General features: G+C 42.2%; 1 protein-coding gene and 1 non-coding gene across 9 annotated transcripts; one reads left to right on the top strand and one right to left on the bottom strand.

Annotated features, from left to right (window-relative positions):
• Positions 1–249: 249 nt before the first annotated feature.
• ANKRD46 (ankyrin repeat domain 46) lies at positions 250–35,736 on the top strand. 8 transcript variants are annotated; one of them, XM_010330867.2, is made up of 6 exons: positions 267–337; positions 19,239–19,400; positions 22,283–22,372; positions 26,441–26,778; positions 28,313–28,471; positions 33,744–34,231. In XM_010330867.2, the coding sequence occupies exons 4-6, from the start codon at positions 26,468–26,470 to the stop codon at positions 33,958–33,960; spliced, it is 687 nt and encodes a 228-aa protein (XP_010329169.1). In that variant the 5' UTR covers positions 267–337; positions 19,239–19,400; positions 22,283–22,372; positions 26,441–26,467; the 3' UTR covers positions 33,961–34,231. The 8 variants fall into 8 exon arrangements, with proteins under 8 accessions (XP_003943072.1, XP_010329169.1, XP_074242901.1 ...); XM_074386800.1 differs by having other exon boundaries at positions 272–421; XM_010330864.2 differs by lacking the exon at positions 267–337 and adding an exon at positions 428–516.
• Positions 35,737–67,691: 31,955 nt separating this feature from the next.
• On the bottom strand, positions 67,692–67,826 carry LOC120362429 (small nucleolar RNA SNORA70). The gene has a single exon (XR_005578336.1). It is a non-coding gene; the product is annotated as a small nucleolar RNA SNORA70 (small nucleolar RNA).
• Between the last annotated feature and the right edge of the window lie 4,263 nt (positions 67,827–72,089).

The following is a 72,089-nucleotide window of genomic DNA, read 5'->3' on the forward strand; positions in this document are numbered from 1 at the left end:
CATTTAGCTAAGGGGATGGGCTGTGCATTTAGAATAGGACGTGAAAAGTGCAAAATGCTCTCGGACTCAGATCGGATAAACCTCTTCTAGGCTGGCTTTCTCTTCGGAAGCCACAAGTTATTGATGTTTTCCCTAATTCAGAGCAGGCTCTCCCAGAATCTCTGACTCAGGCCAAGCCACCGTGCGGACCGCCCACCTGCAGGGGGCGCTCCGGGACCGTGGCAACAGGCCGCTCTGGCCCAGCGGGGACTCCGCCTGCCCCTGGCCGGCCCCTCCCCTTCGCCAGTCACCGCCGCCGCGTAGCTGCTGCTGTGTTTGCTGCTCGTTCGAGTCGCAGGTACCTGACCTCGGGCCCGTGAGCAGCGCCAGGGCGAGAGCCACTTGATACCTCCCGCAACGTCCCTGTAGGACTGGAGATCCAGTAGGCCTGGCCAAGGGTCCTGAGGGGAGAGGGCGCCCGAGCTCCCCGCACCTCCGCGGCGACTGGAGGGAGCCGGGCCGAGGAAGCGAGCGCGGGTTGGTGAGGGCGTCTTCGCGGTCTGTGTGTTCCCGAGGGTCGGGAGAGGCCTGCGAGGGTTCTCGTTTGTGCTTGCGGGTTATGGCTGTGGTCCCGGGAGCCCCTGGGCGGCGCTGGCTCGCGGTTAATCCGGGGGTGAGCGCGGAAGCCCCGCCGCAGGTCCAGCTGCTCGGCCGGGGCGAGACGGTGCTGTAGCGGCGTGGGCTTGGAGGAGCCCCGAGTCCAGGCGCCGGGACAAGCTGTTGGGGCGAGTGAGCTGTCCAGAATGGCACATGGCACCGGGGTGCCCGTGTTAAAAGGCAGGATTTGCACACCTTCCACTTAGGGCTCAGGTAATCGCAAACTTCCTCTCTTAATTGGCGTGCAATGCGGAGAAGCAGATCGTTCTTTCAGGTTTTCCCAACAGTACCTCAAGAGAAAAACATTTGTTTTTTAAAACGTTCCACGGTATTCGGAGTTGGCTACAGAACATCATAAAGAAAAAATATGCCATTGAATAGTAACACTTCTCACTCTTTAAAAAATGACAGTGGCACCTAGGAGGTTCTTAAAGAGCTGTAATATAGTGGTGTAGGGATTATTTTTATGTTCTAGTAATAGCTGTTTTCTTTATTTTTTTTTTTTTACATACGGAGTCTCGCTCTGTTGCCAGGCTGGAGTGCAATGGCGCCATCTCGGCTCACTGCACCCTCCGCCTCCTGGGTTCAAGCGATTATTCTGCCTCCGCTTCCCGAGCAGGTGGGCCTACAGGCGCCCACCACGCCCAGTTAAATTTTGTATTTTTAATAGAGACGGGGGTTTCACCATGTTGGCCAGGATGGTCTCGATCTCTTGACCTCATGATTCGCCCGCCTCGGCCTCCCACAGTGCTGGGATTACAGGTGTGAGCCACCGCACCCGGCCAGTAATAGCTGTTTTCAGTGATTGTTTTATGTCAGACATGGTGCCATTGCTTTTAATACTTGGCACCTTTATTTAATCCTTGAAGCAACCCTATCAGGTACCATTTCTATTATACAGATAAGGAAACTGAGCCGCCGAGAGTCTGACTTGTCCAAGGTCAGACAGCTAGCAAAGGCTGAGCGAGATTTGGCCTCATCTCCCTTACTTCAGTATCCCTGCTTCTGTTATCCAGCCAAACATGTAGTGCTAAGAGTTTTGTTTATCAATTAGATTTGTAGCCTGAACTGATTTTTCTCTGGCTTTTAGTTTTCATGGCTATATGCAGAAGCCCTATATGTAGTCCTTTTTAATTTAAAAGGAGTTTAATAAGAAAAATGTTAGCGTATTAAGGACTACAGTGATAATAAAGTTAAACTTGGACTGGGGTTCTCATTATGCCAGTACAATTTTGATTTGAAATAGAGATGGATTTATTTGGTTATTAACACACTTTATTACTTTTCTTCATTATTTATGTTTCCATACCATTTTTAGTGAGTTCACGTTGCCTTTGCAATATTATGATAGCAGGACCAGCGGGAAATCAAAGATTTTTCGATGACAGTAAGTTAATATTTTGCAGAATATAGGAAAGGCATTGAAGGCTGTGAAGTGATGAGGAATTTTTGGCAAGTTATTTAGAGCAAATTGTTTTACTTTGGAAAATAAAGGTTTCTCACAGTTCCTTGTCAAAAGGGGAAATTGTATTTCCCATTATGGAAAGAAGTTGGGTTTTGTAGTCCCAGACTTCTTAACCTTGTCTATTATAAATTTAAGAATTTCCATATTCGGCATTCACATAGCAAGCGTATGTTTAGTGCCTTCCATGGCCAGGCTCTGTTGTAAGCCCTCGGTATATGAAAGTGAACAAAATGAAGTCCTTGTCTTCCAGGAGCTAACATTGTCACTGGAAGAAGGTGGGGGTGGGAACAATAAACAACATTTGTGAAAGTTAAGATATCTCCAGTCACATGGTAACAGTTGCTAAGAAGAAAAATAAAGTAGCAAAAGGGGATAGGAAGCCCCAAGGAAGGGACAGGTGCAGTCTGGTGCCATGGAAAAGACTAGCAAAACGGAAGGTGTGGGGGACTGCCATGCAGCTATCTAGGGAAAGAGCATACCAAGCAAGGGCAAAAACCCAGAACCGGTGAGTCTTGTTGGAGGAACAGCAAGGGGGCCAGTGGCTTTGAGCACCTGGAGGGAAGGAGGATGAGACAAGGTCAGAGAGCTAATGGGCCCAGGTAAGGACTTTTGCTTTGACTCTTGAGTGAGAAGGGAGGTGGTTGGAGGGTTTTGAGCAGAGAAGTGAGGGGATCTGGATTAAGGTTTTCAAAAGATCACTACGGTTGCTGTGTTCAGAGTTGACTGTGAGGGCAAGGCTGGAAATAGGGAGACCTGTTAGGTTGATGCAGTAATTGAAGCCAGAGAGAATGGTGGCTTAGACCAGGTGGGTAGTAAGAGAGGCAGTAAGAAGCCTTCGTATTTTGAGTATCGCTGATAGGATTTGCTGATGGTTGGGATGTGCTGATGAGAGAAAGGGTGACGCATGACCCTGTGGCCTTTGTCCTGAGCTGTTGGAAGGCTTTTGTTACAGTGTACTTAGATGGAGAAGACTGAATGTGAAGGTAGGTGGAGCCAGTTTTAGTCAGGTTTGAGATGCCTGTTCAAGTGGGATTATGGAGACTGGAGTTGAGGAGAAAGGTCCAGCCGGAAATAGAAATTTGGGAGTCACTAAGGCAAGCTTGTCCAACCCAAATTTGTAAACGTTTTGAAAACATTCTAAGATTGTTTGCATTTTTGTTTTTAAGTTCATCAGCTGTTGTTAGTGTAACATATGTGTGGCCCAAGACAGTTCCTCCAATGTGGCCCAGGAAAGCCAAAAGTTTGGCCACCCCTGCATGGAAGGCTGGTATTTAAAGCCATGAGCCTACGAGATCTAGTGTAAGGAAATGAGGATTGAGCCCTAGGGCTCTCCATGTTCAGAAATTGGAGAGATGCACAATTACAAAGGAGACTGCAGAGGAGAGGCTTTTGAAGGTAGAAGGAAAAAGAGGCGAGTACCGAAGGCCAAATAAAGAGTGTTTCAGGGAGAAAGTAGCCAGCTGTGTCACCTCCTGCTGATTGACAAGTCAAGTGAGACGGAGACTAGGAGATGACCATTGGATTTAGTAATAGGAAGGTCTTTGGTGACCTTTGCAAGAGCACTTTCAGGAGACAGTGAGGAAGAAAACCTGGTTGGTGTGATTTCAACAGACAACAGGAGGAAAGGAATAGACTGCAACTACAGGCAGCTCTTTGGAAGAGGTTAGCTGCACATTTTTTGTATGTCAGTTATTTGAAAGCACTGTCGTAATTCCCATAGTAAATAATTTTTATTTCTTTTTTTTTTTTTTTTTTTTTTTTTTAGACGGAGTTTCGCTCTTCTTACCCAGGCTGGAGTGCAATGGCGCGATCTCGGCTCACCGCAACCTCCGCCTCCTGGGTTCAGGCAATTCTCCTGCCTCAGCCTCCCGAGTAGCTGGGATTACAGGCACGCGCCACCATGCCCAGCTAATTTTTTGTATTTTTAGTAGAGACGGGGTTTCACCGTGTTGACCAGGTTGGTCTCGATCTCTCGACCTTGTGATCCACCCGCCTCAGCCTCCCAAAGTGCTGGGATTACAGGCTTGAGCCACCGCGCCCGGCCAATAATTTTTATTTCTAATTTAAGCTACTGATTAATAGCTACTACACCTGGATTGTTTTATCAATGACTGGTGGAAATAAAATAGCTATACTACTGCTAATCATAATAATAACGTATACTTTCTCAACCAATAAAGCTCATCCCTTTTATGTAATGCATTTCAGAGCCCATAAAAAGGCTTGGGTGGGCTGGGTGCAGTGGCTCATGCCTATAATCCCAACACTGTGGGAGGCTGAGACTGGAGGATCTCTTGAGCTCATGAGTTCGAGACCAGCTTGGACAATATGGGGAGAGCTCATCTCTACAAAAAATGTAAAAATTAGCTGGGTGTGGTAGCACACACCTATGATCCCAGCTACTTGGAAGACTAAGGTGGAAGCATCTCATGGGCCCGGGAGATTGAGGTCACAGTGAGCCATGATTGAGCCACTGCATAGTTTGAAAAGGTAGTAAGTGTATAAAAAGAATGCAATTTTTATCTTAAGGCTTGAGTTCAGGTTCTTGTTTCTGCCCTCAGCAAGTTAATGTCCAAACCCAAATACAAAATAATCAAGGTATGCAGTAAAATACCAGATTTACACCATCCTGATTGGACAAATGTATCTTTTCCATAGCAAATACAGCCATCTGTTGCATTGCAGATGTAAAATGATTAGAATATTTCAAAGTTTAGGGCTATGTCTACGGATTTTTAAAATCCATTAATTTTATCTAAAAGATGACAGGTCCTTTATACATTGAAATCTGTTTTTTTGGTTTTTTTAGCTGAGGAAAATACGAAGTTGTTGCCTTTTGTTCTGTTCTTGTGTTTTTCTCTAGGAATTTTTCATGGTTTGGCTCTCCTTTCTAGTTCTCTTAGCTGTCATTTCACACATTCTTTGTAATTTTTTTCTTTTGAATAGCTTCTTAAGTTAGATCCTTCCATCACTGATTTCCTTACTGCTTGCAATTTGGATTTTAAATCTTTATTGTGTTTTTATTTAACTCATGGTCTTTTTTGTAAAAGTCTCAGTCTTCTAATACTATTTTTCCCCCACCCTGAGTTCTTAATTTTTCGTATGTCACTGAGAGCACAGTGTTTTTCTGGATTTTTTTTCAGTTTCTCATTGTAAATAATTCTCAGTGGTATGCTTTTCTTCTTTGCTTCTGGTGTAGAATTTTTTTCAGACTCCATGTTGACTTTCTTTTGTTTTTTATCCTTTAAAAATGAAAGAACTTTTGAGACTATAACCATAATATTGAATTTGTTATACTAGTACCATTCTACTAAAGATTTTTTTCTAGATTTCCTATAAGGAAAATAGAGAATTGGGTTTTGTCTAGGCATTCTATAAAAGACACTATTGTGATGTTTGTAAAAGATTTCTATTTAAAATAACTTTATTTTTTTTTTTTTTTTTTTTTTTTTTGAGAAGGAGTTTCGCTCTTGTTACCCAGGCTGGAGTGCAATGGCGCGATCTCAGCTCACCACAACCTCTGCCTCCTGGGTTCAGGCAATTCTCCTGCCTCAGCCTCCTGAGTAGCTGGGATTACAGGCACGCACCACCATGCCCAGCTGATTTTTTGTATTTTTAGTAGAGACGGGGTTTCACCATGTTGACCAGGATGGTCTCGAACTCTCGACCTCATGATCCACCCGCCTCGGCCTCCCAAAGTGCTGAGATTACAGGCTTGAGCCACCGCGCCCGGCAATAACTTTCATTTTTATTAGAACTTAGGTTTATGGTTATGTCTTGGTGATAAGTACTTTTTTTTTTTTTTTTTTTGGAGATAGAGTCTCACTCTGTCACCCAGGCTGTAGTGTAGTGGCACAATCTCGGCTCACTGCAACCTCTGCCTCCCAGGTTCAAACTATTCTTCTGCCTCAGCCTGGTGAGTAGCTGAGACCACAGACACATGCCACCACACGTGGCCAATTTTATTTTTAGTGGAGATGGGATTTCACCATGTTGGCCAGACTGGTCTTGAACCTGACCTCAAGTGATCTGCTTCGGCCTCTCAAAGTGCTGAGATTACAGGCATGAGCCACTGCGCCCAGCTAAGTACTTTTTTTTTCCTTGTGTTTTGTTTGAGATGGGGTTTGGCTCTGTTGCCCAGGCTGGAGTGCAGTGGCACAATCATGCTTGAATACACTCTCCACCTCTTGGGCTCATGTGATCCTCCTGCCTAGGCCTTGAGTAGCTGGGACAATAGGCAGATACCGCCATGCAAAGTAATTGTTTTGTACAGATGGGCTTTTACTGTGTTGCCTAGGCTGGTCTAGAATTTCTGGGCTCAAGTGATCTTCTTGCTTCAGATTCCCAAAAGTGCTGGGACTACAGGTGTGAGTCACTCCACCCAGCCAAGTACTTTGTAAAATTAAACTGGTAAACAGACATTAGAATTACCAATGTAAACTTTAAAACCAAAATCAGTTACAAAGGAATCATTATTTTCCAAATTAGATACTTTCTAAAGTGCTATTCAGGTTTTCTGAAGCTTCCCTTCATTAACAGGGATAGAACTCCACCAAATTGGTGTTTAGAAACCTTAAATAATGTAATGTCTGACTTGCCAGTACACTGTTAGAGAAACAATTCCAAGACTAAAACATGTTGAATAAACAGGAGGTATACACTAATTTGATTTACAAATGGACAGCTTTCCTGTCTGTAGCTCTCTCGTGGTGCTTTAAACACACATATGCCATAGAAATCCTATCCAGTAAGTGATATTTTTAATAAATTTCTAAATACAATCAAAAGATTTGTGCACATTATTATTTAGGTACGGTGCCGAGTAAATCAGAAACAAATGCAAGAGCAGAAATGGTTTATTTAGCTGCCTTTCCATATTGGATTTTTATGACATGAGATACTCTGTATTTTATTTTTTAAGCTAAACATATTAAAACTAGCCAAATAACCTATATATTTTTTAATTAAATTATGATGCCTTTTTTTCTTAGCCTAAGTTTTGTTTTGTTTTGGTTTTTGTTTGTTCATTTGTTTTTGAGATGGTGTTTCGTTCTGTCTCCCAGGCTAAAATGCAGTGATGCAACCTCAGCTCACTAAATCCTCCGTCTCCTGGGTTGAAGGGATTCTCCTCTCTCAGCCTCCTGAGTAGCTGTGACTACAGGCACATGCCACCACACCCAGCTAATTTTTGTGTTTTTAATGGAGATGAGGTTTCACCATGTTGCCTAGGCTGGTCTCAGACTCCTGACCTCAAGTGCTCTAGAGCCTCAGCCTCTCAAAGTACTGGAATTACAGACCTGAGCACTGTGCCAGGCCCGCTTAAGTTTAATTTAAAAAAAAAAAAATGTTCTGAATGTGACTTTGTTTAAACAGTTTATATAGACATTTTAACTTTGATGGCAGTTTTATCAGTCAGTTTTTTCCGCTAGCCCAGCAGTACTGGGCTTTAATTTAAATCTGCCTCTCTGCCTTAGGAGAGCCTCAGTCTTTTGTCTGTATTTTACCCATTGACTGTTAATGCTAATTTTTTTCTTTTTTTTTTGAGACAGAGTTTCGCTCTTGTTACCCAGGCTGGAGTGCAATGGCGCAATCTCTGCTCACCTCTGCCTCCTGGGTTCAGGCAATTCTCCTGCCTCAGCCTCCTGAATAGCTGGGATTACAGGCACGTGCCACCATGCCCAGCTGATTTTTTGTATTTTTAGTAGAGATGGGGTTTCACCATGTTGACCAGGATGGTCTCGATCTCTTGACCTCGTGATCCACCCACCTCGGCCTCCCAAAGTGCTGGGATTACAGGCTTGAGCCACCGTACCCGGTCTTTTTTTTTTTTTTTTAAACACATCTGAAACTGTAGATTGCTTATAAAAGAGTTTTTCCATAATAGGGTTATTTTTATTTCACTTGTTTATTCAGAATATCTTTTTAACTTGTTCTTCAGGTTATCTCCTCAATCAGTTCCTAGAATTTACCCAGCCCTCAGTCAGTGTTCAAGCTCCTATGCTGAACCTGAGATTTCTTAGGCCTTAATTCAACTCCTTCTCACAGAGTTAAGTATCAGTGGACTTCACCCTTCCTTTGACCTTTGTCTTTTGCTGAAACATGTACCACAAACAATATTTTTTTTTCCTTTTTAGGAAGCAATAACAGAAGCATGTGAGTGGAAATCAAATAGTAATGACCACTTCAGATTCTGTGTCATTTATATTTTGTTCTAAGTAACAGAAAACCTAATTCAAACTGTCTTAAAAAGATACTTTATTGATACCTATAATATGAAAAGCTCAGGGCTTGGCCCTGTTTATCTGTTCTGCCTCACACTGTATACTTGCTGTCTATGAAATATATATCAGAATGACAAAAACAATTTAAATGTCTCATTTACTCATCATATTTTTAGAAAAATAAAGTGAATGTATTTCTCTGGCATTCCAAGCAGAGTTTTATTGGACTGGTCACTTGCTCACCTTTAAATAAACCTCTATAGCTAGGGGAATGTGATATGTTACATGGCTTTAAATAATGAAGATTGACCCCTTCAAAGCATATGAGCAGTGAAAAGTGATAGAGTTGGAAACCAATGGAACAGGTAGGAATGGAGTCTAGTTAGGCAGTGGACATCTGAGGGAATTAAAAACACATAGTTGATTTTCAGTCAAAATAATATATTAATGTTTGGGCACATGGCAATAATTGATGTTAAGGAAAAAAAAAAAAAAGCTCCACAATGTAGTCAGAATAGTAACCATCTCTATAGAGTACAAGCACAAAGTAATGAGTGAGGCTAGAGCTGCTTTGGAATTGGCCAAAATAGAAATCATGAAATATCTAATCTCAGACCAAAAGAAATTAAATTAGAATTTGATAATGGAAAGATAGCCAGAAAATCGCTGAATACTTAGAGATTAACACATTTGTAAATAGCATAAGTCAAAGAAGAAATCTCTACAGAAATTAATAAATATTTTGAACTAAATGAAAGTGAAAACATAGCCTGACATTTGTGGGATATAGCAAAAGCAGTGCTTAGAGGAGGAAAATTTAAAGCATTGAATGCATGTATTGGAAAAGAAAGATCCAAAATCAATAATCTAAAGCTTCTACCTTATGAAACTAGAAAAAGAAGAGCAAATTAAACCCAAAGTAAGTAGAAGAAAAGAAATAAGAATTAGAACAGAAATTAATAAAACTGAAAATGATAAATCAGTAGAGAAAATCAGTGAAACCAAAAGCTGGTTCTTTTTTTTTTTTTTTTTTTTGAGACGGAGTTTCGCTCTTGTTACCCAGGCTGGAGTGCAATGGCGCGATCTCGGCTCGCCGCAACCTCCACCTCCTGGGTTCAGACAATTCTCCTGCCTCAGCCTCCTGAGTAGCTGGGATTACAGGCACGACCACCATGCCCAGCTAATTTTTTTGTATTTTTGGTAGAGACGGGGTTTCACTATGTTGACCAGTATGGTCTCGATCTCTTGACCTCGTGATCCACCCGCCTCGGCCTCCCAAAGTGCTGGGATTACAGGCTTGAGCCACCGCACCCAGCCCAAGCTGGTTCTTTTAAAAGATCCATAAAATCACTAAGCCTCTAGCCAGACTATGAAAAGAGAGGACATATATTGCTAATATCAGAAATGAGAGAGGACATCACTAGAGATCCCATGGACATTAAAAGGATAACAAAGGAGTACTATGAACAACTCTCTGCCCACAAATTTGATAACATAGATGAAATTCAATTCTTTGAAAAGCACAATCTACCAAAATTCACACAAAAAGAAATAAACCATCTGAATAGGCCTGTATTCATTCGAGAAATTTAATAAAAAATCCATAACCTGGCAAATACTTGAGCCCAGAAAGAAAATAACAAAATTAAAAAAAAAAAAAAAAAAATCTATGACCTAAAACAGGATCAGGCCCAGGTGGGTTCACTGGTGAATTCTGCTGGACATTGTTTAAATTTTCTCCATTTTTATATGGTTTCTTTTAAAATGTTTCACTTTATTCTTTTCCTAATTTATATTAGAATGACAATGTATGTTTAACACTTGTATTTTTATAAATTTATGGTTTTTTTAATGTTCTGAAATGTTACTGATTTTTTACTTCAAATGTGTTGAACGTTTAACTTCTTAAAACATTCCAGGCTGGGCACAGTGGCTCACACCTGTAGTCCTAGCATTTTGGGAGGCCAAAGCAGGAGGGTCACTTGAGCCCAGGAGTTTGAGGCCAGCCTGGGCAACATAGTGAGACCCCCATCTCTTAAAAAAAATCAGAATTAAAAAAAATAATATAGCCAGTATTCATGCTAGTGTTCCCATGTTGGATAAGTGTGAAATAACCCAAGCTATTATTTTGCTTTCCAATTGCTATTGTATTTCTTTTCTATTTTTTTTTTTTCATTTCTGGGTAGATTTTAAAAAAATTTTTTTAATTAAAAAAATTCTTATTTCTAAAAATTTTTGTGGATACATAGGTGTATGTCATATTGTATTTCTATCTAATATGTACCTGCTTATGGAAGGAGTCAACAAATGTTTCTAAATATTCCTATTTCTTGGACCTTAAAAGATGTTCAAGAAGTAGTCATATGAACATGGTTGCTTTTTAAATGTGATATCAGTTTTATTGGTACCCCTTTGGGCCATACATTTTTAGTTTATATTTTTTGGCCACCATCAGTGAATGTCTTCACTTTCATTGTCATTATTTAAGCATTTACACTGACTTCCAGGCTCTACTGAAAGATTTGTTTGAATGCATAATTTACTTTTGGACTATACATTCACTTAACAGAAAACATACAGATTGAGCACTTAGTATGTAATAGATAATGCGAGATACTGTGGATAGTGTGGAACAAGACAAACTCATGTCTTCAAAGTTTACTTTCAAACTGGGGAGATGTACAATACGTGAATCAGCACGTAAATGAGAAAATTATAGATCGTGATGAGAATGCCAACAAAGGAAGCAGGGTGATGTGAAAAGTAACATGGGGAGAAGTAGGTGACATTTGAACTGAGACCTGAGTGATGAGAATGAGCCAGCCAGTCTTCATCCAGGTGAAGCACATACCAGCGGAAAGAAAAGTAAGTGCACCCTTGAGGCAGGAAGGAGCTTCAGGGAATGTAAAGGAGTCAAGTAGGAGTGGAGTACGGAAAGCAAGAAGGGGAAATGGTTAAAGATGAAATTGGAGGGCTAGGCAGGAACAAATCAAAATTATTCCCAATTTCCCTAGTATTTGCTACAGAACAAATAACAAAATATTAAATGGTTTTGAGATTGAGAATAAGAATTAGAAGGAAAGTAAGGTTTGTAGTTTCTAGCAATCAGTTTTAATTGATAGTGTTTAAACAAAAACACCTGCTTATTGAAGACATTTCCTGGAAAGCAGCAAATCGGAAGAGCCATGTAGCTATTAAATCTTAAGATCCATAGTCGTTGACCATTCTTTCCCATGTTAGTCACAATGGGCAGGTCTCTGGGCAGTTTGTGAAAACAGCTCCATGGGAAACTGATACAGGAACTTGTCATCCTCTATTCCTAGTTCTGAAAGATTATCCAGAATTCTGAGTACACACATGTAAACTGAGCCAACTCAGACTCACCATTTTAATAGGAGAGGCTGTGTTTAGAGGCTAGGGCTCAGTCAGAAAGAGAATTGCCGTAATTCATTGTGTTCTGCTTAAAATGATGCTCTACTGAAGAAGTTATCTGGACTGCTGATTGAGCTCTGCTTTAGAATATTGGTGTCTTCCACTTCTTGCCCCACCCCTTCCTAATTAGCAGCATGAGGAAAGTGCTAGCCAGAAGTTACAGCTTCTGCCTATAATCCTTTCTTTATCTCTGTCCTCATAAACTAGGCTAGAAAATCTGGGGGCAGGGAATCCCTGTTTTTCTTTCGTGAACCTGGAGCCATTTCTAAGCATGTACTTCCTACTTTCTTTTCAAAAAAGATGCCTTCCCCAAATAGGTTACCCCCAGTCCAGGAAAAGAGCCACAGATTCCCTTTAAAGCCTCATACACTTCTCAACTCCCTTAAATATAAGAGTATTTATTTCCTTGATACCAGAGGTCTCAGCATTAAATTAACATTTCCAGTGGAGAGAGAAGAAATACATCTAATGCCCCACATGTGAGTCATCTACTCCGTTGTTTCGTGTCTGTTCTACAAACATTTCTCAGTCATTTCGTGTCTATTCTACAAACATGCCATTTTAGAAACACTGTTTGGCTAAGTCATCTCCTTAGTCGGCTGTCTGGTTGTCTTTTGTTGTATATCCTTCTTATTTATGAGTTCCCCTGGAAGTCAGAGTGAGTGAGGTGGGATGTGGGTCTAATAAGGATACATAAGGAATTCTGAATTTTAAAGGTTTACCTAGGCCGTAAATGTACATATGATAAGTGTAGACTAGAGTGATTTTCATAGCTTCACACACAATCAGACCTCACCTTAGAGAAGTCCACTAGATCCTCTGGGGTTTTATAGCATAGGGAGGAGGGCCCTTGTCCACCCACTGTAATTATGTGTTTTGTGTGAAGGATGCAGTACATGCTTGCACCCATCTAGCACATAATCTAGAGCTTGGAAAGGAACAAATTACAATAGAATTGTGAAAAATAAACTATTATGTTGAAGATGATGTACAGTAATACATTGCTTAATGACAGGCACACACATTCTGAGAAATGTACCATTAGATGATTTCATGGTTGTGTAAACATTGTAGACTGTACTTACTACACAAACCTAGATAGCAGAGCCTACTGCACACCCAGGCCATATGGTATGGCCTATTGTTCTTAGGCTACAAACCTATACAGGTTGTTACTCCACTGAAGACTGTAGGCAGTTTTAACACTGTGGTAAATATTCGTGTATCTAAACATAGAAAAGTTACAGTAAGAATACTGTATTCTGATCTTATGGGATCATCTTCATATATGCATTGTTGACCAAAATGTGATTATGCAGTGCATGACTGCAGTTTATATTTTGACAGTGAATCGTGAATAGGACTAGAGCCTGTGGGGATGAGGGGTAGCGTGTAAAGTAGCAAAGTCACAGCCTTTTTGGTCTTAGTGCCCTTCTTTGTAAAATTATGGGATTGAGTTAAATGATGTTGGATGGCCCTTCCAGCTCTAGAATTTTATGGAAATACAGTCATGTATGACATGGGCATGTAATAGGCTACATCCTCTAGATTTGTGTAAGAACCTAAGGACATCCTGTGATGTTCACATAACGGTGAAAGCACCTGACAATGCAGTTCTCAGAACATATCCCCATCATTAAGTGACACATGACGACTACACTTAAGTTTCTTGTAAGAATACAATCTCATACCTTCAAACTTACTTAGGGTGAAGTCTGGTTTAAATTTTGCAGACTATTTAGAAAATAAGGAATATTTTGCAAAAACTGCAATTCTTATATTTCGAAACAACACAATAAATGAATAAGTTAGAACGCCATTTAGTAGCACTTTTAAAGTCCCCTAAGGTGGGTTTAATGAGGTTTAGATTTCTGGATAGGCCTGTAATCATATGTTTGCTTTTAATTTTCTTTTTTTTTTTTTTGAGACGGAGTTTCGCTCTTGTTACCCCAGGTTGGCGTGCAATGGCGCGATCTCGGCTCACCGCAACCTCCGCCTCCTGGGTTCAGGCAATTCTCCTGCCTCAGCCTCCTGAGTAGCTGGGATTACAGGCACACGCCACCATGCCCAGCTAATTTTTTGTATTTTTAGTAGAGATGGGGTTTCACCATGTTGACCGGGATGGTCTCGATCTCTTCACCTCGTGATCCACCCGCCTCGGCCTCCCAAAGTGCTGGGATTAGAGGCTGAGCCACCGCGCCCGGCCTTGCTTTTAATTTTCTTGATAAACTTTTTTTAAAAGGAAAATTGAACTTCATCCCAACTTTGGATTTTTACAAATTCACAGTTAGAATTATGGTAAATAACTGCAAGATGGCACAGAGAAACTTCAGAGGTACCATCATCTCCCTTTATGCCATACTAGATGCTGAAGTTGAACCTGAAGCCTACACAGGCCACAAGGTGGCACCCTTAGGCCATATAAATAAAGTGCTGTTGCAACTAGAAAAAACCATTTTAAAGAATCAACTATTATGTAATGATAGATTATAAACTGGAAACCTTCTGAGGAGGAAGTCCCTTGCTAAGAATTTTAAACATGGTAAAATTACATAGTAGAGAATTACATTCTATGATTTTAATATCTTAGAATGAAATAAAATATCCAAAATAACCACTGTTCCTTTTGTGAACAATTAATTTAACCTTTGCTAAAAGGTTGCTAAAAGTTGAATTGTAACTAACTTTAATAATGCAAACAAATAATAATCAATATAAATATTGCCAGAAATATATTAGAAATCCCTGTTTGGTGTTTTTTGATTTCCTGTTGGAGAAAGAAAAATCTAGGTGTTTTCTTGTTATCCCAGCCAGTAAGAAGTACTTGAGAATAATTAGTCTAAGAATTTAGTCACCTGTGAAGTAGAAGACTTTTCCAAAAATATTTTATTTCTATTTTCCCACACTTTACAAAGCTTACTTTGTATGAGATGATTACAAAGAGTTAATTTGGCCGGGCGCGGTGGCTCAAGCCTGTAATCTCAGCACTTTGGGAGGCCGAGGCGGGTGGATCACGAGGTCAAGAGATCGAGACCATCCCAGTCAATATGGTGAAACCCCGTCTCTACTAAAAATACAAAAAATTAGCTGGGCATGGTGGCGCGTGCCTGTAATCCCAGCTACTCAGGAGGCTGAGGCAGGAGAATTGCCTGAACCCAGGAGGCGGAGGTTGCGGTGAGCCAAGATCGCGCCATTGCACTCCAGCCTGGGTAACAAGAGCGAAACTCCGTCTCAATAAATAAATAAAAAAATAAATAAATAAAAGAGTTAATTTGGCTTATGTGTACTAGACTATTTTCTATAAAGTAAAAGACATTTCCAGGTATTGTTTCTAAAGTTTAAGAAGAAGTTCACTTTGAATGAAATAATTTATAAAGAGTTATATAGAATGTGCACACTAGACTAATGTTCTCCCTTATGTTATGTTTGATGAATTCATCAAACAAAAAATCTTATGAAACTTAGTGACTTTTTTTTTTTTGAGACGGAGTTTCGCTCTTGTTACCCAGGCTGGAGTGCAATGGCGCGATCTCGGCTCACCGCAACCTCCGCCTCCTGGGCTCAGGCAATTCTCCTGCCTCAGCCTCCTGAGTAGCTGAGATTACAGGCACGCGCCACCATGCCCAGCTAATTTTTTGTATTTTTAGTAGAGACGGGGTTTCACCATGTTGACCAGGATGGTCTCGATCTCTTGACCTTGTGATCCACCCGTCTCGGCCTCCCAAAGTGCTGGGATTACAGGCTTGAGCCACCGCGCCCGGCTGACTTTTTTTTTTTAACTCATGAAATGAGTGTAATGATAGTATGCATGTACCTTGTAGGGTTTCTATGAGGGTTAAGTGAGTTATTACAGGAAAAACACTTATAACTGTGCCTGCAATATAACTTAATAAATGTAGAATATTGTGTATCACAACTGTTGCCCAGCAATTATTTGCATAGTAATAGCAGACATAACAAGATTTTTTTTTTCTGCTTTCATTAAGCTTAGTTCCAGAAGAACACATAAACAAGAAAAAATTTTTTCTGTTTTAATTAAGCTTAGTTCCAGAAGAACATCGGCTAAGTAATATCTGACTGAGTCTTAATTATTATATGAACTTAACACAATGAACTAGCCTTTTTGTTGTTTTTGTACAAACAGGGTCTCGCTTTGTGGTCCAAGCTAGTCTCGAACTCCTGGGCTCAAGCAATCCTCCCACCTCGGCCTCCCAAACACTGGGATTATAGGTGTGAGCCACTGCACCTGGCTAGGGGCCTTTCTTTAAGTATCATTCTGTAATTCATATACTTCAAATTAACCTCACCTTTACTGTATTAATAGTTTTAATTATGAAATTATTGATAGCTTTGTATTGAAGACATCACAGAATTAAGAATTTTAGATACAACCACATTAGATTAAAATGTTGGAAATACCACAAAATGTGTTTGCTACAAAGTTGGATATAAAATAAAAATATATCTGTGTATAGTAGATCCACATCTGCCTAGAAGTTGCTCCAAAAATTTGAACTTCTGTTATTTTTGAGCCTTGGAAATCAAACTCAGAAGGTTCTGCTTATAAATTTCTTTCTTCTAATGTTCTTCATAGTACTGGAATATCCTAAAAGGCTACTGTTCTTAATTCTTTCTTTTATTTTCTTCTTACAGAAAGAGAGTAACCCTTTTCCTTTTTTAAAGAATCCAAGTAAATATTCACATATATTGTCTTTATTTAGGACAGATCACTGAAAGGTTAAAAATTGGGGTCCTAGCCATATGATCAGTGAGAATTTACTTCCTAGGCCCTTCTAATATAATTTTCCAAAAAACAGAGAAATAAGGATCTTAAGTCCAGCTTAGTTGAGGATGAACCATAAAAGAATCTTAGAAGTTTTACAGTGAGCAAAGAAAGCATTGCATCAAGATTGACCAGTCAGGGACTGGTTCCACAGCCATGCATTAGACAGCTTCCATCTGCATCACAAAATTCTTTTTACATTTTGATTAGCCAAAAATGTCAATGAATCTATGTAATAGGAAAAATACAGGAGAAATTCTTGTTCAATGTGCTAAGGAATTCAATAAAATTCCAGTACTTTACATAGAATACAGTCATCTCTTAGTATCCTTGGGGGATGGGTTTCAGGACCTCATGCAGATACCAAAATTTGCAGATGCTCAAGTCCTTGGTACAGAATGATATAGTATTTGCATATAACCTATGCACATCTTTCCATATGCTTTAAATCATCTCTAGGTTACTTAAAATACCTAACACAACGTAAATGCTACGTAAGTAGTTGTTACACTGTATTTTTTAGGGAATAATGACAAGAAAGAAAGTCTGTACGTATGTATACATATTCAGTATAGATTCAGTTTTTCTCCAAATATTTTTGATTCATGGTTGGTTGAATTGTGAATTTGATTCATGGTTGTGTGCAACTTGTAGTTTCTTCTCTTTTTTCATATTTATTTTCTAAAAATTCTTACAATGCACTGCAGAACTAATCATAAGAAAAAATATCACTTTAAAATCCTGTAACAATGAACTTAATTGAGTGTACATTCAGGAAAGAATTATTGGATTTTCCTATGTCTGGACTTCCAAGAAAAATTAACGTACCAGGCATCGCAGTCAGCCAGTATATGTAGACAAATCAGACCCATTTCTCGCCTTCTAGAAACATATTCTGGCAGGAATTTTAGGACAATTGTGAACAAGCCAAGAAAGTTTTATCTGAACAGTTTTCTTCTGATGATCTTGACAACTTTCAGCAACTTCATGGCACATTGGAAATATATAAACTAAATATGAAGCCCCACCCTGCCACTTAAAGCAGTATGGCGCTAGACTCATTAATATCTGTGAGCCTTGGGAATTAAGGTTACTCTGTTAGAGAAATAGTTGCTATTTAAATAGCTGCTGAAGATAAGCAGACTGAAGAAATATATTGTTAATGTTTTGGGAATGATTTGAAATTCTTAAAATTCTTAGTTGCTCAGAGCGAAATTTCTTTTCAACATGGCTTTTTTCCTTGCCCAATACTTTGGATTTTTGCAGAGCTCAAGTTTTAAGAACAGTAATTTTAAAGTACTAGCAGTTAGGATTTAATGACTTCATTGGAAATTTTTGTTTTATAGTTCTCTGAGGCTATTTTTTGAAACAGCTATATTCTCTTAAAAGGATAAGAATAACCAAGTGATAGAATCTAAATTTGGGGGGTTTCATTTACTGTGTATCATTCATTTTTTCAGTTTTAGTACTTTTCGTTGACATTAGAAAATGGCAAAGGCAATAAGATCTGATAGACTATCTTTCCAGCTATGCCGTTGTCTCCTTGCGTTTTGCTGAAATGTCTGGTGCTTTGATCTCTGACCAAAATTACCGGTGTAGGCATAATGTAGTCAGTCCATTTGAAGCAAGAATGTAGTACTTAGTCTTGCTTTTCCAAATGGGCTTTCCAAATGAAAAATCAGTCTATTATGTATTCTTGTTGATATTGGATATAGAACAATTTTTAGTTATTATATCATAAGTATATATTAATAGAACATATTCTCCCCATTAGTCCTTAACCATACTATTATATCTTAAAGTTTTATAGATTGGCTCAAGATTATGGATGCAGAATTTGAGATATTAAAGAAAATTAGGCATGACTTTTCATCAAGTCGGTGAATCACAAGCTTCCATCAAAACCTTTTTATTGTTGTTTGGGTTGGGACAACCAAACACTGTATTGTTTAGGGAATAATGACAAGAAAGTAAGTCTGTACATATGTATATAGATTCAGTATAGATTCAGTTTTTTCATATGTATAAATAGCTCTTGCGCTGGTTGACATAAAAAGCTCTTGCTGTTGAGGTCTAAGTGACCACGTTATCTCAAAGGGTGAGATGATTCCATCCTCATCAAGTCTCTCAGGCAGTGCCACAGAGCACAGAGAGGAGTCTTAAATGTCAGGCTGCATCAGCCCGCTAAAACCTGACCCCCAAAGTTCCGCTTTTAACAATCCCAGTTTGTCTGCCTCTGAACCAGTCAATGGACACTGCTCCTTATGGACACTTTTCCTTGGGAACCAGGGCCCTGGTCAGCAACCAGCATGCTTTCTGGGGCGTGGTTATTCCCCTATTGACTGTTCTTGCATTAGACCAGGTGTCCCCAAACTACGACCCGCGGGCCACATGCGGCCCTCTGAGACCATTTATCCGGCCCCCCGCCGCACTTCAGGAAGGGGCACCTCTTTCATTGGTAGTCAGTGAGAGGAGCACAGTATGTAGCGGCCCTCCAGCGGTCTGAGGGACAGTGAACTGGCCCCCTGTGTGAAAAGTTTGGGAACGCCTGCACTAGACTCTGGTTTTTCCTCTGGTTTTCTTGACAACTTTCAGCAGCACATGGCACATTGGAAATACATAAACTAAATATGAAGCCCCACCCTGCCACTTAAAGCACTATGGTTGAAGGAACCAGTTCTTTTATTTTTCTTTCCTGAAGGTCTTTACTCCCCACTAGATGTCACCCCACTAGCAGAAGCTGCTCTGTTACCAGGGGATGAGTGCTCTACGCAGGCTTTCTGTGCAAGCTGCTCTACGGTGGAGGACGGTCTCCTCAGAGCTGTGCCTAACCTGAAAAGAATCATAACTTATTTTTTGAGTGGTAAGTCATACAGCTAGTAAGTAGCTGAGCTGGGGTTCAAACCCAGATAGTCCAGCTCCATACACATGCCGGGTGGAGTAGCCAAGTTCTTTTAACAGCATCTGACAAGAAGAAAATTGTCTCTCTATGGTACACTCCTAAGAGTAGTGCCTTTCAGGAGAGTCAGACTATCACATATCTTTCCCCCCTACTTTTTCCACCTCTAAAAGCAGGCTTCATTATGTTTACTTAGGTTTCACATCCATTCCTCAGTGAATCTCAAAAGATTACTGGTTCATTATTCACACTTTTATTAGTGCCTCTAAATCTGTTTGTAGAATGGTTCTTACTAAACACTCCCTTTGGTACTTTGGTAAATACTAGTACATCCACCTGTGCCCTTGCAAATGTTTGGTCCTACAAGTTCTTTTTTTTTTTTTTTTTTTTTTTTTTTGAGACCGAGTTTCGCTCTTGTTACCCAGGCTGGAGTGCAATGGCGTGATCTCGGCTCACCGCAACCTCCGCCTCCTGGGTTCAGGCAGTTCTCCTGCCTCAGCCTCCTGAGTAGCTGGGATTACAGGCACGTGCCACCATGCCCAGCTAATTTTTTGTATTTTTAGTAGAGACGGGGTTTCACCATGTTGACCAGGATGGTCTCGATCTCTTGACCTCGTGATCCACCCGCCTCGGCCTCCCAAAGTGCTGGGATTACAGGCTTGAGCCACCGCACCCGGCCGGTCCTGCAAGTTCTTAAATAACCTGATACCCAGACAAATGACTCCAAAGATGATCTAGAATGGGGAAAATAGACACCTTCATGGTCAGCAATCTTTTAGTCACAATCTTTAGGCCTTTGTAGACTCACTGGTTGCTCTCTCTCCTGATCATTATCCCAGAGAAATGAAGATTTACGTTCACATACAAACAAATGCTTGTGGAAGCTTTAATAATGGCCAAAACCTGGAGTCTGGTGAGGTCTAATTGAGGTCTTGGAAGTTTTCTTGGCAGGTTTCTAGTAATTTAGTCTAATGAATTTGTTTAATATTAATATGAAATCGCACAAATCTGTAATTTGTTCAAGTGTATTTTCTTATGGGCCATTGTCACATCAAAAGAAAATGACAGGCCTGGTGCAGTGGCTCACACTTGTAATCTCAGCACTTTGGGAGGCCAAGGTGGGTGGATCACCTGAGGTCAGGAGTTCAAGACTTGCCTAGCCAACATGGTGAAACCCCGTCTCTACTAAAAATACAAAAATTAGCCGGGCATGGTGGGACACGCCTGTAGTCCCATCTACTGGGGAGGCCGAGGCAGGAGAGTCACTTGAACCCGGGAGGTGGAGGTTGCAGTGATCCGAGATCATACCACAGCACTCCAGTATGAGTGACAGAGAAAGACTCTGTCTCAAAAAAAGAAAAAAAGAAGAAAAGAAAAGAAAAAGAAAATAGCAGAAGCATTGTCTTTCTTGTGGCTTTAAGAGAACATTAGGATTATTTGGGGCATAACCATATGAACTATAATTCTATCTCCAGATGAAAAACAAAATTTATTCTTTTTCTATAACGTGAACTCTACCACATTCAGAATAACCCACTTGCACCATTTTAATTAACATTGAAAATGGAAGCCAAATCATACATTAGAGACAGACTGTACTCATTTAAAAACTGAGCTGTAGTGGTCAGGACAAGAGAAGAAAATACGAGGCTTTGGGTAAATACAGAGTATTTGTCTAAGGAAGTCAAATCAAGTGGCTCCATGATATGAAGTTTGTCTAAACTGCTAACTGTAGTATCACAAAAGTGGGAAATGAAGAGCAGAGGTATTTTGTGTATCACCATGTCCTCATGGCATTTACTGACACTGGTTCTCACATACAGTTTGTCAGCCATTGTCATCAGTTCCAGCCTAGCACTGAAAGCCCTTATGACACAACCTAACTTACGTATTGTAAATGGAGCTTTGTAAAAGGCCATTAATTATTTCCCTTTATAAATTTGTTCACAGAGGTTTGATAATGGTGAGCATGGATGACCAGTAAAAAGTTAACCTGTGTTTCAACCTGACCAGGAATGTGGAATTTGGACTTGATAGCATGGTATCTGGCACTTTTCAGGCACACAGTAAATGTTTGTTTTATGAACGAATATTGCTATTTTTGTGGTCCTTACTGCCTGCCTATGACCCTGCTTCCACAGTCCCTCCACAGAAGAGTTCAGTGGGCAGACAGGGTGCCCTCGTAGTCTCTCTCAGTGCCGAGGGGTGCAGTCTGGGTGGGGCAGCACCACAGTTCAGGGGAAGCAGGGTCAAGCGACGTAAAGAAGATCATAGATAGATTTGGGCCAGGTTTGCTTTCACACCAAAGAGACAGGGAAGGGAACAGATTTAAAGAGATTTAAGTACTGAAATTCAAAGTAGATTAGAAATATTTTTTCTTATATGCATGGTTTAAATGTAAGTATTAGCTTTTTAAACTTTTATTTTTTTTCTATTATGAATAGTATTTCATTTCTAAAAATGCTTTTGTCGAATAATCTGGGATCTAGCCTCCATTTATAATATGAAAAATATGCATTCTGAATTCCAAGTAATGACTGAGAATGAATTTTTGGAGCCCAATTTGTTTTTTACTGATGGCACATTACTTGATTGTTGTTCCTGTATCTTTCTGTCTTGCTTTCTTGTTTGTGGGCCACAGAGCAGCTTCTATTAAGCCCTTCTTTGCTTCCTTTTCACTACTTTTGTTTCTTGTCAGGTATTTTTCTGGCCTCGCAAGTTCATGCCTCACCTACAGATTTTCTAGAGAATTTCTACAGGCTCAGTAACCTGTCTGTATTTAATAGAACAGTGAGTTCTTTTTCTCACCATACTTTTATTATAACTGAATTTTCTATTTATTGCAGATCCTTGCCAGCACATTGCAGAATAATTTTGTTGAATTCAGAGAAACTGCTGAGTGACCACTGAACGAAAGATACAATCTTAAGGCTTACGTGAGTATTTACTACTGTGGACTTCCTCACATGATGTAAAGCCTTCATTGAACTGCTTTAGGGCAGATTCAGTTCTGTGATCAAGATGAAAAATGTCTATCATTGGGCTTATTAAATGTGGAAGTAAGTTTAGCAGTTGCTCAGGGACACAGAGAAACTGACAAAACGCATACTTGTTTTTACCTAACAAATAGACACAGAGACTCATGTTTCTTGCTGAGCCAACATTCTGAAGAATCCTGGTCTACAAACCATGAGAATTCTTACTGTGTTTGAATCAAAAACACCAAGTAGATATTTACAATTATCTATTCTTACAAAATTTAACCAAAACACATGACCTTTTGAAAAGCATTTGATATGTGGCATTTCATTTTTGAAAAGGTTTATGATAGCTTTTTCTTTTTTATAATTCAATACTGTATAAGCTTGTCCAACCTGCAGCCCAGAACAGCTTTGAATGTGGCCCAACACAAATTCATAAGCTTTTAAAAAACATTATGAGATTTTTTTTTTTTGCAGTTTTTTAAAGCTTATCAGCTTTTTGTAGTGCATTTTATGTGTGACCCAAGATAATTATTCTTCCAGTGTGACCCCGGGAAGTCAAAAGATTGGACACCCTTGCTGTAAGGGAAAAATATGTAGATTACCATCACAAAAGAATTCTTGACTATTTTATTGAGTAAATTATTCTCATTGAGTTTTTTTGTTTGTTGGTTTGGTTTGGTTTCTTGAGACAGGGTCTAACTCTGACACCCAGGCTGGAGTGCAGTGGCTCAATCACAGCTTACCATTACCTTGACCTCCCAGGCTCAAGTGATCTTCTCACTTCCACTTCAGCATCCCAAATACATGGGACCAAAGGCATATGCCACCATGCCTGGCTAATTTTTAAATTTTTTAAATAGAGACAGGGTCTTGCTATGTTGCCCAGGCTAGTTTCAAACTCCTGGGCTTCAAGCTATCCTCCTATCTTGGCCTTCCAACGTGTAGGAATTACAGGTGCGTGCCTGGCCAGATTTTTAAAAAGTCAACATATGTATCATAATCTAAAGTTTTTTTTTATTTTATAACCTCTGTAGTTTTTAATCATAAACAGATTATTTTTTTCTTATTTGAAATTATTCTTAACAGCCCCTTCTCACCTTTCATTTTATCTCCAGTGAGTCATTAAGTTGTGCTAATCCTATCTTCTCTATTCCTCTCCAGTATGTCTCCTTCTGCCTGCTGCTGCCTAGGTTAGGTTTTCATTTGTTGCCTAGATAGCTGCAGTGACCTAATGATTGATCTTCCTGCCTCCAGTCTTTTTTTCTCCAATCCAGCCCCTCCATATTGCTACCCAAGTAGTATTCCTGAAAGACTAATACGACCAGACTGTGCCATTTCTTTGACTTAAAATCCTTCACTCCACAGCTTCTGTACAGCAAAAGAAACAATCATTAGAGTTAACAGGCAGCCAACAGAATGGGAAAAAATTTTTGCAGTCTACCCATCTGACAAAGGGTTAATATCCAGAATCTACAAAGAACTAAAAGAGATTTACAAGAAAAAAAAAAAAAAACCCATTCAAAAGTGGGCGAAGGACATGAACAGACACTTTTCAAAAGAAGGCATATATGATGCCAACAAACATGAAAAAATGCTCATTATCACTGGCCATTAGAGAAATGCAAATCAGAACCACATTGAGATACCATCTCACACCAGTTAGAATGGCAGTCATTAAAAAATCTGAAGACAACAGATGCTGGAGAGGATGTGGAGAAATAGGAACACTTTTACACTGTTGGTGGGAGTGTAAATTAGTTCAACCATTGTGGAAGACGGTGTGGCAATTCCTCAAGGATCTAGAAATAGAAACTCCAGTTGACCCAGCAATCCCATTACTGGGTATATATCCAAAGTATTATAAATTGTTCTTTTATAAAGACACATGCACACATATGTTCACTGCAGCACTGTGTACAATAGCAAAGACCTGGAGCCAACCCAAATGCCCATCGATGTTAGACTAGACAAGGAAAATGTGGCACATATACACCATGGAATACTATGCAGCCATAAAAAACAATGAGTTCGTGTCCTTTACAGGGACATGGATGAATCTGGAAACCATCATTCTCAGTGGACTGACAGAAGGACAGAAAATCAAACACTGCCTGTTCTCACTCATAGGCAGGTGTTGAACAATGAGAACAAATGGACACAGGGAGGGGAGCATCACACACTGGGGTCTTTTGGGGGTGAATAGGGGAGGCACAGTGGGGTAGAGAGGTTGGGGAGGGATAACATGGGGAGAAATGCCAGATATAGGTGATGGGGGAATGGAGGCAGCAAACCACATTGCCATGTATGTACCTATGCAACAATCTTACATGTTCTGCACATATACCCCAGAACCTAAAGTGCAATTATATATATATATGGAAAAAATAGAAAAGATTTTTTAAAAAGTCCTGCAGTGGACTGGACTCATTGAAATAATAATCCCAACTATTTAGGAGGCTGAAGTGGGAGGATTGCTTGAACCCAGGAGTTTGAGGCTGAAGTAAGCCATGATTATACCACTGCACTCCAGCCTGGGTGACAGAGTGAGACCCTGTCTCAATTTAAAAAATAAAATAAAATCAGTCAGTGGCTCCTCACTGAAATTCAGGTATAATAAACCTTACTGTGGAGTTAAGAAGATTAAATTAAATTCATTAAGAGCTCCTAGTTGGTACCTGGCTCAGAACCAGTCTCAGTATATGCTAATACCCACTCTTTCCACAGAGAGCCCATGGCAGCCACAGAGCCCTTGTGTAAGGCAGCCCCAGATTTTGGGACAATGGCTCTGCTGGGAAGCCAAGTGGAAAGGAATAAGGGCAGCAATCTCACCAAACTCAGCAACCAGGGCTTCCCTGAATCCCTTTGAGGTTAGGCACAAAAATAGATGGGTCTAGCATCCAATTCCATCAGTGTTTCAGAAAAAGACTCTCCCTGATCAGCTGTACAAGCCAAGTCCATCCGTGACTAAGCTTTTGTAATCTAAGAATAAAAACACCGTCTCTAGAAAAGCATTGGTCTTTACCTTTCTGTTTTCTTGTTTGTTTTCTCATCAATTTCCTAGTGGAGTTTCTTTTAACAGGCTTTAACTCTTTCTTAAATGAACTTAGGGGAAGAGGGAGAGACCTAGTTGTATGCACTTTGGTAGAGCCAGAATGTCCTGAGAGTTCAGGTGCACCAGTGGGTCCGGGAAGCGTCCATGAAAGACATGTGGGCGAACTGGTGAGCTGGATGAGTCCAGGAGATGAAATTCACATTGGACCTCGTTAGGACTTTGGCTTTGTCCTGACTTGGTATTCCCAGGCAGCCCTACTTTTTTTTCCCTCATCTCTTAGTCTTTGGACAATGGGAATTTGGCATAATCATGTATTGAGATAACCACAGAGCACAGCAGAGTAAGAGTAATACTGTAAAAATAAGCATAATCTGAATTGATTTCATATTTCTGATTTTTAAATTCAGTTTGTTACTTTTCTTAGCCTTTCTCTCTCTATGAGAACTTAAAATTTGTGCTATAAACATAACATTCTACAGGTCCTTGTATAAGTTCTTTTCATGCAAGTAGTTTTGGTCACCATATAGAATATCTCAAATACAAGAAAAAGCAAATATATGAGAGATAATTATTTTGTATTAAATAAAAATGTCTACTAGCAGCAGCATTTATATATGGGTAGTTCTTTGATGTTTAAACACCATGTTATCTGTGTGTTCTGAGAATGTAATACTTAAATCTAAGCTATTATATCTTGCTTAACTTTAAAAAATATCCCTTAATCTTTTTACATGGTGAAAAGCAAAATAGAGCTTTATAGTAATTGAATTGGAATTTTAATCCAGCAGATATGAAGAAAATAAAACATTTTAATGAAAAATAAAATATAATTGATAACTTTGTTGTTGTTTCTGTTTGGTAAGGTAATTTATTTATTAGAGGCAGGAGGCCAAAAAAGATGAGAAAATGACTTCTTTGTCTTAATTTCATTTGGCTTCATCGAATCTCACTCACTTATTTCATTACAGGCGTGTTCCATCCACCACATCAGAACAATGTCGTACGTTTTTGTAAATGATTCTTCTCAGACTAATGTGCCCTTGCTACAAGCCTGTATTGATGGGGACTTTAATTATTCCAAGCGTCTTTTGGAAAGTGGCTTTGACCCAAATATTCGTGACAGCAGGGGCAGAACAGGCCTTCACCTTGCAGCAGCTCGAGGGAATGTGGACATCTGCCAGTTACTGCATAAATTTGGTGCTGATCTTCTGGCCACAGATTATCAAGGAAACACAGCTCTTCACCTCTGTGGCCATGTGGATACTATTCAATTTCTGGTTTCCAATGGACTCAAAATTGATATTTGGTGAGTTCTCTGTGGTTTTAGAAGTCTAGTCATTTCCTCCCATTACTCTCTCGAACTGATAGTCTTATCTCTGGATCTGTTGATTTTGTTTCCTCATTTATCAATTGAAATGATAAGTTCAGACAGCCATTGAAGACAGTGTAATCCTGTTAGGCAAATGAGGGAATGAGGGGCTGACTTCTAGATTTTTGCTGAAGCAGCATATTTTTTTCTATGAAAATAGTGGATAGTTTCTGCTACTAATTAATTATATAGTTATGTCAAGGGAAGAAGAAGAAAAGAACTAACATTTATTGAAAATCTGTGAGCTGAACTGTTTACTTGTTAGCTCATTTAGTCCTCAGAATGAAGAGCTCTCACCATAGGAGTTATCTTCATTTACAGATTAGTTAGTTGAGACAAAAAAAGATTAAACAAAAGATGACAAAGGTCACACAGTTTATAGAGGAATTGTAAAGGTCACAGTTTATAAGGGACAGAACTGGAATTCGAACCTAGTTCTGTTAACTCTAAAGCTTGTGTGCTTTCTGTCATGTAATGTACCATGTGAGCTTCATAATCTCCCTGGAGTCCAGGATCCTTTTTAGACTGAACAATTTGAGGAAGTCATGGGGTTTTTTTGTTTGTTTTCGTGATACTCTGCTTTTTGAGTGGGAAAGATGTCAGGTCACCTGTAAACTGAGCTTGACCTTTAAATTACAGTTACATGCTGCCCTAATTTATTGGTGCCATAATGCCCCTAAATCTGAATAAGACAGTAAATGTTTCTCTTGCTGCAGTACAGAATAGGGTAGGAATTGACTGCAGGATCTAATGTGATTGAGTTCTCTTCTATTGTTAGTGCTAAATAGCTGTGAGAACCGAAGCAGCATATTTGACATTTTTTTCTTAGACTTAAAAAAAAAAGTACTCTTCTCATAAAGCATAAATATCAAATAAGAGTGAGTCTAGAAGTAGATTTATTTACTGTTTTTGACTATATGTTCTCTTTTTTCTTTTCCCTGGAAGTTAAAAAAACAAAAACAAAAACAAAAACAAGGGTTAATTCAAAATTCAGCTCCACTGGACGTTTGGCTCAGCTCTGGGTTTTACTTTTGAGTTAATTGGGTCCCATCCTTTTTTTTTTTTTTTTTTTCCCCCTGGTGATTTGTTTATTTTTCATAAACACTTGTTACTGTAGCACAATTCAGAAAACAAATAGAGGCAAATGGCTTTAACTTCCACCACAACCTGCTGTTGAGACATTCAGTGTGAGGATAGGGGCTGTAGGTGGGGGATGTGTTTGGGTCACAGGGTAACGGTCTCTGTGATTAACTGTGCAGAGATCCCAGCCTGATGGTCAAGGCTCGTGTGGAAGAGTTGCAGTGAGCCAAATGTTCCTTTAGTTTCCCACGGCCCTAGGGTAGGTCCTAATCAGGCCCATCCTTTCTTCACTGAGATCTACACAAATGGGTACTAACCATGGAACTGACAATGTAGTATCACTGCTATGATGCCTTCTTAGTTTTTTTTATTTTTGTGAACTTTTTTTTAGCAATCATCAAGGTGCTACCCCTTTAGTTCTGGCAAAGCGCAGAGGAGTAAATAAAGATGTCATCCGATTGCTGGAGTCTTTGGAAGAACAGGAGGTAAAAGGATTTAACAGAGGGACTCACTCGAAACTGGAGACCATGCAGACAGCTGAGAGTGAAAGGTATCTGAGACACAATTGTTCTTTTAAGTGACCGAGTCTCACTGTGTTAGTCATGCTGGACTCGAACTCCTGGGCTCAAGCATTCCTCCTGCCTCAGCCTCCTGAGTGTCTGGGACTATAGGCACATGCAGCCACACCCAGCAAGATATTGATATAATTTTTTAAGGGAAAGTCACTTTAAGTACCTGGATCTTTTGTGGCAACTTTGTGAGCTTTAGTATTCATTTGCTTTTTAGTGCAACTTGAACTTTATATAGGACCTTATGGCTGCAGATTACAATTGAGAAGCTATTAACAGAAAGTACTGCCTGTCACATGCAGATAATGTTCTGTTAGCCACCTGCTGTATTGACAGTACAAAGGAGTAGTAGTAGTTAACAGCTGGATCTGAGGGAAGGAAGCTGGAGCTTGAGGATTTTAAGTACAGGTCACAAAAAGAATGGAATTTCAAAAAAAAAAAAAAAAAGTCAGGGGAAAAGTATAAAGTAAAGCCAAGAAGTTGTACAATTTTAGAAAAGACCAAAAGGTAGTTTCAAGGGCAGGGCAGTGGAGTGCTGAGAAACCAGAAAGAGGAGAGGGAAAGTAAGATAGTATTTAACACATGCATAGTTCAGTAAGTGAAAGTGACTTTCATATGAGTTGGAGCTAATGAAATTTGGACTCCTGTAAGTAATTTAAGCTAAGATGTGGTGACTGACAGGGTCTTGAATAGGTCATCATTTCACATTTAGAAGCAATGGAGAATGAGGTTCAGGGAGCTCTGAAAAGATGACAAACCATCTTTTCTCCTGGCATCACTGAGCTCAACAGGTAAAGTGAATAGGCCATACCTAGTTCTCATAGCATGTAGTCTGATTGACCACCATGCAGTTTCAGCCTTCCAGATTATACAAGTGAAGGAAGAAGGATGCTTAGCTTCCATAGTCTCTTCCCAGCATTCTTGATAGATTGTAACTAGAACAAACAAGGGTCCGCATCAGCTATGTACCTACTAACGGATGGACTAAGACTTGGGTTTAGAATCACATCGTCCAGTTAGACCACTGGGATCATTGTTTCTGTGAGTTCTAAATGAAATCCTCTCTACTTTTCGTAGCTCACCCTTTATTTGATTCCTTTGTACCCATGATTGCTTTCCTCCTCTCATGTGCCAGTTGATGTTCTTTGGGGATCATTAATTCCACTGTCGAGCTTAGGTCTGTTTTGTTTAGATACTTTCAAGCACTTAATACAGTCCTAAAGAAATCAAGAGCTTTTCTTCTGGAACAATGCGTACTCCTCATGAGTGATCACTGAAAACTGACAGACAGATAAACAAGAAGTTAGAGATTTATTTACAAGCCCTTTTTTTCTCTCCTGTGTACTCTGGATTGACAGAATGGCATAAGCACTTTAACAATATTGAGTTAACTATTATTTGCTAAAGATTTGTTCCTCCAAAATAACTTGAAATTTATTTTTATCTTTGTAAAAATAATATTAAATTACTTTAAGCTTCTTTACCATGCAAAACAACCAAGAATATATTTTTAGGGCCTTTATTTTGTTAATAGCCAGTTTCTTGGCACCTCTTTAGCAGAAATTAGAGGTGTCAGTTTCTTGGCACCTCTAAATGCAAACTTTTAGCATTAGTTTGCCTCATTTGTGATTACTTACTAAGAAGTGATTGATGAACAGATTGATGAACAGTGATTGATGAATAGGATGAACAGATGAAGTACCCCTGCTTCCTTCATATACTTGCCATTTCACTGCAGCCTGAGAATTTGTATTCATTATAACACTGTATAAAGCTCATTTTTCAAAAGTTGAGTTATTAACATTTGTATTACCTAGTTTTCCTATCTTACTGCTACCCCTCAGTGTCATGGTAGAAATGCAGTGGTTGAAGCTTACATCAGAAAGTTGAAAGGTAATGTCATTAGGAAAATGCAAATGAGGGCCACAGTGAAATGCTACTTCACACCCACTAGGATAGCTGCAATTAAAAAGACATAATAACAAGTGTTATTGAGGATGTGGAGAAGTTGGAACCCTCATACACTGCTGATGGGAATGGAAATTAGAGCCGCTTCTTCTGAAAAGTCTGGCAGTCCTTCAAAAAGTTACACAAAGAGTTACTATCTGACCAGAAGTGCCAGAATCAGTGGCACCATTTTTTATGGTGTTTGTACTACCTCATTTCCAACTATACCTTATTTTGGTATAGGTCTATATACCAAAGAAAATTGAAACATATGTCCACACAAAAACATATACAAATGTTCATAGCAGCATTATTTGTAATAGCCAAAACATGGATACCACCCAAATATCCATTAGCTGATGAAGGAATAAACATCATCTGTTTATCCAATGGAATATCATTAATATTATTATTTTGTACTGATACATGCCACAGCGTGGATAAATTTTGAAAACATGCTACATGGGAGAAGTCAGGCACAAAAGGCCACATATTATGTGATTCTGTGTATGTGAAATGTCCAGAATAAGCAAATCTGTAGAGACAGAAAGTAGATTAGAAAGTGGACTAGGAGCTGGAAGAAAGGGCAATGGGAGTGACTGCTAACGGGTACATAGTTTCTTATAGAGGTGCTGAAAGTGGACTAGAATTAGAAGAGATGGTTGTACAATTTTTGGAATATATGAAAAGCCACTGATTTGTACAGTTTCAAAAGATAAATGTTATGGGATGTGAATTATATCTCAACAAAAGTAGAGGAAAAGGTTTAAAGACATTGGCTAGTATATGGCATTATGGCATAATTGTGTAACGGCCTTTTCTAGAGTAGAAGATAAAGCAAGGTTTTAAATGTACTGACTATAACATTTTCCATGTCTCTTAGGATTTCCTGAGACATAGCAAAGCTTCTACAGGCCTTATACAGGACTATAAATCAAGTTAATGAAAAATATTTCCCCACTCCTCCATATAAACTCTTAAGTTTAATTCCTTTTTACATTTTAGGTATGGGATAACAAAAACAATATACATATCACAATTTTTTAAAAAAGATACAAACACACCCCCTAAAGACAGTATAGATATCGCATTTTTTAAAAAGATTATATACATACTCCATTATGTTAGAATCAGATATTCCCTGGACAGTAGAAAGCATTTCATTGGATAAAGTCTCTATAGAAAATTCTGATTGGCAGAGCTTCATAAGCTCTGAAGAGCAATGAGAGAATGCTCATTGAATTTTCATTTTATACCTAACATGTTTGAGTATAAGGGCATGTCAACTCATAGTCAGTAAATTTTAGATAAGTCAAACTAAGCCTCTCCAGAACTTTATCTGTTTATGGTTTTACTCTTTTAGGCCCTCTCAGAGTTCTAATCTTATTTTTAAGCTTGCTCTAAAGTTTTCTGCAATTACTGTATTGTTGTAGATTCCCACTGAAAACATCATCACTTACTCAGAGAATAAACATCTTTTAATTATTTCAAAAAAAAAATGTTTGAGTGTCAAGCAGACTGGCCGATTAGGAAGTCAGCCCCCCGTGATTAGAGAAGACCTCTGGTAAAGGCTGAAGGACTTTTGTTTGATGGTGTCAAGAAGTAAAATAAAGTTGTAGGTTAAAAAAAATACCAGTTTGGCATGTGTTTACTCATAGTTCATAGTGAATGCAACTCTAAGACATTGTTTTATGCTGTTTTCATTGTTCGTCCTCAGATGATTAGAAGGATATGAAGGGAAGGGATTTAGGAAAGATAGTCATGACCTTTGATAACCGGTAGCTAGTTGATTCCTGTGATCGTGGTTATTATGGCTTTAATCTAAATGATACCCTCTTATTGGGCCTGTATGTTGTGATACGACCATGGGTATTCTTTCCTTAGTGCTTCCAAGTACCAAAGTCAGATGCAGTTTCTCTGTGGTGGTTATATTTCTCACTGATAAAGTTCTGAAAACCAGAATCAGTGTTTTTGTGGTGTTTGTACTACCTTATTTCCAACTAGATTAGCCCTTATGCAGAAGAGAAATGAACATACTCTGTCTTATTGTACAGGATAGACTAAAACCAGTAGGAAGAAACTATTAAGAATTCCTAATGACTAGGCCAGCTGTGGTGGCTCATGCATGTAATCCCAGTACTTTGGGAGGTCAAGGCAGTGGATCACCTAAGCTCAGGAGTTCAAATGGGCAGTATGGCGAAACCCTGTCTCTACCAAAAATACAAAAATTAGCCAGCCATGGTGGTGTGCACTTGTAGTTCCAGCTACTTGTGGGCTGAGGCAGGAGGATTGCTTGAGCTGGGGAGGTGGAGATTGCAGTGAGCTGAGATCACATCACTGCACTCCAGCCTGGGCAGCAGAGTGAGACTCTATCTCCAAAAAAAAAAAGAATTCCTGATGACTATAGACAAGACCACATGTACAACAGGCTGAGGAGTAAGCTTGCATTATTAGAGAATTATGTTTAAAGAGGAATTCCTTCATTGGTCAGATCATTAAATTAATAAAAATTCCCTTCTAACTTTAAGATTCGCACACTATATATAAGTGACTTTTAAGATTTACTCATCATTCCACCCCACCACCCCTGCCTCAAACAGACATTTATCTTCTCGGTATTCTAGGGCCTAGTAGTCTGAGATCAAGATGTCACAGAGTTGGTTTCTTCTAAGGCCTCTCTGCTTGACCTTAGATGACTGTCCTCTTCAGGTGTCATCACCTGCATGTCTGCTTATTCTTATTCACACATTCTCAAGTTATGAGTCTGCACTTTGAATCTTCTAAATTTAACATAACAAGAATGTGTTGTGATTTAATATCTTGATGGAAACAACTCATTTAACCCATTTCAAGATTTCTGCTCAGGACATCTTTAAAAATAATAGAGAGATGGGGTCTTGCTATATTATCCATAGCGGTCCCGAACTCCTGGGCTCAAGTGATCCTCCATCCTTGCCCAAAAGTGCCAGGATTACAGGCATGAGGCACCACACCCAGCCAGGGCCTTTTTGATAGAATTTTTAACTTGACTTTGCTAAATTCGAAACCAAGTGAAACATTTATTACCATTTAACAATTTACAGTTTAGGATATATTGTTCAGATACATAAGCATGTAAGAGTTTACACACACACACATATACATGTGTATATATATATATATATATACACATATATATATATATCAGTTTTCTTTTTGTAAGTGTTGTAAGTTTGGTCTTTTCTAAATAATAATAGCCCTATAGTTTTATGTTTTTGGAATTGCTGTGTTTTTTTAATGCCCTTTTTGCTCTTTCTTCTTCCACAGTGCCATGGAAAGCCATTCACTTCTCAATCCCAACCTGCAGCAAGGTGAAGGAGTCCTTTCCAGCTTCCGAACCACATGGCAAGAGTTTGTGGAGGATCTGGGCTTCTGGAGAGTGTTGCTCTTGATCTTCGTCATTGCTTTGCTGTCTCTTGGCATTGCCTATTACGTGAGTGGGGTGCTACCCTTCGTGGAAAACCAGCCTGAACTGGTGCATTAAAGGAGCTCATGGAAGATGAGGCAATTAATTGCCTGTTTCCTGGCTTCCCATGTTTGTTCTTAGTTTCTCAGAATTTTTCTTAGTGCAAAGCAGTGAGGGCGGTACATGTTTCTTTTTGCATTTTTAATTACTGTAATCCTTTGAGATAACAGTGTGTTCATTTGAACTAACTACATACTATGATCAAGTATATTGCATCCTAATGCTACCTCTGACTTAACCTGACCTTGTAGGAAAACCTACACATAGCCTTGTTTGATAAAAATGCAGAAATGACTAGAGAATGGAAGATAAAGGAAGAGACCAGGAAGTCCTTACTATCAAAACCTTATCCTAATATAGGACCAATTGAAGTATTCAAAAAGAAAAAGAGTATCTTAGATGGTTAGTTTTTGTTGGTGGTTTTGTTTTTATTTATTTTTGCAAAAGCCCCTTTTTCTTTACTTTCTCTAGGGTTAAGAGATATCTTAAAACTTGAAGTACTTTTTTCAGATCTTGTATAGCAAATTAGTATTGTTAGGATCTATTCAGTTTTAATATTTTCAAATCTTGTCACAAACCAAACAAAACTTTTGAAAATGAGCCATGTTTTGTTCAAAACTGATTGATTTGATCTTATATTTATTTGTTTTTAGGATGTTTTTTTATTTTTTTTATTTTGTAAACTGCTTTGCTTGTTAATATCTGTGAAAAATAAATGAGTTCATTTTGTTCACTTTCCAGTTTTCCCTATATCTTATTCATCAAAGATAACCGTTAGTCAGAATTACAGTCAGAAAATTCTTTTTCTACTGAATAGTTAGCAGGGAAAAATAATTCTGATATTTAACTGTCATAATTGTGTCGTGCTATTATAGTGAAAAACTCAGTTCTATAAGCTAGCTGTGTTGTCACAGTTTTATCATAGTTCATAATTATTTCATGTGCAATCCTATTTAGAGGCCCTGCTAGACTTTTAACAATCCCATCCATATTTGTAATTCTCTGATGGCAAGAATGGATGGAGCATTTCTGAGTTAACAGTGCTGAACAGTATTGTACTGGGTGTCATAAACTCTTTATGAATGGTAATATTATGTAAATTGAAATCTGGTCCCCAAACTGTATTGCAGCTTTCAGAAGTATGTTGGAAAGCCTCTTTTGTTAATGATTCTGTGATGTATGAATTATATTTTTGAATGATTAAAAAAGAATATGAAGGCTTGATAATTATTCATTGGGTAAAGTCAGGAAATTGTAATGAAAGAACTAATGGTTTTGTTTTTTCGGAATAAAGGCACCTAAGCTATTGCTAATTGAATTGCTGCTAGAATTAGAAATTATGCTTTAGAGTAGGATTGGTATTTCTGTGATTCTTTTTTGCTTCTTGATATTTTCTTTTATATCTATATATCTAGTATTGAGGCTTGCTCTTTCATATGGCTTTATCCTCCTTAATAGCTGTTGTAAAATGCCTGAGTAACTGGCTGCTTCAGGATCAGCTTTTAGGTTAGATACAAACAAAATAAATCATAGTTTGTGTAAATACAGCAAAAACAGCTGGCTGTAGAATGGAGAACACTACAATTCAAATTTGAAGTATATTCAGAAGAAAAATTTGGAATTAGCTTTACATTTGTTTGTAAATCTAAACAAAGATGCAAAATTGGTCAAAATGTAAGTATGTAGCATTTTTAAAGATTAATGCTTCCTTTTATGTGCTGATTTCTTTGTATTCTGTTCTCTGCATTCATCATTCAGTAATACCACTAATAAATGTATTTATAAATCCCTTAATCACAATTTGTTTTTTTGTTTTGTTTTGTTTTGTTTTTTAGTGTATCATAGTTTTTCTTTTAATTTGGGGATTTTGTAATGGATTGCAATTAGCTGCTTTTTAAACACAGCTTTTTTCAAACCTCGTGTAATAGGTATATTGAGTTTCATATATGTTTGCCTTATAAGTACTTTGAAATTCAAGTGAATTGCTTGTAGATTTAAGGGTGATGATAACTACCACAATTAAGCCCCTCCCAATTATGCAAGTTATTAGCATGCTCCACCTCATTTTACCACATATTCCAGGTTTATAAGATGAGAAAACTGACACAGGGAAGGTTAAGTAACTTGTCTAAGGTCAAACAGCTAGGACCTGGGAGAAGAAGGATTCCAGATCGAGGCTCCGGCCCCAGTTATGCTTGCTTTTTCCTCCTGCCCCGCTGTCATGAATCTGGAAATGGAACCATGTTTATCCAGAACCTCACCTAGTACCATTTCAGCAGGACATTACTAAATTTTCCACTCGTGGTCCTATATACTTACTTTTTTTCCCTTTTAACACACTCTTCCCAGTGATAGAAGCTTTAATATTCAAACCCAACCCTGGCTTGTTCAGAAAGTCTTCCATAGTTAACCGTACTTGACTGCTCCTTCTCAATCCCTCCTTTCCCCACCACTTACCATACTCAGTTTTATTACTTGTATTTTGCATTCCTTGATCTGTTTCTCTGCAAACATGATTTTCTTTCTAACTTGTTTATTGTAAGCTTCATGAGAGCAGGGACCTAGTCTATTTTTATGACCTCATCTGTCCACAGAGCATCCTGTAGAGTTCTTTGTACACAAATGCTAATAGCATTACTTTTTTACCTGGAGCTCTGTTTTTTCTTTTCAAGTTGAATAGCTCTGCTCCTTTTATGCCTCCCACGCAACAAGCTGCAGGTGTGAGCTGTGCTTAGTTGTCCTCCCACAGCGTGCCTGGGGCTCGATGGACAAACTATACAGGCAGGCGGTATGGAGCCCCTCAGCTGCAGGGCATGCAGGCTTCCAATATGCGGTGCCTGCCACAGGTTTACCACTTGGTATAGAAGCCCAGGAACAATATTCACCTGCCACTGCTGCTGTTTTGGTTTTGATGTTTTTATTTCAAAACCATGCCTCAGTCTTGGACTTGTGAAATTGTTTATGCGTGTATCAAAGTGCTTTCAGCTGCAAGAACCAAAACCCAAATTCAAAGCAGCTTAACCCATAGGAAATGTATTTTTTTATGTAACTGGACGTCCAGTTTATGTAACTGCAAGTCCAGTTACATAAATCCCATTTACATAAAGAGGTAGGGTAACCCCAAGGGTGACATCATCCAGAATCTTTAGCTCAGTTCCCTTGTGCTCTTGGCTTGCCCTCTTTGTTGGCTGCTTCCTCCAGCTGGTTCTGCAGTGAGTACAGAATTTTTAAGCATCACATCCATTTATAACCACATAGAGAAGAGACCATCTTTCCTGTGACTCCCTCGTAGGGAACATTGATGCAGACTTAAACTGTTTCACTGGCTGGCATTCTATCACGTACCCCATACTCAAACCAGCCAGTGCCCTACACAGGTTGACTTAGGCCTGGATTGATGAACCAGTCCTTGACACGGGTGGGGTTGGTAGGATTCGTATGTTGGGCTTGGACTAATGGTTTTAGAAGTAATTGGGGCCATTCCTGGCAAACTGTGGGCAGGGACCATAGATCTTTTACATCCCATAGTACATGGGACAAGTTTAGCCTAACAAAAGATTGTTCTACATCCCACATGATTATTGAATGTTCTGCTGGACATTCATGTGTTTGAAAAACAAACTTTTAGGTATCTGAACCTAAAACCAAACTCCATTTTACATTTTAAGACGAGGTATTTGTTGGTATAGTTTTAATGTATCGTGAATTTTCCAAGAATACAACCACCAGATAATTAAGGGAAGATTCGACTTCATTTTGTTCAAAACTTGATCAAGGATTGTACTGCTTCCAAAAATCTTGTTATTGACAGCAGTGCTACTTATAATTAAGTCACCAACATCATTCTATTACAGATATTAATTGGTTGTTTCTTCTAGTGTAGTTGTGCCTGAGCATTTACATATTGAAATACACATTTTATTATACATTTCTTTCCCTTTATTTTGTGTTTCTATTACATGATTTTTGTGAAATCATTTTATTGATTTTGGCAATTGTTAACTTCTGCTTATCTGGGGCCCATTCTATAGCTTAGCTTATTTAATCTTTTTTTAAAAAAACAGAGTCTTGCTCTTTCACCCAGGCTATAGTGCCATGGTGCTGTCTAGGCTCACCACAACCTCTGCCGTCCAAGTTGAAGCTATTCTGTTGGGATTACAGATTTGCACCACCATGCCTGGCTAATTTTTGTATTTTTAGTAGAGATCGGGTTTCGTCATGTTGGCCAGGCTGGTCTTAAACTGACTTCAAGTGATCTGCCTGCCTGAGCCTCCCAGGGTATTGGGATGACAGGCATGAGCCACCGCGCCCAGCCTTATTTAGTCATCTTGATGTACCTTTTCCAAATAGTTTATCTTGGAGTGAACACCAGGAAGTAGCTTTCCCAGAGTTCATAGAACATTCAGGGAAAATGAGGCCAGTATATGTTTAAACACCTTTAAAGTCGTTCAGGGCGAAGCAATTCCGCTGTGCTACATAAAGTAGAACTTTGGAATTAGGTTCATTCCTTTGTGCTCCAAGTAGATTCAAAACAATTTTCTTTTTTCTTTTTTTTTGTTTGAGACAGAGTCTTGCTCTGTTGCCAAGCTGGAGCATAGTGGTGCAATCTCGGCTTACTGCAACCTCCGCCACCTGGATTCAAGCGATTCCCCTGCCTTAGCCTCCTGAGTAGCTGGGACTACAAGCGTGCACCACCATGCCCGGCTAATTTTTTGTATTTTAGTAGAGATGGGGTTTCACCATGTTGGCCAGGATGATCTCTATCTTCTGACCTCATGATCCACCCACCTTGGCCTCCCAAAGTGCTGGGATACAGGCTTGAGCCACTGTGCCTGGCCGATTCAAAACAATTTTCTTGGAGGCGGGCAGATCTTGGCTTTGGCTCCCCTCAAAGCACACATAGGCTGGCATTCTGTTCAGCTGCTCATCCTTGACTTTGCACAGCACAGCCAGGGACTGCTCCACAGCCAGAGACATAGGCCTCAGCATTCTCCTGGGGACAAAGGAAGGTTTGGCTACATTCCTTAGATGCAAGGACTACAATCTGGAGTTCCTCGTTACCTAACACTCATTAAAAGCTTCGCTGATAACAGTATTTAGATAGTATTGCTTAGAGGTTGTTTTCGAGCCGAACTGTCTATTCAATCTTGGCAGTGTTGAAGATTTTCTGTATAGCTGTCCAGTACAGTAGCCACTTGCCACCTGAGGCTGTTTAAATTACATTAGAAATTCATTTCCTCATTATTTTAGTCACATTTCTAATACTCTTGGGCAGCACAGATAAAGATTTCCATTTTTACAGAAAGTTCTTTTGAACCACACTGTTGTAGAATCTGCCTGGAGTTCAAGTCAGGTCAGTGGAGAGCTGGGTACTTGAGCTGTGCTAATGGCAGTGCCCAGTCCAGTTGCTTTTATTGAGCTCTCCATTATTAAGTGGTAACACTATACTTATTAACTCAGTCTTCACAAATGCTGTTGTCCCCACCTCACAGTTAGAGAAACTAAGGCACTTGAGGCAGGTTTGAATAGCATGCCCAAGATTTCACGGCTAGTAAGTGGCAGAACAGGTATTCAAACACAGGTAACGGGACTGGGGTCTCTTGTTATCATCATGCTGTGATGCCTGTCTTGAAGTAAAAGTTGTCTTCTACCCTGTGGACTGAACCATTGGATCTATTCCAAGGAAAGCTACTGAGGATGCCGTTGGCACCACTCTTTATGAAGACCCCTGACAAGGAACTTTTGCTTCTTACTGCAAACAACTGGATTTCTGCTGAGCAGTTACTTTGCTTTCATTTTATGTTCTCTAGAAGTTGTGTAATTGATCAGGTAGAATTCACCTTTCACACTAGATGCTGAAAAGCTTAATGCCAAATTTGAATTTCACCACAAGCAACTGTAATACAGATCATTATGATGATTTACTAGAACCTCATTCCTATTGATTTTAATCCTCATCTTTAGTTTTGTTTTCTTGTTCTAGATGTTCACTTCAGTCTACTTAAGTTGTATTTAGATTATGATGGGGGTGGATAGTTAGACAGCTATTAGTCTGAATTGATAGAACTACCATAGAATTACTTTTTGATTTCTGAAACATAACAGCAGAAAATGTATTGACTTTTTGCAATTTGAAACAATACTTTGCTGCTGCATATTCAAAATGCAATCATGGTTTCTAGCATACCTGGAAATGTCAGTTTACCTTGACAGGATTTACGTTCAGCTGAATAAGCAGATACTATTCTAAACTATGGAAATGAAATGACCTAAGTTCAATTCTAGCAGTCTGATGACTCATTTGAATGAAGCCTGAAAAGTGAACATTAACAAGTTACTGGAATCAGAATTTTAGAGATAGGGCATTAGAAGTCATCTGGAGTGGAGCGGGGTGGGGAGACCAAAGGGAACAGAATGACTATGGTCCCATTCCTAGGAAAGGAGCAGAACCATTATTTGAATCCAGATATAGTCAGTTGCTCCTCCCTCTTCCATACTGCCCCTCCCTCACATGCTGCCATCACCAGCCCCCACCTCACTGCGCCATTCTAAATATCACTTAAAATTACAAGAGTCTGGTGTGAAATACCTAAAGATAGACTGTCTCACTATTGTGTTCTGTGTACTTTTATAGATAAGCCAAATATGGACTGATCTTTTCATCAAGCTGATGGTCATAACTGAGGATGTGGATTTCTGTAACCTCGTCTCTATTTGTGTGTCAGCAGGAGACTCTAAACTTATCTTCTCTTGATAAACAGTTTTCTTCTGAGAATCTTGCCACTTCTCAAACAAAAATCCCATTTCAATTAATGCACTTTCTCTGTAAAGCACCTTGCACCATGGAAATGCCGTGAGCGAGCTGAGCAGCAAGCCCCAGGGTTTCAAGAGCAGCCATGATGTTACCACATTTTGCCCTGGCAAGTCACATTACCTTTCTTAACATGAAAGCCATTATTTCATCAGGCTCATTGTCTGCTGCATGCTTTTGATTCAAGTTGGGAGATCAATGGTTGCAGGAACGTTTGTCAGCTTAAGCCCTGAGATTATAAAATGCCTTTTTTTGAGGGCATTAGAAAACAAACAAAACAAAACAAACATTTACTGCCTGGTTCTCAGTGTGCCAGAAATATCTTCAAGGTATTACGCTTTTTAGTATGTTTTCCTATTTGTCCTTTTCCACATATTTAGAAGCATCTCTGAAAAGCCAGTGAAATATGTGTGAAGATGGGGTCACAGGGCTGGGCATGGTGGCTCATGCCTGTAATCTCAGTAGTTTGGGAGGCTAACGTGGTTGGATCCTTGAGGTCAGGACTTTGAGACCAGCCTGGCCAATATGACAAAACCCCGTCTCTACAATAATACAAAAGTCAAGTATGGTGGCACCTGTCTGTAGTCCCAGCTACTCAGGAGGCTGAGGCATGAGAATGACTTGAGCCCTGGAGGTGGAGGTTGCAGTGAGCCGAGATCACATCTCAAAAATGGAGGAGGAGCAGGAGAAAGAGAAAGGAGGAAGGAGGAGGAAGAAGGAGGGAGGAGGAGGAGGAGGAGGAAGAAGGAGGAGGGAGGAGGAGGAGAAGTAGAAAGAGAAATAATCCACACTCAGGATAAAAGCATTGGGTCTGCTTAGGAATCACTTTTTTGGGGGATGTTCAATAGATTCTTCTTCCTTTTTTTCCCATAAAGTTTTATTATTGTTGTTTTGCTGTTTTTAACTTGGGTTATTTTTTCATGTCTGAATTAGTTTAAGAATCAATTTAAACATAAGCTCTGACCTAGGGAAATTTCAACTTGAAATACACATAGTAAATCTCCTGATATTTTTTTAAAAAATAGATATTTGCTGGAATCATTACAAATTAATGTTTGCATATATTGTTTTACAGACACATACATCTTGGCAAATTTCAATGGTTTTCTTCTTTTTCACAGTATCCCTTTAAGTACATTTGAAATTTTGTGGTATGCAACATCAGCTTTACAGAATGCTTTTGTGTCTTTATGTGTCCCTAGGCCAAGTTACTTTTTGGAAGTTTACGAATAATTGCTAGCCTAATTCTCTTGCATCTTCATATCATAAATTGCAAATAGGAAATGTGGTATTGAAGAGTTAGTTATTTCTTCCCATGATTGAGCTATGAGAAGGTTATTCTCTGCCACAATGAAAGTTACTCCTTTTCTTTGGGGATTAATTTCTAAATTTGAAGACTCTGGGTCAGAGTTGTGTGGACTGTTTCACCGAAATTTCAGCCCATAAGAAATAAAAATAGTTTTTGAAGTAGTTTCTAGGTCACTGGCACAGAAAACTGGCAAAAAGCTGTAACTTACTTTGGATAGTCCTAGTTAGTACAATTCCACCAGCACAGTCTGTTCTTTTAGATTGTGATTCAAGTTTAGAAGAAAATAAAATTTAGAGATCCCCAAATGTTACCCTAATCCCCAAAGTGCTTTTGCATTCTTACTCTATAACTTAAGTTTAGGTAATTCTCTTTGTAGATCCCCTGTTTTGGGGGAAAGGCAGGCATATTTCATCAGCTGTCAGTTCTTTATTTTATTTTATTGAACAATCCACATTTATTTGTTATTTTAGGTAAGTTCCAATTTTGGATCAGACAATGGAGGCGGTGGTTATTCAAGAAAACATGTAGACTTGGAGCCAACAAATCCCAACTTAACATGAACTGACCTTGGTCAAATACATTTTCTGAATCTGTTTTCATGTTTAAAACAAATAATAGCAACCTCACAGACCTATCATGATTAATAAAAATAATAACTTTTATTTAAGTGCTGTATGTGTACCAGGCCCTACAGGATTGATACTGTTATTATCCCCATAAAAAAAGGTAAGGCTTAAAAAGTTAAGCATGTTTCCTAAAGTCAGGGAGTAGAGTCATTTTTGAAACCAGATGCTGTCTAACTCACTCTAGTGATTTTGTGCTCAACTCGTATGCCATCATGGTGCTTCCTTGAAAGCAGACCCACATCTGAAAGGCCCTGGTATTCCGTGGGGACTCAATGTATGTTATATGTGTTTTATTGACTAAACTCCAGCTTTCTATGCTAAACTCATCCCTATACTATCTCAAAATTTCTGATATGCTGAGAAAGTATTACCTATCAATTACAAATTCTGTTCATGGTTTTTCACAGCAATGGCCTTATAAGAGCCATAGGACTTTCCAGGCAGCATCATCTCAGGAACTCTAGCAGTCCCATCTCAATAGAGCCTCAGTAGAGCCCAGAGACCTCTCCAGTGATGGGAGAAGGAAAATGCCCAGGCCTCTAACCCCTGAACTGACCAATCTCAGGTTTACAATGAACAGGGAAGTGTATCATTTTTAAGGAATCATGGAATTTTACAATGCCCAATGCACATCCTGTGAGGCTCAAGAGGATGATTTTGATTGAGTTCCATGAGAAAAAAATCAGATATTGGTAGTTACCATTGCAAAATTCTTTCAAAATTCTACTCCTCTAATAGAACTACTCTTAGAGCTCAGAGTCAGTGAGAATTATGGAAACTTATATTTTCTTTCCAGTTCAGATGCTTTTTTCTGTTTAGGAAGCATGAAACTTCTCTCATGATTTTTGTTCTCTCAGGATTATGCAGACACTATAAGACCTCGGAACTGTTGTGACATCATCTTGCCTAATTACAAAAATGTTTTAATGGCTGAGTTCAGAAATCCATTAAACTTCCTATGATCTTCAAAAACTATTTGTTGGTCACGAGAAACAGGAATGCACTATGTCCTCAGTGAACGACTTCAGCCATTGTCCGGTCATCATTCTGGAATTCTCATTCTGGGAAGTGTCAGTCCCCATCCCCAGTGGAAAGAGCTCTGAACTATCTTATTTCTCCTTGACCAACTCTATACTTTTTCGAGGTCTGCCCCACCCTAGCCTTGAGCTGCAGGTGGAAGAGAAGCTTGAAGGTAAGCAGCCGCTTTGCTTTCTGCACCTGGCTCAGAGAATGCTATAAATAGCAGGGTCCTGGAGCTCCCGCCCCGAGATGATGCTGTTCTACAGACCAAACACCTGCCCCTGCTCAGAATGCAACTTCTGTTCAATAAACAGGCTCATTCTCACTACAAAGAAGTTACTCCAATTCCAGAATTAAATGGCAGAGCCTCCTTTCCCTTTCTGCTACTGATCAAAGTTCTTTATTGTCTTTTTGTTTGTTTAAGATAGAGTCTCACTCTGTCGCCCAGGCTGGAGTGCAGTGGCACAATCTCAGCTCACTGCACCCTCTGCCTCCTGGGTTCAAGTGATTCTCCTGACTCAGCCTCCCAAGTAGCTGGGATTTCAGGCATGCACCACCCTACCCGGCTAATTTTTGTATTTTAATCAAGATGGGGTTTCATCATTGTTGGCCAGGCTGGTCTTGAATCCCTGACCTCAAGTGATCTGCCCACATCGACCTCCCAGAGTGCTGGGATTATAGGTGTGAGCCACCTCACCTGGCCAAAATTCTTCATTGTCTTTAATGGAGTCCTAACAACTCAGCCAGTAGCCTAGCTTTGGTTTATTGGTTTACAACTGCTCAAATGACATTCCCAGCCATGGAATAAATATAGACAGTCAACTTATTTCAATGTCAGCCTTTTAAAATAGGTATGTATATATGATTTTTTTCTGTTATTTAATTTGGATAAAATAAGTAGTAATGGGCAACACAGTGCTTCCAAGTTACATGGGAATGGTAGCGCTAACCAGGGGATCAGCTGCCATGTGTAAGCTGCTCAACAATGTCGTTGGCGCACAGTAGCTCTCAATAATCAGTGTAATTAGATGATTACGTCCTCTTTCCAAGCACGATCTAGAGCTCTGCCCTGTGCTGCATTAGAAAGCATTTATTTGCTGAAAGACAGGCCAACCTCTGCTCTTGTGTACTTGGTCAAGCCCATAGGTACTGGGTTCCCAGAAGGCTTCAGCTATATTTTGAGCTTTCGTTAAATAATACCTTAATTATTAGCTCAAGAGGACACTGAACACAGTCCCTGCTAATCTTCCCAGCCTTCCCTATAGGAAGCCAAGGACAGTTGTGGAGCGGCAGGACCCTTCCTATGAGTGTGGAGAGCTATGATGCGGAGAGGAGAAGCAGGGTCCTGGAGCTCTCCACCCCGAGAAAACCCATGCTTTCTGGTTCTATATATTTATGATTATATCTGGTCCTGGCACATCTCTGCAGCTTAACAGAACTGGGATTTTTTTTTTTTAACCTTCCCCACATTTACAAAGAAGAAAACTGAGGCTTGGAAGCTTTGCAAGGCAAGACAGAAGCTGAATCCAGGCCGTCCAACCTCCAGATCAGTGTCCTGTCCTCCTGAGCCCCAGAAGGCAAGAAAGAAGGGACACAGACATCAGCATTCCTGATGGGTGGCGCTGTCTCCGTCACGACTTGTGTCACAAAGCATTATCTCAAAGCTCTGCAGTTAGGAGGCACAGGGACCTGCTGCCACCCGCCCCTCCTGCCCAGTCCTGCCCTGCAGGCAGCCTGGGCACCTGCTGCCCTCCTGGCTCCCAGATCCTCAAGACAGAGCTCCAAGAACCATCCCCTCCTCCTCCTGGGCAGAATGCCACCTCCACAAGGCAAATCACATCCGTCTGATCTTGAACAAAAGGCTGCCATGGTGTCTGAAATGACAACTCCCAGGCGGGTGATGTCATGCTGTTTTGTTTGTCTCCATGGACTGTGGGGATCCAATTTCAGTTGTGAAGTAAAAGGTCTGGGGAAAAAAGTTACTTCATTCGGAAAATTCCGAGAAGCCATAAATACAGTTTGCAGCTGAGGAAAGCACTTTCACACTCAGACAATGGATTTGGGTGGAAGAAAAGACTTCCCGCCCCCACGGCTGAGCCCCTTCACCCCCACCCATCGCCACTGGCAGCCCGCTTCTGCCAGCAGATGGACATGTGCATGGTTCTGGCAAGATCTCAAGCAACCCCCGCTTCCCCAAGGAGACTCTTCATGACCCAGTGGCAAGTTGGCAGGGGATGTGTTTTCCCTGGTTCTCATCCTAAATTGTCTCCTGCCCAGAGTCCATCCCTGAAGTATTGGACACTTCCCTCTAGTAAATGGTTGACCTGCATCTCTGAGCTGCTGTTAAAGCAAATTTAAAATAACATTTTGTTGTAGTTTTCATTTCATATTCCCTTTCTAGCCTTGCAATCTCTAGCGAATCATTTTTGCTTTTCTTATTCTTTTTTTTCCTTAACAGTTGGCACAGTGAGAAAGACAGAAACAGAGGATAAATTTTATTGCTCTTTTCTTTTTCTTTTTTGGAGACAGAGTTTCACTTTTGTTGCTTAGGCTGGAGTACAATGGCGCAATCTCGGCTCACTGTAACCTCCACCGCCTGGGTTCACGTGATTCTCCTCCCTCAGCCGCCCAAGCAGCTGGGATTACAGGCATGTGCCCCCAAACCTGGCTAATTTTTTGTATAGTAGAGGCAGGGTTTAACCATGTTGGTCAGGCTCAAACTCCTGACCTCAGGTAATTCACCTGCCTCGGCCTCCCAAAGTACTGGAATTACTGGGGTGAGCCACCACGCCTGGCCTTATTGCTCTTTTCCTGAGAAATTTAGCGCATAATTCCCAGTCCAGATCTTTAGCCTAAGTCAGGAAGGAACCATCTCTGCTGGGAAGACCAGGGCCAGAGAGCTCATATCCAGTGGGCAACTTTTCCAGAGATGGTGCTCCCTGGATTCCCCCACTTTTTTTTTTTAATCACATAAACACAATACGGCAGGGTAACAGAGTCTTGGAAGATAGGAGAAAGTCTCTCTAGACCACCCCTCCTTTCTTTACATGTCTGACTTTAAATTTTAGAGTAAGGTTTTGTTGTTTGTTTTTTAATAGACTTATCTTTGGAATAGCTTTAGGTTCATAGGAAAGCTGTAAAGACAGTACAGTGTAGAGAGTTCCAGTTTACCCTTCACCCAGCTTTCCTTTATGTATAGTTGTAAAAACTAAGAAATTCACACTGGTATAATACTGGTGTGTAATATAAATTCACACTGGTATAATACTGGTGTAATATAAATTCACACTGGTATAATACTGGTGTAATATAAATTCACACTGGTATAATACTGATGTAATATAAATTCACAATGGTATTCACACTGGTATAATGTAATGTAGTAGCCCAAGTATAAACTCTAATCAGATTTTTTTCAATTTTTCATGAATGTCTTTTTTCTGTTCCAGGACACCACTCTGCATTTTGTCATCATGTCTTAGCCATCCCAATCTGTGATCATTTCTTAGTCTTCCCTTGTTTATTATGACCTTAAGAGCTTTGAAGGATACTCGTCAGGTGGTAAATTCCCTCTCACTTGGGTTTATCTCATGTTTTCTTATAATTCAATGGATTTGAAGAATCCCACAGACAGGAAATGCCCTTCTCATGAGATCATATCAGCAGGTGCATGATAGCAACATGACTTAGGAGCAGTGATGGTAACCTTCATCATTTGGTTAACAAGGTATCTGCTGAGTTTCTTTTCTATAAAGTTACTATTTCCCCTTTCCATACTCTACCCTTTGGAAACGAGTCACTAAATCTAGTGCACTCTCAATTTAAGCTCCACCTCCTGGCGGGGAAAGTATCTACATATGGTATTTGGAATTCTATAAAGGAGATTTTTCTCTTCTCCTTTACTAATTTGTTGACTCATTTATAATGAAGCCATCTTTTAAAGATCAAAAAAATAACTTTTTATTTGTATGTTGATGGAAATGATCAAATAGAGAGCAAAATATTGTGAGTTTCTTTAGTTTCTACAGCAAGTATGGAAAATTTGTTTCACTATTAGCTTTGCACCAGTCCTTTCCTCACGTCTTTTATGAACTCGCTTCTTGGCCAGGCATAATGGTTCACATCTGCAACCTCAGCACAGGAGGCTGAGGCAGGAGGAACACTGAAAGTCGGGAGATCAAGCCCAGTCTGGGTAACACAGCAAGACTCTCCAGAAAAAAATTTAAAAAATAAAACAAAATAAAAAATAACATTTTCTTTTACCCAGAATTTAGTTTCCTTAGGCCCTGCAGGAGTTCAGCTGTTGGTGTCAAGGCAGATGCTTCATAGCTGGCCGGTGGAACTAGGCGTCAGGTCTGGTGATCTGGCAGAAGGCCTTGGTACCTGCTGGCAGGAGATACCTCTTTCCTCAGCACCTGCTCTTTACACCTCCTCAGCTCCTCCGCCACTCACAGGAGCTCACTGCAGGCCGAGGAAAGGCCCGTGTTTCACTTTGGGTAGGAAAGAGCCAGGTATCTCTTATGGGGAGCTGGTGCAGCTATAGGCCTCTGGAGGAGACTGGAGGGGCTCCGGGTCCTTGGAGGATAATTCAATGGGAAGGAAGCAACAGATTGAGTTTCTTGGCTCCAACTCAGAATCTAGAAAAGCAGGCCTTGTGTTTCTTCTGTCCCTTTGTTGGGAGGCTGGAACTCCGAGGACAATGGTCATGGCCACGAGCCCAGCTGGGGGCCCAGGGGAGACATGTCTGAGCACCCCAGGATGTGTGAGGAGACATTCATAACCTTAGAGACCCAGGTTAGAAATTCAATGTTGGAAGCAGCAGCCCGGGAGAGGCCCAGGACAGATCCTGGATGGAATTTTGACCTCTTGCCAGTGGCTTACCTCCCTGCTCCCATCCTTACCCTCCCCATCCCCATCACATAGAGACCTCTAATCTGGCCTCCAGCTGGGGAGCTCCCCACCCACGTGCCTGGGCCCTACAGGATGTGGGAGTGGTGGAGAGCGAGTGATGGTGACAAAGGTGACATCTCCTGGGCAGCAGAAATGGTCTCCAGGCATGCATTTTGCAGAGACTAGCAGGATGGTGTCGACATAGATGTGTGTATTTGTATATGAATCAATCCACACCCTGCGGTGACACCAGAAAAAAACTGTCACCATTGAAAGGAAGTGGTAAATTCCCTCTCATTCAGAGAATATCTTTCTCTTCTCAACCAGCTGCCCACGAGTTTCTCATCAAGATAGTAATTCATTGTACAGGGAAGGGATCTCACCATGTGGAAATTCCCACTTCCTCGGAGAACAGTGTGCACAGTGTTAACCTTGGTAAGAATTCCCCTCCCCTCACACCCCTGATGGCAGCTTTCCTCTCGGAAGCCTGCGGTCACCCACAGTCTTATCCAAACCTGAAAAATGACCTGCGGCAAACCTGCCAAGCACCAACAACCCGAGCCATTGGAGCAGATAGTGTCCTTTTTTTTTGGTCTGCCCAGCAACCAAATAGCACTTCAGTTTTCCTTTTGGGGGAAGCAGCTCTTCTCCCCTCCCTTTTCATGTGATTCTGGTAGGGGCGGGAGTATGTGACCCAAGCCTGGCCATTGCAGAGATACATCTCTCTGGCCACAGGGAAGGACACATAGCCCAAGCTGGGCCAGTCAGTTACCTCTGACCAACACTGCTAGACCGCAGTGCAGGGCAGAGCCTGTCTGAGGATAGAAAACTAAGAGATGGACAGAGGCCTGAAAGCAATCTCAGAGCTCCTGGGTCTAGCTGGTCTTTTTAGTTATAAGCAACTTATAACCGACTCTCCTTCTTTCCTTCCTTCCTTCCCTTCCTTCCTTCCTTCCTTGCTTCTTCTATTAAATGAAATTTATAGGAGGTCACTGATTTGGGCTGAGCTCCTGCACGAAGCCCCAGTAGACCAAACCAAGAGGGAGTCACTCTTGCTAAGGTTCATATCACCAAACTCAAACTAAGTCATCAGGCCTTCCCAAAACTCAAGACAGAGAGAGATAATAAACAAATCCCCAAACAGGCCAGTTGTAGCCAGCAGGATAAGGAAGTCCCCTCTGCTTTAACCCTTACAAGGAAAGTAACCTGAAGTAACCTGATCTCATCAATCTGCTTTTTCTTCCCTGTGTCTGCTTTCTTCCCCCTTTTCTGCCTATGAAGCCAAGCTTTCTATTCCGCTTATCAGAACACTTTTTCTAAAGTTTGAGAGGAGATGCTGCCCCAATTCATGAATTACAAATCAAAGCCAACTGAATCATTTAGCTAAATTTGTTGTCATTTTGCCTTTCGACATTTCCCTCTTTTTCTTTCCTTTCCTCTTTCTTTCTTCCTCCCTGTCCCTGCTTCTCTCTTTCCTACTTATTTTGGCTTAGGCCAGTTTGAGTTTGGCTTTTGTCTCTTGCACTGAAATTTTTCCAAAAACTATCCCAATGGCATTGACACCTCACACGCCTGCCTGTCCCCCAACGTTGGGTGAGAAAGGGTTAAGATTTCCATTTCTGAGTTGTCACAGGGGTACTGACCCATCCCAATCCACCACCTCTTTTGTCCCGTAAAGTGTAAAATAAGAATATCTTTTTAAAATTGAATACATGTATTTTTCTATTATACACATCATACAAATATTTATTTTTAAATGAGAGAAAGGAGAAAAATTAGTCATAGTCCAGCAACTATGATTTTAGCTTATTTTATTAATAGCTTATGTCTTTATAAGTATTTCCTCACACATTTACATAGCTGCAGGCTTCAGGCATACAAAATATACACTGCTATGATCATCGTAACCATCAGCAAGCGCTTCTTTCTGTGGTTTCTCAGTCTCTTTTCTTTTCTTTCTTTTTCTTTAAAACAATTTTTTTTTTTTCCTGGTCGACAGTGCCTGAGCAACATGGTAAGATTCTGTCTCTTAAAAAATAAAAAGAAAAGAAAAGAAAAAAAATTAGCCAGGTGTGTGGTGCAGGCCTGTGCTCCCAGCTACTTGAGAGGCTGAGACGGGACCGCTTGAGCATGGGAAGTCAAGGCTGCAGTGAGCCATGTAAAATAAAAAATAAAAATGAAAACTAAAAAAGAGATAAGAATAAATTTAATTTTTTGTTGATACACTATGTTGCTTAGACTGGTCTCAAATTCCTGGCCTCAAGCGCTCCTCCTGCCTCAGCCTCCCAAAGCACTAGGATTACAGGGAGGAACCACATCCAGCCCAAAGTCTCCATTTTCCACCGCTTTTCTTAGTGGAGGTGGAGTTGTGAGATGGGAAATTATGTCAGTCACCTACAACAATGTCAACACATCTGCTAGGTGGGAGCTCTTCCATTACCTGGAGTTTATGCTGAGGCCTGGGTCCCGCGCCCAGAGATTCTGTCTCAGTCGTTCCGGGGTGGTTTCTGATGAGCCTTTCCGAGAGGCTCCGGGTGACACCCACGCTGGCAGGTGTGTAGGAATGCTTTTGCTATCTAGATGAAAAGCATATTCAAGTTTGAGAAGCCAAGATATAGATAAGTCCGGACTTTACCAAACACTGATTCATGCACCTGTGGTTTTCAGAAGCATACATTTCTCTTGGGGACCAAGTTTCCGAAGGGGACATGGCCCACAGTTTTGAGTCTAAAGCCCTTGAGAACTGCCAACTTCACATAACCTAAATGGGGAAAACATCAGGGAAGGATTTCTGTTACTGTTGTCTCATAATCTCCCTTCAGATGGCTCGAGGTTAAGGGCAGGCTGCGGGGAGCTGGAGACTTTGGTGCAGTTTCAATGTTCTCAAGTGCTGGGGACTGTGTCAGAGGATGCAGTGATGAATAACCCAGAACACGATCCCTGCCCTCTAGAAGCCAATGACCAGTGGGAAGATGATTACAAAGTAACTGCTACACAACTGCGAAATAGCTGGGCAGAGAAAGGCACAGGGCGGGCTGGGAGCAAAGAAGAGGCATCTGGCCAGCCTTCGGCGACCAGGGGAGACAGCCTGGAAGCAGAGCTGAGGGAGGGTCAGCCACATGGAGGAAGGTGGGGAGGGCATCCCTGGCAAAGAGAACAGCAAAGGCAAAGGCAGAGGCAAGGGGGTACAAAACATCATGGCGTCCTCAGGTGTGGAATGGTGAGCGATGGAGCGGGAAGGCAAGGTGGGGCCAGGCCCACACACCTGCAACTGAACAGGCAGGTGGAGCCTCTGAGATCTCCAGTCCCCATCCCAACCTGGAGCCGGCTTAGGACTGTTTGAGAATTTTCCACCTGTCCACTAAGCGGAGTGACTTGGCTTCTCGGACTACTTGAGGTGTCACCGCAAAGGCATCACGTTTGGTCCATAAATCCCCAAGCCTGATCGAGGCCCGCACACACCTAACTGTAACCACACATTTTTCTAAGGGCAAGGACAATGTGTTGGTTAAGCTGCTAGTAGCAGACATATTTAGCAGTGGTTTACATGAAACACAGGCATATTTTCACCGGGAAACAGAACAGGATGCGTACAGTGGTCCCGTGGTCAAGGTTCAGCATGTCCAGCGTTCTAATCCACCACCCTTTGCTGCCTTGCTACCCAGAGTGGGACCACAGTCCAGCAGCAGGCGCCTCACTGGGTGCTTGTTAGAAACACAGAATGAGCTCTACTCCAGACCTACTGAGCCACGGCCTGCATTTTAACAAATCCCCAAGTGATTTATTTGCAAACCGGTAGTTGAACAAGTTGGCCTTATTACTGGTTGCAATGAGGAAGACACCATGGGGGAACCATTTCAGTAAAAAGGTGTTGGAAAGGACTTACAGGCTTTGGGCTTTGGTTAGGTGAATTGGGGGAGGGTCTAGAAGGGAAGGGCTTGCTCTGCATTGTCTGCTCTCTGGAAATGGGACTATTCCGTGGCTGGGTATGTTAGTAAATCTTACCTATAAGGACAGCAGACAGGATCAGGCTGTAGTTGGAGTTGATAAGGAAGCCACTGTCACTTAATGAGCCAGGAGGGGATGTGTTTAGTGTTTGGTGGGGATTTTTTTGTATGTGCTTAGACAGAGTAATGAAGGGGTCTCTTGACCTCTTCATTCGCAGTTGCAGAGTGGCAACTGACGTCGGTGTCTGTGAGAATAGCCAGGCAAGCTTTTAATAAGATTAAGCCCTAGCTCAAAGTGTCAGGCTGTTTCCTGGATGTCAGGGAATACTTTTCCTTTTCTCAGCATTAAAGGTTGAGAGTCAGTGTTTTAGTTTGTGGCTTCCTTTTTCAAGGCTGCCTCATGGCCCAATATGGTTGCTAGAACTCCAGCCATTTCATTAGTGTTTCATGGTTAGGAAAGAGGGTGGGGAGGATGAACAGCACATTTCTTAGATCCCTTTAAGAAGCTTTTAAGGCCAGGTGCAGTGGCTCAAGCCTGTAATCCCAGCACTTTGGGAGGCTGAGGTGGGAGTTCCAGAGGCATTTGAACCAGAGGGACTCTGTCTTGAGTAGGGGCTGGGTAAAATAAGGCTGAGTCCTAGCTAGTAGGCTGCATTCCCAGGAGGTTAGGCATCCTAAGTCACAGTATGGCATAAGATACAGCATGGTGGTGCGTGCCTGTAATCCCAGCTACTCAGGAGGCTGAGGCAGGAGAATTGCCTGAACCCAGGAGGCAGAGGTTGCGGTGAGCCGAGATCGCGCCATTGCACTCCACTCCAGCCTGGGTAACAAGAGCGAAACTCAGTCTCAAAAAAAAAAAAAAGAAAAAAAAAAAGATACAGGTCACAAAGACCTTGCTGATAAAACAGGCTACTGTAAAGAAGCTGGCTAAAACCCACCACAACCACGATAACAGGAGTGACCTCTGGTTGTCCTCACTGCTCATTATATGCTAATTATAATGCCTTAGCATGCTAAAAGACACTCTCATCAGCACCAGGACAGTTTACAGATGCCGTGGCAACATCTGGAAGTTACCCTATATGGTCTAAAAATGGGAGGAACCCTCAGCTCTGGGAATTGCCCACCCCTTTTCTGTAAAACTCATGAATAATCCACCCTTGTTTGGCATATAATCAAGAAATAACCATAAAAATGGGCAACCAGCAGCCCTGGAAGCTGCTCCGCCTATGGAGCAGCCATTCTTTTATTCCTTTACTTTCCTAGTAAATTTGCTTTCACTTTATGGATTCACCTCAAAGTCTTTCTTGTGTGAGATCCAAGAACCTTCTCTTGGGGTCTAGATCAGGACCCCTTTCCAGTAACAGGAGAATAACTTGAGCCCAGGAGTTCAAAATCAGCCTGGGCAACAAGATCCCATATCTACCAAATAAATAAATAAATTAGCCAGGTGTGGTGGCACACACCTGTGGTTGCAGCTACTCACGAGGCTGAGATGGGAGGATCGCCTGAGCCCAGGAGGTGAGGGCTGCACTGAGCCCATAAACCAAAAATAAAACCCTAAGGCCCCCCAGTCATCTGAATAGACCCTTCCTCTCAGCCAAGGGCATTCCAAAGTTAACCCGAAAAACTAGTTCAGGCCATGATGGGAAGGCAGAGTCAGACATGCCTCCTTCTACCCTTCTCCCTCATCAGAACCCAGACATTCTTTTCTATTGATAATAACTCTTTCAACCAACCGCCAGTCAGAAAAATCTTCGGATCCACCTATGACTTGGAAGTCCCAGCTTACAGTTGTCCCACCTCTCCAGACCAAACCGATGTACATCTTACACATATCGATTGATGCCTGGTGCTCCCTAAAATGTATAAAACAAAGCTGGGCACCAACCACTTTGGGTGCATGCTGTCAGGATCTCCTGAGGTTAAGGATGTGTGCCCTTAACCTTGGCAACACAAACTTTCTAAATTGATTGAGACTTGTCTTTGACACTTTTGATTTTACACCTGTGATTCTGCTACTGTATTCCAGCCTGGATGACAAAGTGAGACTCTGTCTCGAAAAAAAGAGAGATGCTTTTAGGACTCCAGCCCCAACAATTTTCATTTATACCTCATTGGCTGTCCTGAGTTTCCAGAGATTTGGGAAGTACAGTCTTTTACTTGGATGTATTGCTGCCCACCACCCCATGCCCCCATCCCGAAATCAAGTACTTTTGGTAAAGCAGAAAGAGAAATTGGGAATTGGTAGGTGACTGACAGTCTCTGTCTCAGACAGGGAAGCCAGGGCTCAGGAGTGGGGAAATTCCGGGCCTGGAGGGTGGAGATTTTATGTTCTCTTATCAGTGCTTAACATTCCTGCAGCCAGACTTGTCCTGAGCTTCCCTGGTAAAAAAGAAACAACCTCTCTGCACCATCTGTCAGAAATTTTAATAAGGCAGAATTGGAGTCTCTGGTTTTTTATCCTGCTGGCTGGGAAAGCAGGAGTGAAAAGTAAGTCAGCATGGCCCCTAAGGCCACAGCCACAGAGAGAGAACAGTAGAGATAAAAAAGGAGATCGGTCTGCTCTACAGGAAGGTTTTATCCCATCCTTAGGAAGGGTGAATGATCCTTAAAGCAAGGCAGTCAGAGCTAGTAAGAAAGAAGCCTGGCTTCCCTTTTCATTCCACAAACCAGCGCAACTGGGGAAAAATGAGTTTCGGGCACCATGTGACCTGATGCAGTGCTGAGGCGCCCTTGGAGAGCGTGGTGGGTGTCTCAGCATATGTTGTCCTTATGCCACCTTCCGCTTACACACCCCATCCTCTGCTCCAGTTCTGGATCCCCTTTCATCCCCATGATAATCCCTTTCTGCAGAAAGGGAAACCAAGGCTTAGCAAGGGTTAAGCAACTTGCTGAAGATCACGCTGCTTCTAAAGAACAGAGCCAAGCTTTCCACCCAGTTTGACCCATCCCAGCCCCTGCTCCTTTCCCTCTGTTTACAACAGGCAGGCGCTAGCCTAGACTTTGAGGGCCCAGCTCTGAGCCAGGCAATCACTCCCTTCCTCTAATCTCAGCTTCATCAGCTTCCAAGCCATCCTCCCACTTCCCAGGTGAAGGTCTTAGGGTCAGACAGGAAGAGACTAAAGGATGAAATATGATTATACAGAGATGTCTAGCTCACAAAACTCTCTCTTGCAGCCATTTATACCCATTTCCCCTAATTCGGGCAACTCGGAATGTGAGAAAAGCATTCAGCTGTTGCGAGAGTGTGATTTTACTCATTACAGAGAACAATTATTTTGAATCTATGAGAACTGTCTAGAAATCACATGTCATTTTCACTTTCCCCTAATAATGCTGAAGCTTACATTCAGCTGTTTATAAAGCTTCCCACTGCAGAGGCAGCTGGCAGCTAGCAGCCCACAGGCAGGCCTGTACCTGAAGCCAGAAGCACAGACCCACTCAGCAAGCCGCAGTGCTGGGCTCAAACCTGAATCGATTTTGAAAGAAAGAAAGGCTTGCAAAAAGGACACAGTGAGCCAACAGTCAACAATCAACATCTGTCATCATCTGGACTCTCCCCCTGCTTGGGAGCTGCATTCAACAGGGTCAGGAAGCCTAGGGAGGGAGGAATGAAGCTGAGAGGAAATGGAGATCCTGGGCCTGGGGGAGATCCCCTCACCTATCTGCCAGCCTCACTCCCAGGCTCTGCCGTGGGCCAGGAGCTGGAGCCAACACTCACCTACAAGGGACATCTGTAAAGCTCTTTAAGCCAAAGGCCAAAGCTGCTGTCCCTTATCTATGATCAGGGATTCCGACAGTGGAGTCCCCAGCGTCCTGGCTACCCTAGAGTCATGTTTCCGTTTACTGGGTACAGAGGATACCCACTGCATGGGGCCAAGCAGAGGGGCATGCGCATGCGCATGTGTGTGTGTGTGTGCACGGGTGTGTGCGCGTGTCCATGTGTGCGTGTGTATGTACGCACCTGCAGTCGTTTTGAGGAGTCAGGGTATTTGCATAACACAGATATCTTTGCAGACACCAGACAAACAGGAAGTTTCAGAACCTCGGCCATTTCCTTTCACTGTGAATCAGCTGCTGCTTTTTCTCACGTAGAAATGATGACAATCACAGGGTAGGCCAAGGCCACAGAGGCCAGGCGAACAGCACAAATGCCTCCAAAGTCTCCTCTGGTCAAGGACTCCCTGTACTCCCCACCCCTGCGGCCAGGGCCCCTCCCGCCTGCTTCCTAAAGCACTTCAAGACACCTGTGATCCCAGCCACACACCAGAGCACAACAGACTGCCCCCACACAGCACCTGTTACACTAACGCTTGGAATGAGGTCCAGCCAGGAGGCTCGGGGGAGCCCTCAACCCCCAGTTCCCGGCAAGGCTCTTGCACAGAGAGGCACAAAGAGTAACAAGCACACCTGGACTTGGCATTGGAATGCCTGGGCCCAGAACCCCATTCTTCCCAGCAAGGCCTTGGGCACACAGCCAGCCCCACTGAGACTGGGCTTCCTAATTCGTTAAATGAGGCTGATAATGGCTACCCTTCAGGTTTGGGGTAAACATTACACCCAAAAGGGAGGAAGATTAGGCAGCAAATAACAACACAGGCATTGGCCGGGCACAGTGACTCACACCTGTAATTCCAGCAATTTGGGAGGCTGAGGCAGGAGGATCATTTGAGTCTAGGAGTTGCAGAACAGCCTGGGCAACACAGCAAGATCCTGTCTACAAAAAACTACTAAAATTATCCAGGCATAGTAGTGTGTACCTATAGTCCCAGCTACTCAGGAGGCTGAGGAAGGAGGATCACTTGAGCCCAGGAGTTTGAGGTTACAGTGAGCTATGATCATGCCACTGCACTCCAGCCTGGGTGACAGAATGAGACCCTGTCTCAAAAAAGAAAAAGAGAGAGAGAGAGAGAGAGAGAGAGAGAGAGAAAACTATTCAAGCTTTGGAGTCAGATACTTGAATTCAAATCCCAGCGTTACCATGTATTGGCTATAAGACCTTGGGCAGGCTAACTGTTTCCTACGTCTTAATTTTCCCATCTATAAATGGAAAAAATAAGAGTGTCTACCTGAGAGTCTACCGCGGGGCTGAATGATATAATCACTCAGCATGAAGTACAGTGCCTGGCTCGCAGGAAACTCTCAGTGATGCGAAGCAGGCTTCTCACCACCTCCACCCTCCTCCCTCTTCCCACCCACCCAGTGCTGCAGAGTCGTGAGCAGGGACCGCAGCATCTCTTCTTCCCACTGTGTGCCCAGAACCTGGGCTGGCCCATCAAAAGGCTTAACAAATCAGTTGAATAAACAAATAGATGTTCCTGGTTCATAGCATGTGCTAAGGAGATAAACATATAAAAACATAAATGTAAACAAAATCCAAAGACCAAACCCCCACCCTCTCTGTTTTTGAACTTCCTATAAGTGGACGGTACAGAAGAATGACTACAGACATCACAAGCTTTAACAGCAGTCAGGTCTGGTTTGCATCCTGGCTCTGCAACTCATGAGTGGTGTGTCCTTTAAGCTCTCTCAGCCTCACTTTCTTCATCTGTAAAATGGACATCAAATAGTCACTCAGCCACACTGGGTTGCTTTCGATTTAAATGAGATGATGCATGCAAAGCACTTAACACAATGCTCGTCCTATAATAAGCATGTGGGAGAATGTGTCAGATAAATCCCACCCTCCGGACCCTGGAAGAAGATGATGCACAGATTTTACTTTTCTCAGGACGAGGCTTGGGGCCGATCTCCCTCGTGCTTCATTTCTCTCGGTCCTCTCCTTCCCTTCTTAAGCCTTACCGTCTTCTCTTGAAGAGCCTCCTCCCTGCTGTGGGACTCCTGAGAAAGACAGTGAGCTACAATCCACACCCTTCTACCCACCACCTCACCCCAGCCACGGTAGGAAAGTGGGGGAGTGCAAGAGGCCCATCTCTGTGCAAGGAAGACAGTACATTTACCCGGGCATTCCTCTAGGGCATGTTTGTTTCACTGGCCGGTGCTCCAAGGGGAAGTCCGGGCTGCCCTGGAGGTACAGGCCAACTGTGAAGGTCTGGCGTCAGACAGCCTGGCTTTGAATCCAAGGCTCTGCCACACGCGAGGCTGTGTGAGCTCAGGCAAGTCAACTACCCTCTCTCTTAACGTCGATTTCCTAATCAGTAAACTAGAAACCAGTCCTAGTACCCAGGGCTGATGTTGAAAATATTCAATAACCAGCTGAGGCACTAACCTATTACATGGCAGGCAGCCAGTACAAGGGTGCACCTCCGAAATATTAGCCCTGCTCACCTCTCCTGCAGAGGTTGCTGTGGCACCTAATGTGTCGCAAACACTACTAAACATTTGCCACTATTGTTCCTGTTTTGATGTTGAGCTGATGTCCTGAGGTTTCTAGCACAGCCTCCAGTGGAGGGAGTTCAGTGAATATGCTGACCCTAAACAGACCTGGCTTGGTTCTCCCTGAGGCTAAGGCTCATTTCCCTTCTCACCTCCTTATGTTCACTAAAAAGTCACAGAGCTGCTGGGGCTGGGATGAGGCCTTAGTCTCACTCATCCAAGTAAATCTTGGACAACATTCCTCTGCTGTCCGTGGGTGGGAGCTGTTTTCCCCATGAACATTCTTTGTAAATTTTCATCACAGCAACTAAGAGCCAAGTACCTAATGGCCCCATCACTGGGTACATATTTGCAGTACGGACCAAGCCAACATGTAGCTAACATGTCACACCTGGGGCCTCGTGCATTGTGTGGAAGGAAGGCCTGGAGACGTTGCTTGTGCACACACCGCCGCACAGGTTTCTTCTTCAGGGGTGAAGGTGCTGCCCCTCCAGTTATCACTCCGTGGACCTGTGTTTTTAAAAGGGCTCCCAGGGCATCCAGGGCAAGGAGGTGGCCCTCCATAGCAGCAGGAGTTTAAGCTCAGCCATCCCCAGCTCTCCATCCTGTGCCCCAACAGTGCAGAGGACACCAAGCCCAGCTGCCCAGAGATCAAGATCATCTCTGTCCCCAGGGAAAGCCTGTTGGAGTCCAAATCCAGTAGCAGCCAGGACAGCTGGTCACCCAGGGAGGCCTGTGATTCCCTGCCTGGGCTGTGACAGTCCACTGGGCCCTCCCATTGTGAGGACTAATAGCAACTATCCCTCTCCTGCAGGCCCAGTGGCACAGCAGCCTGGGCCGCACATCCATGAAGTCCCCTCCTGTCATCTGATAAAAGATGCTCCCACTGCAGACAGCATGGACACCAGGGAGGGAAATGAGTAAGCCTCAGAGCACTAGCTCGAGAAATAGCAACTGACACGATTGCTGCCCACCAAAACCAAAGAACAAAATGCAAACCCAAATGGGATTTTCTGGTAGCTGTTTTACCCATGGATTTTTTTTTTTTTTTTTTTTAGATAGAGTCTTGCTCTCTCTCCAGGCTGCAGTGCAGTGACACAAACTTGGTTCGCTGCAACCTCCACTTCCCAGTTTCAAGTGATTCTCCTGCCTCAGCCTTCCGACTAGCTGGGACTACAGGCGTGCACCAACATGCCCAGCTAATTTTTGTATTTTTGGTAGAGACGAGGTTTTACCATGTTGGCCATGGTGGCCTCGACGTCTTGACATCATGATCTGCCTGCTTTTGGCCTACCAAAGCACTGGGATTACAGGCATGAGCCACCTCACCTGGCCTTATCCATGAATTTTTAAAAATTTGAATCTCAACCTTCATGAATAGAGCCCAGCAGGAACCCATCCATGCATTACCGGAGCACCTGTATCAGTCCTTGGCTATGTCACGACAATGCACGATACGACAGCAGTGTGCTCACCAAGATGCCGCTTCTTGTGTGTAAGCTACGTTCTCTCTCGGTCAGGTTTTTGTATATATTTTCTCACCTTTGATTTATTCCTTACCAAAAACTTCAGGAAGACATCATATAATAAGAACAGTTAATTGGCAATATGTATTAAAATTTTTCAGTGTGCCAGGCAGTGTGCTCCATGCCTTTAATTAATGTCTCTTTTATTCCCCCAAGAACCCCCAATGAAGTAAGCACTATTGTTGCCCCATTTCACAGATGGGAAAGGAAAGAACTGGGACCCCATCTCAGATCTGCTGCCCCTAGAGCCAGTGAGCTTCCCAGTGGTGCCCTCCCCACTCCTGTGTGAGTCCTGCTTCTTCTAATTCATCTCCTGCCCACGCAGGCAAGGGTGAGGGGGCTGTAGACCCATGGCCAGAACTCGAGCATCTGAATTGGCCAAGATCCAGGATGTAAACCTGCCTGACTGCTGGCAGGTCAGAATTCTGGGGCCACGCACACCACCTCCCTGCCCCAGAGGCGCCAAATACAGACATTGTCAGCTCTCCTATTTGCACAAATAAAATGACTTTCATGTGTGCGTCAGTGTGGGACATTATTACTGACTAATGTCCCTGTTTTGCACTAAGGTCCACTCTTGGTGGTGTACATTCTATGGGATTGGACAAATGTGTAATGACGTGTGTAGGGGCCAAGGAAAACTTTCCGTTCACCCTCTGAAGTTTCATTAAAAATTAACTGACAAAAGGCAGATTCATAGGAGAAAAGGCACACATATCTATTTGGTCATAGTTTTACATGAGAGGGGCGCCTTCAGAATGAAGACCCAGAGATGCAGGGTGCACTGCCCATTTTTATGCTTAGACGCAACAAAATACGTAGAAATGTGATTGGACAGAAAAGGGAATGATCTCATGCTCACAGGCTGAGTAGGGACACGCAGCAAGCCCTGTCTAGATTCCTCCTGGGCCCTCTGGGCAGCACTGCTTCCTGCTGGGTGCGGGGCAGGGACCTCTCTGGAATGGGGGTCGTCTTATGACCTACAACCAAACAAGACAGGTTAGGTGATTTTCTTATGACAAATTTTTACACAGAAAGGTGGGGGGTAGAAGTTAGAGTAATATTTTTAGGTTTTATGACTGGCTTTGGGGAAAAGGGGGTTTGAAAGTTTCTATGACCCACATTGGGAAAGAGGACTTCAGGCTGGAGTGCAGAGGCGCCATCTCGGCTCACTGCAACCTCCGCCTCCTGGGTTCAAACGATTCTCCTGTCTCAGCCTCCTGAGTAGCTGGGATTACAGGCACCCGGCACTGCACCCAGCTAATATTTGTATTTTTAGTAGAGATAGGGTTTCACCATGTTGGCCACCAGGCTGGTCTTCAACTCCTGACCTTGTGATCCACCCACTCGGCCTCCCAAAGTGTTGGGATTACTGGCATGAGCCACCATGCCTGGCCCAAATTTAACTCATTTTTTAAAATCACCAAATACTATTGCATTGTCTGGATGTGCCACAGTGTATTTACCCATTCACCTATTGAAGGACATCTTGGTTGCGTCCAGGTTTCGGCAAGTATGAGTAAAGCTACCATGAACATTTGTGTGCAAGTTTTTATATGGAAGTTCCCAACTCACTTGGGCAAATGCCAAGGAGTGAGATGCCTGGATCCTATGGTTAGACTATGTTTGGCTTTGCAAATAGTATTTTAAACCTAATTTTACTCTGGATCTTTCATGTTTTAATGGGATTACTTGATTTGGGGAACTGCAATGCTTCCAGCAAAAGCAGGAGCCTTCCTCAGCCCCGGGCCGTGACACCCCAGGCTCCCCTCCCTCCCTTCCTCAGGCTCCCTGTCATTCTCCATTCAGTTGCAGCTGCTCTCAGACCCACCTGGATTCTATATACACATGGTCTGGTTCATGCCTTCTGCAAGTCAGGGAAGAGATTGTTGAGATTTAAAACCAGCTAAAATGCAGTTCCTACCGAGGGTACACAAAGATCTCATTTATATCAAGCTAAATTGTTTAGAATGTTAAGCAACTTTGAAAGCAGTAATTCTGGAATATAGTCAAACTCATTGTAATATACATTATTCTAATATGACCTGAATTTTGATATGTTTTCCTTCTTTCGCTTACCTGAATGCTGTTTTTCTTATTGAATCACTCCTTCCTTTTCTCGACATACATACCTCTAACAGGGCAGGGGCAAGTCTTATTTGTCTTTGTAATACCTAAGCAAATATTTATTAAATGAGTATGTTGGAGAAAAGCACCTTGTTTTCCCTCCAGTTTGGCAAGGTCTTTCCACTGAGTCTTCATCTTTGCGGAAGTGACCCCCATCAGCAGCACTGGAACATCATTCACATGCTGACTTCACATGTGCTGAAATGTACTATTGACTTCCTGAGGTCCCAGAGTCTTGGAGGAGACGATCAGGGCAGGAGTGGAGCCTCAGGGGCAAGTCTCAGGATTCCAGGTCTTTCTCACCATCTCCTAGAGGAGTCTGTTAGTGCCATCAGAGTCTTTGCACACTGTCCCTCGGGGTCTCGCCATGCCCTATATCACGGAAGGTCTCTGCAGTCTCATCATCAGGGGTACTGTCACCTTGGCTCTGTGCCAGCCATTCCCACCAATATCCGGAAGAGCTCCTGGTGCCTTGAGCTCCCTGATACTGTGCTGCTCTGTAAGCCCCTCGGGTTTTCCATTCTTACCAAGCTCCTCAAAGGAAGCCGTGGAAGGCTGATTTGTCTGATTAACTTGCGCTGTCCTCCACTCAAGAAACAAACTCAAGTTTCAGCATTTTGAATGACATGTCGAACTCAGCGTCTCTCCTTCTCATGACCCAGGTGTGGCCCAAGAAGAGCCCTGCTCAGGGGACCCTCCTCACATCTCACAAGAGGACAGCTCGCCCTCCCTGCTGTGTTTTGGGGCCCCAATTTGGACATCCTGGGCCTTGACTGCCAGCTCCAGTGTCCTTGTCACCTTTTCTCCCCTAGGGTGTGAGCTCTCTGAAAAGCAGAGTCTCAATGGACCCTGCTCCCATTCCAGAATCCCTGTGCTGAGTGGGCCCCGCTTTTAGTTAAGGCAGCCCGAAACACCATAAAAAAGGATCCCAGACCACTCTGGCTGAAATACAGAAGTGCATTCCTAGACCCCCTTCCTGCATGGAGGTTCCAGGGCAGCAGCTGGCTCTGTGCTGCATGGTGATCCAGAGCCCAGGCTTTTCCAGCTGTGGCTCCATCATAACCCAAGGGCTTTGAACCACTGCAAGGAGAAGAGAACAGGAGTGTGGAAGAAGCAGGCTGCTGTCTCAGAGGCCCTCACTCCACTGGCCAGAATTCTGTTTGTGGTTTCCCCAAACCCAAGAGGGGCTGGTAAATGCTGCCTAGCTCTCACCCAGCAAGAAGTGGAGAATGGGTTTCAGTGAAAGCCAATAGCCCCTGCCATAGATCCCGTTTCTCTTCCTCCAATTGTGCCTTCTCTTACCTGCCTACTGGCCCCACGTGCCACTCTTGCGGTGTAAAGGACTGAGGATTTTAAAACCCCAGGACTAATACAGTCAAGAGGCAGCCACCTACTGCTCCTAAGAATTGGGTAATAAAATCTGCTCACCAAGGAGTAATCATTGCTCTTTTAGTAACACACATCATATCCTAGCACTGGTCTGCGTTAGTATTCTTTGAGTTTTTATTTTGTTTGTTTTAAAATTTATTGTCCATGCTGTTATTCATTATCCCCAGGCCTCACTGATGTGTACAAGTTCCAGGGGAAATAAAAGCCAAATATTATGAGCACATATCTTCCCTGAGCACAAATACATTTCAGAGCTTCCAGCTCCACATCAGTCTTGTGATATTAACCTTTGAATAGGTCATGGGAATCCCATTCAGACACATTTAATGTGTTCACAATGATATTGTTCACGGAAAACAGGACCAGACTTGGGATTACAGCCCTTGATACAGGGTGTAGCTTCTACCCCAACTGCCACGAAAGCTGGTCCCTTGAATCTGCCAAGGAACAAGAGAAGTCAAGTAGATTTAGGGGCAATTACCTCCCACCAGGTCCCTCCCACAACACATGGGATCATGGGAAATACAATTCAAGATGAGATTTGGGTGGGGACACAGCCAAACCATATTACTCGTTTAGGACCATTGGGTTGCAGTAGCTATTACCAGACCCAGGTGAGTACTCCTTAAGCAGAATCCTCCACTGCAGCAAAAACTCTAGATTTTCAGCAGCATAAAATGACTGGGATTTCAAGGAACAAAAATCCCACCGTGTTGCTTCAGAGCACTAGAGGCAAGTAAACCATCCCTCAATAGAAGCTTTTAACCACAAAGCAGTTGTGGGGGAAGGCACACTTTGTCCTTGAAATGGTGGACAGCATAGAAACCCCAGGTGAATCTCCTCTCTAGTGGCTGTGGCCAAAAGTTACTGCTTCCTTTGTTGGGGGGATATGGTGTAGCCTTAAGAGGTTTGGGTGACGTTTTTACCCCAGATGCCCCTAGAAGCAGAAGTTTCTCCAGGTGTGGTCCTCGGACCACCTGCATCAGAACCATCAGTGGTCCTTGTTAAAATGCAGATGACTGGCCTTCCCCCAGACCTGCTGAACCAGAACCTCGGAAGGTAGGGCCTGGGAATCTGCATCCTTATCAGGTACTGTCTCTAGTGGCTCAGATGTGGTCAGGTGTTAGGCACAAGATGCTGTCATCAATGACCTTGCAGCATGCCTGGGGATCCTGGGGCCTCCTGCTTCAATTTAGAGACTTGTTTGGACCTCCTTCATGGCTCCAAGCTGAGTCACCCCTGATTTTTGGCACTGTGCCCTATGCCATTTTGCCTAAGTGAGTGTTCTATGGATATTTGTTGAACTAAACCAGTACCCTTGCCGGCAGGGCATTATCAGCTCTCTTTTGGGGGGCCCACCCACTGGGACACAGAAAGTATACAATCTATCCCTGACAGTAGATTGATGAGGGCATGGGTCCAAGCTATATCAACAAAAAGAAGAAGAAGAAGAGACAGACACTTTAGTTGTCACCCAGCCCCACGGCTCCTCCAGTGGTTTCTGGAGGCAGAAGCAGCTGTTTCATTCACGTTCACTGTTCATAGATTCTCGGCTGGGCAGAGGCAACCTTGGTATGACTCAGGAAAGGCAGATATCAGCACAGATGCGTTTTCGAAGGAAGAGCCAACACTGGTAAGCGAATGAAGTCAACCTGAGGGCCTTGACAGTGGCTTGGCCAGATAGAACATCTGTGTGCAGTTTTGGCTTTTGTTCTCCAGAATAAGAGTCATGTCAGCTGTCCTAGGTATGCTTCCGGTGTGGCTGCTAAACTCCCAGAGGGGCCCTGGTCCTCATACATGTCATGGAAGCATTGTGTGTGGCTACTGTCTACAGCTGCCCCTCCGTCCTCCCAGTTTCCAGTGGGATGGTGTGGGAGTCAGTGACTGGGATGGCCTTTCTCACTTACTCAAGGTGAGGGGGTGTGCCTACCTAAGGAACTTGCTGGAAATGAGCTGACCTTGTTTCTCTAAACTAGATTTTTAAGCCTCTTGCAGGGTCCGACTAGGGCATGGGATCACTCAGTTTAAAGGAAGAGTAGGGATCTGAACATGGCCTGGAGAAAACTTAAATCCTCTGGATACAATTTTCTCGTAAGTCAATGTCCAAAAGGAAATCAGAAAAAGCTTAAGGAGCCCTCAGACAGCGCACTACCAACCAGCAAGGAATGGACTGTTGCTGTAGTCGGGAAATGCAAGTAACACAAGCATGGGAAGAAGTGGGAATGACTAGCTCATGAGGATCATGTTCATTCATGCTCATGAAAAGCAAAACACCTTCATTTAGGTCTCAATCAATCAACAAGCATTTGCCAAGCATTCACTACAGGCCAGCCTCTCTGCTGGGGTACAAAAGGTATGCAGAACAGCCCCTGGCCTCAAAGGCTCAGATCGGAGCCTTACTTTGAATCCTAAATATTCAACTTTTCATTATCTTCCGTACTTCCACAGTTGAAATCTACTTGTCATAAGGTACTCAGTTGCAGGCAAATTTAGCTGACTTGGAATGAAAAGAAATTCAGTAAACATATAACTGAAAGGCTGGAGGCTCAGAAACAGGGCAGAAACCATGAAAGACTGTACAGCAGGAAGCACCAGTGGGTAACCCCACGGGAGTAAGAACAGGAATAAGGAATAAACCCATTGTCATCACAGAAAGGTCCAGGACTCCAGGGTTTGCACCACGCACACCACAGCCTGAGCCTCTGCCCGTTACCACTGAAACTTGAAAGGATTCTCTACAATCCCTGTTTCTTTTCATCATTAGTTGTCAACTCTAAGTCTGGGCCCAGAGTCCTGAGCCACATGCCCACATCCTAGCTGCAAGGGAAGCTGGAAATAGGGCATCTGGACGTTTTTGTTTTTTAGGGGGAGGTGGGCACCCATGCCTGAGGCAAGGAATTTCACAAACATAGGAAGGGGTTCAGATGCAGGGCAGCCAAAATGAATCACAAATGTTCATCACACCTCCCATATCTTGCATAGAAATAGGAAATACGAATGTGAAAGAGTAACAGTTACTATTTTTTTGAGACAGTCTCCCTCTGTTGCCCAGGCTAGAGTGCAGTGGCACAATCTCGGTTCACTGCAACCTTCACCTTTGGGGTTCAAGCAATTCTCATGCCTCAGTCTTCGAAATAGCTGGGATTACAGGTGCCACCACCACACCTGGCTAACTTTTTGTACTTTTTGTAGAGACAGTGTTTTACCGTGTTGACCAGGCTGGTCTCAAACTCCTGGCCTTAAGTGATCCACCCACCTCGGCCTCCCAAAGTGCTGGAATTACAGGTGTGAGCCACTGTGCCTGGCCAATGTCTATGTTGTTTTTTGTTTGTTTGTTTGTTTTTTGGACAAGAAGTAAATTTATTGGTTCATATTATGAGGGGGCAGCACAGTGGAAGCCCTCATGAGTGCAGGGCCCACCACTTGTCCAGAGGGCCACGATTGGGGATGTACTTAACCCCACAGCCATCTGGGATGAACCGCTTCTCAGCCACCATGTCTTCAAATTCATTGGCATTGAGCTTGGTGAAGCCCCACTTCTTTGAGATGTGGATCTTCTGGCGGCCAGGGAACTTGAACTTGGCCCTGCGCAGGGCCTCAATCACGTGCTCCTTGTTCTGCAGCTTGGTGCGGATGGACATGATCACTTGGCCAATGTGAAACCTGGCCACAGTGCCCTGGGGCTTTCCAAAGGCACCTCGCACTCCTGTTTGGAGCCTACATTGGGGCAGTGCAAGGTGAGACACATGAACATACACCTGGAAGGCCTGTCTCCAAGGTCCCTTAGAGCAACCCATACAGGAAACAGGCTGCATGCACTACCAAGGAAGCTGCTGTTTGCAGCCATTGCACACTGGGCCCCCACGAGGAAAGAAACCCAGTCGGCTTAATTGGCTGCAGACAATTTCTATGTTTTTTAAAGGAATTCTTCAGACTAGAAATATTGCAGGCTATCGGTGCAATACAGAATATTCCCATGACCTTAACGCATTTCCAAATACCTCAATTGCTATCCCCGTTTCCAGAACAACCATTGTTCTGAATTTTTCCTACCTTAGATGATCAGGTTGGCCTGTTCTAGAATTTCTTATAAATGACATTGTTCAGTATCTATTCTTTTCTTTTGTCAGTTAAAATAGTAGTTTAATGTTTTACTCTTCTTAAGAAAACTTTTTAAAAAGTAGTTAATTTCAGGCCAAACACAGTGGCTTATGCTTGTTATGTCAGCCCTTTGGGAGGCCGAGTTAGGTGGATCACTTAAGGCTTGAGCCCAGGACCTCAAGACCAGCCTGGGCAACATGGCAAAAACCTGGCATTACAAAAATATGTATGTGTGTGTGTGTACGTGTGTGTGTGTGCACGCGTGTGTGTACAAAAACTAGCTGGGCATGGTGCTGCATGCCTATACTTCCAGCTACTCAGGAGGATGAAGTGGGAGGATCACTTGAGCCTGGGAGGTTTGAGGCTGCTGTGAGCTGTGATCGCACCACCACATTCCAACCTGAACAAATGAGCCAGACCTGGTCTCAAAAAAAGTAGTTAATTCCTTTTTCTTATTGCTTTTATTTCATTTATATGACTACATCATAGTTTGTGCTTCCATTCTCTTGTTGATGGCCATTTGGGCTGTCTCCCCTTTTTTGCTATTATAAATAAAGTTGCTGTGAACTTGTACAAGGTTTTTGAGGTTATAGGTTTTTATGTCTCTTACATAAATACTTAAGAGTAGAATTGCTGTGTTGTAGGGTAGGCATATATTTCATCTTATAAGAAACTGACAGACATTTTTTCAAAAGCGGTTGAAGCATTTTACACTCCTACTAAAGAAGTGTGTGAGTGTCCTAGTTGCATGACATCCTTCCAACATTCAGTTTTTCAGTCTTCTTAATCTGAAGGTGGGTGTGTAGTGGTATCTTATGATTTTATATTTCTCTGATGATTAATGGTGTTGGGCACTTTGTCACATGCTTATTGGCCAGTAGTATGTCTTCCTTTGGTAAGTATCTATTCACATCTTTTGTCCATGTTTAATGGAGTTGTCTTTTTTATTTATTTTATTTATTTATTTATTTATTTGAGACGGAGTTTCGCTCTTGTTACCCAGGCTGGAGTGCAATGGCGCTATCTCGGCTCACCGCAACCTCCGCCTCCTGGGTTCAGGCAATTCTCCTGCCTCAGCCTCCCGAGTAGCTGGGATTACAGGCACGCACCACCATGCCCAGCTAATTTTTTGTAATTTTAGTAGAGACGGGGTTTCATCATGTTGACCAGGATGGTCTCAATCTCTTGACCTTGTGATCCACCCGCCTTGGCCTCCCAAAGTGCTGGGATTACAGGCTTGAGCCACCGCGCCCGGCCTGGAGTTGTCTTTTACTTTTGAGATTCAACTTGCTAGTAACTAAAAATTTTATGTCTCCATTTTCACTAAGAATATTGGCATGTAATTTACTTTTATTATAATAGCCTTGTTTGGTTTAGGTATCAGGTGTCAGCCTTCTTTGGGTTTGGATGATCTCATAAAACGCATTGAGAAGTATTCTCTCTTCTTCTATTTTATAAAATAATTTAGGTCCAATCTCTTTTTCTACCCTTATATTTACAACCCATTTCTGACTTTATATTTGTACTGTGCTTATTGACAGCATAAAATTGGGTCTTGCTTTTTCTTCCAATCTGACAGTGTTTGACTTTTGATTGGAGTGTTTTATCAATTTTCATTTAATGTAATTATTGATGTAGTTATTTATTACTTGTTTTAAGTTTGTCTAATCTCTTCTTTCCCCTCTGCTCTTCCTTCCTGGTTTCTATTTTTTTTTTTTTTTTTGAGATAGAGTTTCGCTCTTGTTACCCAGGCTGGAGTGCAATGGCGTGATCTCGGCTCACCACAACCTCCGCCTCCTGGGTTCAAGCAATTCTCCTGCCTCAGCCTCCTGAGTAGCTGGGATTACAGGCACGCGCCACCATGCCCAGCTAATTTTTTGTATTTTTAGTAGAGACGGGGTTTCACCATGTTGACGAGGATGGTCTCGATCTCTCGACCTCGTGATCCACCCGCCTCGGCCTCCCAAAGTGCTGGGATTACAGGCTTGAGCCACCGCACCCGGCCCCTTCCTGGTTTCTTTAGAGTTTCAAGAGATTTTATTTTTAAAATTACATTTTAATTTACCTACTGACTTTTTGCAGACTGAAGATGCCACAACTATAAACAGAAGCCAGAAATTGTGGTCTTCAAGCCTCTCGTTCTTTGCTAATTTACTTCATCGTCACCTTCCCTCACCACCTATTTCCCTTACTTCTGTAAGTGAGCTTGGCTAAAACTTTATTATGAGTTCCAATCACTGGGCTGAGAGGACTCCCAGACATTTTGTTAAATAAGAAGCTTTCCCTGTCTTGTTTATGATTGCTGGGTACCATAATATCACTGCCTCAGAGAAAAAGCCTGTTTTCTCAAATGCTTTTCTCCTTGGTCACATATCCCAGGTTTAAGTTCAAATACTGAACCAATGACTTCTAAGTGGTGGAGTTTATTATTAAAGATGTCCTTTAAACATTGCCTAAACCCTGGCTGGTGCAGCTGGAGGTGGCAAGGAGTGAAAGCTTATGTCAGAATGCTCTGACCTGTACTTCAGGAAAATGCTAACACCCGCCCCAACCACATGCTCCTTCTCCAACCACCCCATATCACAAATCAACTTCAAAAAAAACCTACAGTGGTGGGGTTCCTTTTCTAAAAGACCTGCCTCCCAATGGCACTATTAGAGCAGGATGATTTTGACAAGGGTGTAGACTCACCAGGATTACAAAGTTGGCTGAAAGCTGAATGGGATCCTCAAATGTATTTTTTGAACATTTGGATTTAAATGCTTTAGGGCAGGATAAGAACTCTCCAGTGATTCTCATGTCCAGCCACTCTCTACTGTGTTTTGACTGGCCCAAGGAGGTATTTATGTTAGTAGCCCTTGTGGCAAGTTCTATTTACAGGCATCTAGAAGAGTACAAGAAACCTTGCATGCTGGTTGGGCCCTTGGCACCCGAGTAAAGGGTCCAGAAACCAGACAGCCTGAGCAGCGATTGATTCATATCTGTGTGGGGCCAGTATTGATTCATATCTGCATGGGCCCAGTAAAGACATGGAAAGTCTCTTCATAGGCCCCAAGTTCCAGCCTGCCAGTCCCAGGCCCAGCTGCTCTCACAAGTTATTTAGCTTCCTCTTTATGGTCACACAAGCTACAGTTGGAAAAATTCACCTGAACAGCCTAATTGTATATCTCAAAAATTCAGGGCCGGGTGCGGTGGCTCACGCCTGTAATCCCAGCACTTTGGGAGGCCAAGGCAGAAGGATCAAGAGGTCAGGAGACTGAGACCATCCTGGCCAACACGGTGAAACCCCGTCTCTACTAAAAAATACAAAAATTAGCTGTGCATGGTGGTGCGTGCCTATAGTCCCAGCTACTTGGGAGGCTGAGGCAGGAGAATTGCTTGAACCTGGGAGGCGGAGGTTGCAGTGAGCCGAGATTGCACTGCTGCACTCCAGCCTGGCACTTGGCAACAGAGCAAGACTCTGTCTCAAAATAAATAAATAAATAAACACAAATTCAGGCCTAACCAGCACCATTTGTAGGCAAGGATCACAAAGAACAAACTTGGATAACCCTGTATAAGGCGGGAACGACTCGAGTTTATTGAATGAAATGGAGTCGCCCCAGGTCCACGGAACTTCAAAGGAAAGCCTGGAACTCTAGCGGAGCTCCAGATCCGGGACTGAATGGTGGCGACAGCCTCTCCTATGGCCTCTTTGCCCCTAGTGTGATGCCACTTTCCCACTCCTCAACTGGGGCTCCATGGTGCCGGCCAGACCCATCTTCCTCACTCACCACTCACATACTCTTAGTGACTTCCGGTGTCCTCAGTGGAAATCCCAAATCAGTAGCTTGGCTCATAGTAACTCTTCAGCCTGCACTCTCCCCACACCACTCTCTCCACTTTCTGACCCCAACATTGCATGGGTAACAAGATGTGTCATGCCCAGCCTGTCGCCCCGTGGCTCCTCCCTCCTCACGCCCATCCCCCGGACCCACCCCCACTGGATCAGTTTCCTGTTGCTGCTGTAGCAAATGTCCACAGACTTTGTGGCTTAAAACAGAACAGGCCATGCACGGTGGC

The sequence above is a fragment of the Saimiri boliviensis genome, chromosome 15 (assembly GCF_048565385.1).
Source record: "Saimiri boliviensis isolate mSaiBol1 chromosome 15, mSaiBol1.pri, whole genome shotgun sequence".
Taxonomy (NCBI): Eukaryota; Metazoa; Chordata; class Mammalia; order Primates; family Cebidae; genus Saimiri; species Saimiri boliviensis.

Coding starts and splice junctions, on each gene's coding strand:
- ANKRD46 (XM_003943023.2), top strand. CDS start 26,468: ATGTCGTACGTTTTTGTAAATGATTCTTCTCAGACTAATGTGCCCTTG. Junction 26,779..28,312: donor GGACTCAAAATTGATATTTG/GTGAGTTCTCTG, acceptor ACTTTTTTTTAG/CAATCATCAAGGTGCTACCC. Junction 28,472..33,743: donor CAGACAGCTGAGAGTGAAAG/GTATCTGAGACA, acceptor CTTCTTCCACAG/TGCCATGGAAAGCCATTCAC.